At 42.5% G+C, this 72089-nt stretch overlaps 3 protein-coding genes and 1 pseudogene across 3 annotated transcripts in view; 1 reads left to right on the forward strand and 3 right to left on the reverse strand.

Moving 5' to 3' along the window:
- The window catches only part of LOC133756502 (HLA class II histocompatibility antigen, DRB1 beta chain-like), an 8876-nt gene extending 7413 nt beyond the window's left edge, over window positions 1-1463 (reverse strand). Inside the window, exon 1 of the mRNA XM_062187175.1 lies at window positions 1364-1463. Within this exon, the coding sequence (XP_062043159.1) occupies window positions 1364-1463 (100 nt within the window). The remainder of the gene's footprint in view (window positions 1-1363) is intronic.
- A 3033-nt stretch (window positions 1464-4496) lies between these two features.
- On the reverse strand, window positions 4497-19145 carry LOC133756503 (DLA class II histocompatibility antigen, DR-1 beta chain-like). The gene is made up of 3 exons (XM_062187177.1): window positions 18884-19145; window positions 11184-11202; window positions 4497-4518 (listed from the first exon to the last, which is right to left on the reverse strand). Exons 1-3 carry the CDS (start codon window positions 19143-19145, stop codon window positions 4497-4499), a joined length of 303 nt encoding a protein of 100 aa, XP_062043161.1.
- An 839-nt stretch (window positions 19146-19984) lies between these two features.
- Window positions 19985-34306, forward strand: LOC133756504 (ferrochelatase, mitochondrial-like; annotated as a pseudogene).
- A 3601-nt stretch (window positions 34307-37907) lies between these two features.
- LOC133755817 (HLA class II histocompatibility antigen, DR beta 3 chain-like) lies at window positions 37908-45499 on the reverse strand. Its single transcript, XM_062185922.1, has 6 exons — window positions 45348-45499; window positions 43241-43510; window positions 40237-40518; window positions 39451-39561; window positions 39012-39035; window positions 37908-38708 (listed from the first exon to the last, which is right to left on the reverse strand). The coding sequence occupies exons 1-6, from the start codon at window positions 45445-45447 to the stop codon at window positions 38695-38697; spliced, it is 801 nt and encodes a 266-aa protein (XP_062041906.1). The 5' UTR covers window positions 45448-45499; the 3' UTR covers window positions 37908-38694.
- Between the last annotated feature and the right edge of the window lie 26590 nt (window positions 45500-72089).

The raw sequence follows: 72089 nt of genomic DNA on the forward strand, positions 1-72089 counted from the left end.
GAAATAATATTTGCTCAGAGCCATACCTGTGCTCCAAATGAACAAACCAGATTCCTGGAAATGTATCATTGTGGGCACCCTGGAAAGCAGGAAGGGACTTAAACTCCCCTTCTCTTTTGTTCTCATCAACAAATTTTGCCCTCCCATTTCCTGTGGAAAGTCAGACAAACTTTCTCTTTGTCCTCCTTCTAATCAGACATGTTCACAAGTAAGGAAAAGATGATTTTAAGAAAGAGGGAAACTTTCATTGTTTCCTCTCCTCTGATGGATCTCCTACAGTGCAGAGGATCTGTGAAAAATTGGGGATTTTTAGTAATGGTGATCGCATAGCTAGCAAAAGAATAGGGAAGGAACTGGAGGTAGAGAAAATGAGATGTGGTTATTGGAAGGTAAAACAGGGTGTGATGAGTGACCTCATGAAATTTAGGATGACACACCCAGAGGCCAGTGAGTTCCCTTGACTTTATTCTGGGCTTTCAGCACTGTAGGATGCTAAAAGCCTTCACATGGTCTCTGTACCACTGTTAGGGGTATAGGAGATGGACTCAAGTGAAACTGCTGAATTTCTTATAATATATCCTACATTAATTGAATCTTTTCTGTGGGCTCCAGTCAGAAAACGTAGAAGACATACTAGAAACATCATATAGATGGGTCACATACGTTTTTAGTGAACCCCAACTTCAGCCAGGCTTTCAGAAGATGCTTTACATTCTTCAAGGCACCAAACAGCGACTCATAAGTGCCATTCCAAACACTAAGGATCACTGCTTCCACTGCAAGGTGCTTTCCACAGGAGAGAGAACACTAATCGACTTCCACCAGAGAATCTCACGTTCAGGGGTATAGGCTTCATAAACATTGGAATTTAGGGAGAAAAGAGAGATAATGGGAGATAACAACATCACACCTAAGGAAAGACACCAACGTAAAGGGTCCTGTAGAGCCCATAAGACTTGTTCTTTCAGGATTCCTTCACAGTCATTTTGGTTCCCTATGAAACATTCAGAGAAAGCCTCTGTTTCGTGTCACAACCCAGCAGAACAAATGGAAGTGCTGTATGAGGTATTATTTTAAGATCATTATGTCTGAATGCTCTCAGGACTCTGAAGAAACGTGGTGCAAGGCTGGAGAAGGTAAACTGGAGGAGAGTTGGGAAGAAATGCCCTGAACAAGGAGGCCCCTTATGCAGATCTCGCAGAGATCCTCTTCAGGGAAGTAATGTAGGATACATATGGTAAAGATAGGTGGTCATGGCAGAAAATGTATCATTTTTTAAAGAAACACAGCCTGGGCACAGTGACAAAGTAACTCCCTCCCTTCCCCACCCAAAAATAGCCCAGCATCCAAAACATGCACTTACATAGGAGGTCCCCAGCCAAAGCCGGGATGGGGCTCAGCACCAGCAGCGTCACAGTCAGAGCTGCCAGGCAGGGGCCCTCGGAGAGCCACAGACACAGCATCCTGGAGAGCAGGAGGGGCCTGGTGCCAGGGGAGCAGGCGAGTCTCTCTGTGACAACTCTGACCCTGGCACATTTCAAATGATAGAAAACAAGATACTCCTTTCTTTACTACAGAGTTGAGTGATGATAATCTGGAGAGCCAATCAGCACAGGAGATGAAAAGCACCATCGGTTGCTGGTCAGAGATTCAATAGGAAAGTCTTCTTCTGAAATTTACAGTTTCTATCATTTAAAGGATTGTTCTGGTTTAATGTTGTCAAGTTTGAACCTTGCAGATTCAAAAATTTAATTGGGCCCTACTGTGAACCAGCTCTGAGCCATGTAGGAGCCTTCACCTCTCACGGGAGAGCTGTTGGCCCAGCTGAATGTGTGAAGATGCTTAACAGTACAGAGGTGGAAGAAAGAGGACCTTTAATCTGGTCCTTATTATACGTAACTCAGTGTTATGTACATGGGAAGATTAACTTCTCACTGTTCAAATGAAGAAAATTTGATAGTCCTGTACTTCAATATTAATGCACTATAAGGAAGACGCCAGGCTGAACTTATTTATGGTAAATGAATCAAAACACTCTTGGGAACGAATGAGTGATATCAGAAGCACAGAGTTTAACAAATCAGGGGGAATTTGTAACTCCACGGAATGTCTTGAATCCCATCACTTGTCATGTAATAGGACTTATTTGTGGCCACCTGGGGAAAATTGGCCCTGGTGGCCAACAACAGGCCATAGCAAAGATGGTTGTCACTGGGCCAAGCAGTCTTAGAATGTTCTCACAAGCTATCAGAAAGTAACAACACTAATCCAGAAAGTAAGAGCAATTTACTGGTCTCATTAACTAAGGAAAAAAAAATAACAAGAAATGGATAACAGGGCCAATTTCTCCTCACCATGGGAGATATGTATCCCAACAGAGGATTGTGTCTATTTTATAATTCTAAATTTTTATTTACTTTCATTTTATTTTAAAGGCAAAAATAGAGAAATTGAAGCAGAAACAGACTGACAGAAATCTACCATCCACTAGTTCACTCTCCAAAGTCACACAAGGTTAGACCAGTCCAAAGCCAGGAGGTGTGTGTTCATCAGATCTTCCATGCAGTGGCAGGGACCCAGCTAGCTGAGCCGCCTCCCAGAGTGCACATCAGCAGGAAAGTGGATCAGAAGCAGTGGATCCAGGACTTGACCGGTGCTCCAACATGGGATGTCAGCATCCCAGGTGGCATCTTAACCACTATGCCAAAGTCTGCCCCCAGGGCTGGGCCTTGTAAAAGCCATGCTAGTATTCTACAAGCTTCTCAGAACCCTGCCCACCATGATCTCAGAAAAACTCTCTATTGAGAAAATTCAGGTGGAGCCAGGCTTTACACCATGGCATTTTCTTAGTCAGGCCTTCCACAACTTCCAATGCCATTCTGTGAGTCAACTTATCTGTGTTTCATAATACTTTAGCTATAACTCCCCTCACATTTTTCCAAGCAAGAATAGTTTACATTGAATAGTCACAGAGGGAACTATTAGAATTCTCAGAAGCTTGTCTGTTATTATTGAAAATAAAATAATTTTACTTTTCTTTCTCATTGATGTAGCTATTTTGTGAATTGTACTGTGATAAAATAACTGCCTCTTTATCTATTACAATGAGCATATCATTTCCAAAAATTCAATGATTCCTGGTGTTGTGACAGTGCAGAAATGAATGAGGAGCAGGAGTCTGGCATAGCAGTAAAGGAGCCACTTGGAAAAACCACATCAAATGTCATATGCCTGGATTTCAGTCCTGGCTCTGGTCCAATTCTAGCTGCACTGTGGGAGGAAGCAGGCAATGTCTCAAGTAACTGGATCTCTACCACTCACATAGGAGACTCAGATTGAACTCTATACCTCTGGTCTTAGCCTGGCCCATCCTCTGAGTCCCAGAGCATTTAGGGAGAGACCGAACCAACAGATGGAAGACTCTCTCTCTCTTCCTGTTTCTCCATGTTTCTGCTTTTAAAATAAATAGAAAAAAATGTATCTTGGCTATTTAAAAAAAAGATGATGAATCTTTCCAGCCTTACCAACTTTTACAATTTATTCTGTGAAGTAAGTGCCTCAGTATTATTTGCTTATTCAAAATAAATAATAGCCTTTTAGTTGTTATTTTGTTAATACTCCGTTTTGATAAATGAACAGATTTCTACTATGTGAAAGTTAACTAGCTAGTACTTATTAACATTTTACCTAAATGAAGTCTACTTGAATGTTTGCAAAAGATTTCCCAAGGAGAATGAGCTGACTCTATTGTGCTGCAGCACTTCCTATGCAATGTGACTGTAAACAAAGCAAGTCCTACAATAATGAGAAAACTGGAGCATAAAATACTCATCAATTAGTGCTAGCCTTCTAGTCTGGGTGCTGTGATTATTTCATGGGTAATACAAGCAAGATAAGAGAGAAAAACACGGTGCCACCACATATGCATCTGGAGATTTTACAGGCAACCTGGATGCACATGGGTGGCAGAGGCCCAAGTACTCAGGCCATGTTATTCTGCCTTCCCAGGCACATTATCAGGAAACAGGCCTGGAAGTGGAGCAAATGGGAGTGCAGGCAGCGTCCACATGGATGCTGGCAACACAGGCGGAGACTTAACCCACTGCACCACAGGTCCAGCCCTGCTTCCTCAGCTTCTGTAAAGGTATATTGGCATATGAATAGGCTGTTCAAATCAGTGTCTGTGTGGGATAATAACTTATTTTAATATGTTGTCCTACATTGTGCTAAGAAATCTGAGGTAACTGTTGTATTTTGAGATCACTGTTATATTTAATAGGAAACATAACTTGTGCCTGAGCCATGGATCCAGTGAAGATTTTACTCCACTGCCATCTTGCCCCATGTTTTTCATGTAATTATTATGCATTATTTTGTATGAAGGTAACATCTCAGATTCAGAATGGATGTCATAGGGTAACTGCACATGTGTAGTATTGCATTAATTCATGCTCTACATTTCTGATAAGGAGTCTTTCTGTATGTTCTTATTATTTCTATGACTGAATAGTCAACATGCTGCAACACAAAATGACCAAAAATTTATTAAACAATTTGGAGCATTTGCTTTGTCCTCAAAATTGTATAAGAACATTTTATGCTTTTACTCTTAGTTCAGTGAGATCCATACCCTTTACATCTCTACAGATGGAGAAAATAAATTAATGGAGATTAAGCAACATTTGTAAGGGCCCATATTTAATGAATGAGCAATTTAAACTGAGTAACATGCAACTTAAATTCCACAGTCTCAACAATTATATCAGGGCCAGCACCATGGCTCAATAGGCTAATCCTCTGCCTGCAGCGCTGGCACCCCAGGTTCTAGTCTAGTCTAGTTGGGGCGCCAGGTTCTGTCCCAGTTGCTCCTCTTCCAGTCCAGCTCTCTGCTGTGGCCTGGGAAGGCAGTGGAGGATGGCCCAAGTCCTTGGGCCCTGCACTTGCATGGGAGACCAGGAGAAGCACCTGGCTCCTGGCTTCGGATCAGCGCGGTGCGCCAGCCGTAGCATACCAGCCGCAGCGGCCATTGGAGGGTGAACCAACGGTAAAGGAAGACCTTTCTCTCTGTCTCTCTCTCTCTCTCACTGTCCACTCTGCCTGTCAAAAAAAAAAAAAAGAATATACTGAAATCCAATGAAACAGAATATGAGCAAAACTTGTTCTTATAAATAACAAAAATTAACATAACAATTTACAAACCATACAAACTTATTTTTTAAATAGCTACTAGTCATGAAGTAAATTTTGAATGTTGTATGTATTTATGAGTGAAAAACAATGTACTGCTTGGTAAACTGTACATCTCACACTTTTTTGTGATATGAATTTAATATAAGGACAGCTCAGGTAAAATAATGTGGCAACTGTCTCCAAACCATCCATCCTAGAGCTGATTTCGAGGTTGAACTCCTTCACTGACCATGTAGAGCAGCCTTGCTCAGCTTCTGCAGTGTGTGAAATAACAACATATTCCCAATGAAAAAGGCACTTAGATTGGTTTCCAGAAGAAAGTAGGTATTAGTGCTTATTCAACTGAATCTACAAATTGTAATCTTGATGCTTGTAACTAAATATTTGCTTTTATGGGAAACAAATCACCTAAACCATGGGAACAAGCAAGTGAAATCAGAAAGACAGACTTTTGTTGAACAACAGACAGGCTAGATTTGTAGCATTACAGAAGGTCTTGAGAATTTCTCTCAAACTCAGCTGTCGTCAACCTGAAAGTTCACAATATTATCCTGGAAAAATGGGTTCCTGTGGCTATTACAGGTCACAGGTAGCATAGAATCTATGTCATGTGTCCAAAGAGTTCAGAATATTCTCAGGGGTTTCAGAACCATACCCACCACTCATCTGGAGCATTAAGTGAGAAGCAGGCCACTAGGCTACAGGAGAAGGAAAACTGCCAGGGCCATTTCTTCTCGCCATAGAGGCTACGTATCCTCAGCAGTAGACCGTGCCCAGTTAGTTTTCAGCAGGTTTAATAGGACCCTTTCCAGAAAGTGACCACAGTGATGTGTTCTGTGGAGGAAATGTGTGTGGAGCGAGTATTTACACCAGGGTGCTGTCTGTATCAGCTGTCAGGGCTTCCTCAACTTCCAAGTGTCATTCTTTGATTCAACCTATCCATGTTTTCTAATACTTTAATATGGCATCTTTTGCTTTTTGAATCAATTGCCACTTATTGGTAATAAAGAGAACTACTAGAATTCCCATCAGTTTATCTATTGATATTATAGATATGAACAGCTTTGATTTTCTTTCTCTTTGATCTAGAATTGCTGTTACTTTTGCTGTGGCAAAGTATCCGTCTCCCTACCCAGTACAAACACTGGGAAGTTAATTTTACAAAATTCCATTTCAGGATTCCACTAGCCCACTGCTCAGTGATTGTAGATGTTGTAGGCAGGGAAGAGATTGATGAGTCTGTTCACTTGTGGCAGAATCTTGACTACCCTTTATAGTGGGTGCCTTGAAAGTCATTTGTTTTATTGAAAATAAAGGATAAAATATTTTAGCAGCTGTTCGGCTAACAGCCCATCCTGAGGGATGAACAACGTTCTACTCTGAAAAGGTAGGTTGACTAGTACTTATTTACTTAAATAACATTTCACTTAAATGAAATTAACTTAAATATTTATAAAATGTTGCCAACATGGAGAATGAGCTATTTCCTTTTTTAAGATTTATTTATTTATTTATTTATTTGAAAGGCAGAGATACAGAGACAGAAGGAGAGAGTAAGAGATCTTCCATCCACTTGTTCATTCCCCAAATGGCACCAAGGGCTGGGGCTGGTCCTATCTGAAGCCAGGAGCCAGGAGTTTCTTCCAGGTCTCCCACATGGGTACAGGGACCCAAGCACTTTGGCCATCTTCCACTGCTTTCCCAGAATATTAGCAGGAAGTTGGATCAGAAGTGTATTAGCTGGGATTTGAACCATCGCCCATATGGGATGCTGGCACTGAAGACAACAGCTTAACCTGCTATGCCACAGCACTGGCCTCATGTTCTCTTTTTTCATATTAAGTTCATTCTGTAGGATACATAAGCAAAATAAAGGAGCAAAGCTGTTTCTATTACATAAATATCTACAGAAGCTAAAGATGATTTGGATTCAACATGTGTTCTGTCAGTATCTCTAGTCCAGAATCTGGAACCCCAGTCAGAGGGGTCTGGTGAGTCACAGAATAAACAAAGCTGCCAGTTAATAAAAACTGATGTAAGCCACGGATACATTATTTGCCAGAGGAAGAATGCTTCCTCATAACCACAGCAGAGAACAAAGACCGTTAAAAATGCTAAGCTTCTTCAGATACAAGGAATCTTATGGTTTTACAATTTCTAAAGCAATTAAAATACAATATAACAAGAATATACTCAAAGGCTATTAGTTCTGCCATCCAGACAAAGCACATTGTAGTTGGTTTATTTTCCCTCCAGAGCAAGAGAAGTTAACTAAATATTAACTTATTTTAATTGCCAACTTTTATTTCAGTACTTTGCTGACATTTATTGCAATGTTGTTAGTCTGGACCTCAGTTTTATCACCTAAGTTTTATAGCTATATGACTCTGATACTCAGAAACAAATTAGTTGTGCTCCCATATGGACAATTCAATGGAGGACTTACCCAGTTGGCTGTCCTTGTCCTATCGTTAAACACAGTGTAATTCAAAATAACTGTTTAAACTTTTATGTCCGTTACAGACAGCTACAAAGATTCAAGAATTCCACTTAGACAGTGAAGCATTGGGAGAAGTTTGTGGCATTCAGAACTCTGTGGCTCACTGCTGGCAGATGTTCTACTATCACCCACAAAATCTAAATACAAAACTGCATGGAAAATTAAAAGATGAACTCTCTCTAAGTCTTCTGACTGAAGAGTCCTGGAAATTGCATTTTGTGTTGTGAATTTTCCAGGCAATGAAATCAGGAACCTTGGCACAAATCATTATGATCTCCTGTGGCACAAACTGATACTCCTCTGTGCATTGGACCTCCAGGTTTGAAATTTACAACCAAGGAGAGACTCTGAAAATATACCTTCAAGGTATAGTCTGATACAGTCTTCAAAAAGTTATGTAAAAATCTTCTGTCCATAGAAAATTCACATCTTGGTTGTCTTGTAATCTTGCCTGGAGTTCAACCAGAAAGCAAATTGTTGTCATTGTGTCTATTAGGTGCATTCTACTGATCCCTGAACCTAGGCACCAGAGTGACCATCAGCTTGCTCTATACCACGATCACTAACATGAAAATTTCATTTTGGCAAGTATGCTATCACCCCTACCTCTGACAGCATATTACCTCTAAGCCCACTGAAAATAGACTCGAATATTGAAAGTCTGATGGTAATGAAGGATTTCTCTAGGTTAAGGTCTTATGCAGAGGAAACTTTTTGTGTAAGAACCTCCTCAAGCATCTCTGGGTCACACTGCTATGAAGAGCCTGATGTGCAGAGTTGTTTCCATCATCGTCTTCAGTTCAGTCTTCCATCTTAAACATGGAGCTCTGGGATCACATATATTCAGGATGTTTGTCATAAATTAACTGAGGCCCCAGGGTAGCTGAGTCAAGAGGTTCCAATGTGATCAAAACATCAGGTGAGTGGGGAGGAGCATGGTTTGGCACAGCAGTTTGGGCACCACTTGGGATCCCTGAAGCCCATATCAGAGTGTCTAAGTTTGAGTCCCCACTCTGCTCCTGATTCTATCTTTCTCCCAATCCTGGGAAGCAGCAGGTCATGTTAGGTAGTGCATCTCTGCCACCTATGTAGGAGACCTGGATTGGGTTTCCAGCTCCTAGCTTCAGCCTAGACTGGTCCCAGGTGTTAAGGTCATTTGTCATTTAGGGAGTGAATCAGTGGATGGGAAATCTCTCTCTGTCTCCTCTCTCTCTCTCTCTCTCTCTCTCTCTTTCTCTCTCTCTCTCTCTCTCTCTCTCTCTCTCTCTTTGCATCTTCAAAGAAATAAGTAATGATGTATTACAAATAGAATGTATGGCAAACATGAAAAGAACAACCAGTAAACTCAACTGTAATTTTGTTATGATTAATCATTTTAGTAGCATTCCACAAGTTGATCCCATCAGCCAACCCAGTGACATGAAAATTCTGCTACTAGAACAGGTCTATGATCATCTTGATAGAATCATAAAATATCACTTGATAGAATACAGAATCTGGTCTTAACTTTTTAAAATATTGGTTTGCAAATTTGTACTATAAAGGATTTTCCTCAATATGAGAAAAGACACCTACCCTATTGTACAGAGCAGATTCGGTGATGAAATGTTTAATATTTTCTCCTTGATATATTGAATACTAGATACGTTAGTCCATAAAATGGCAATAAAAATAAACAAAAGATATAATGATGCAAGTAGGTAAAGTTTTCTGTTATTCTAATCACAAGGTACTTAGAAATTTAAAAAAATGCTAGACTTCCACACTGAAAAATCTAAAACATCATTGGGAGAAATTGATGGATGTAAATAAAGTGAAATATTGCATAACTGGGGAATTACAATGTTAAATATTTGAAAGGTATCCGTTCTTTCCAAATTAATTTCTATTCAGTAAAGTCTCAGTGAAAATCATGGTAAGGTTTTTTTGTTTGCCTGCTTGCTTTGTTTTGTTCTTGTTTGTTTCTATTGCTTTCTTTTAAAAGCATGGGGAATCATCAAGATGAATTTAGAATTCACACAAAAATGCTAAGGTGTTACGTTAGCCAAGGAAAATTCTGAAATACATCAACAAAACTGGAGGAAGCTCAGCACAAGATAACAAGATCTTTTATACAGTTAATATTAGCAAGCATAGAACAGAATCAAGTGCAAACAAATCAGACAACACAACAGAACAGGAATTCTAGGAACAGACCCCTCCCAAGCACTGTACATGGTTTTATGGCAGCATTCCAGAGACAATGATGAAAAGATAAATTTTTTTCAACAAATGCCTCTAAGTTGTTTGAATAGCCATGAAAATAGTTACCATGACAGCTACTCAAATCACAATAGTAATTAACTCCAGATGGATTAAAACTATTTAGAACTTAACACTAAAGCAAACTGGACCAGTAATTTTCTTTGAAGGATGATTTGAGAAAGTTATAAAATCAGTTTTGTAACATAATATAGGGTAGATTAAAGAAGGGTACAAACTATTTCTAAGAGGTACATTGATTTTCCCAACTCCATAAATTTGGGTCGACCTTATTGACCAATAGGACATGACAGAAATTATGTCTCCAAACTTCTGCTGCTAAATCTAAAGAAGTTTTGCAGTTTTTACTTACCTCTCTTAGAGAACATACTTTGGGACCCCTGAGCTCTCAGGTAAAAAGATTCTCTGTATTGTTGAGGGGATTGCTTAGGCCATGTTACAGACCCTAAAGTCACAGGCATCCTATTTCCCAGCATCCCTGTTGAGCCTCCGGAGAAGACCAGCCCATAGCCTCTCACAGCAACCACATGAGAGACCCCAGTGGGAGCCACTCAGGTCATTCAGTCAGCTCCCAGAACTGTGAGAAATGATTCATGCCTATAACTTTAGGCCATTTAGTTTTGGGCTGATTTACTATGCTAGTAGCTAATGAAATACTGTCTTCTTCGATGACTTTCTTCTAAGATGGCAAATCTACTGGTACAAAAGTCTTTATAACATACACTTAGTATCTTTCTAGTGTCTGTAGGATCTTTGTGAATATTATCTTTTTCATTCCAGATGTCAACAATTCATCATTTAGATTTGTTTCATCTTTTGTTGTACTAATTTCACAGGAGGCCTAATTTTTTTTATTTTATTTTTTTTTTATTTTTTGACAGGCAGAGTGGACAGTGAGAGAGAGAGAGACAGAGAGAAAGGTCTTCCTTTGCCGTTGGTTCACCCTCCAATGGCTCTCCGGCAGCGCGCTGTGGCCAGCGCACCGCACTGATCCAAAGCCAGGAGCCAGGTGCTTCTCCTGGTCTCCCATGGGGTACAGGGCCCAAGCACTTGGGCCATCCTCCACTGCACTCCCTGGCCACAGCAGAGAGCTGGACTGGAAGGGGGGCAACCGGGACAGAATCCGGCGCCCCAACCGGGACTAGAACCCGGTGTGCCGGCGCTGCAAGGCGGAGGATTAGCCCTGTGAGCCGCGGCGCCGGCTGGAGGCTTATATTTTAAAAACAGAAACAGAAAGACCTCTGGATCCACTGATTTTCTTTATTATATATATATGTATATATATATTTTTTGTTTTATTAATTTCTTCTCATTTTTTCTGTTTTTAGTTAATGTCAATTTCCTTTCCTAAATTATGATATAAATTTAAATATTCATATATTTCTCCTTTATAATGTAATTAAACCTGTAGTTTTCCCTCTGATGACTTCTCTGTTTACTTATCAAGGATTTTTAAAAATTTTTTAAATATTTACTTACTTAATTTAAAGTCAGAGTTACAGAGAGAGAGGTAGACACACAGACACAGCTCTTCCATCTGCTGGTTCACTTCCCAGATGGCCACAACAGCCAGGGCTGGGCCAGCCCAAGAACCAGAAACCAGGAACCAGGAGCTTCATACAGGTCTCCCATATGGGTGGCAGGAGCTCAAACACTTAGACCATCTTCTGCTGCTTTTCCAAAGCCATTAGCAGAGAGCTATATCGAAAGCAGAGCAGCTACGACATGAACCAGTACCCATATTGGATGCCAGCATCACAGGTAGCAGCTTTACCAACTAGGCCAGAATACTGGCCCCACATGTCAAATATTTTTAAAATTTATCTTAGTATTCCTTTATATTAATTTCTAATTTCCCTGATAATGTGTTCTTTGAAAAATCCTAGATTATTTAAAAGTATAGGGGTCAATGCTGTGGAGTAGCAGGTAGAGTTGCCACCAGCAGTGCTGGCATCCCATATGGGCCCCAGTTCCAGTCTCAGCTGCTCCACTTCTTATCCAGCTCCCTGCTGTGGCTTGGGAAAGCAGTGGAAGATGACCCAAGTCCTTGGGCCCCTGCATCCATGTGGGAGACCTGGAAGAAGCTCCTAGCTCCTGGCTCCAGATTGTTGCAGCTCCTGCCATTGTAGCCATTTGGGGAGTGAACCAGTGGATGGAAGACCTCTCTCTCTCTCTCTCTCTCTCTCTCTGCCTCTCTGTATGACTCTTTCAAATAAATAAATAATATTTTTTTAAAATTATATGACTTACTTCAAGAAATTTCTAATTTTTAATACTCATATTGATTTATAATTTGATAAAATTGTGGTCAGAAAACAAATTTTGTGTGATTTTAATCCTTGGAAATTTATTGACTAGTTTTATGGCCATAGCACATGTTTTATTTCAGAAATAGCCTTTATGGGAGCCCAGCTCAGAGGGTTAGGCTGCCACATGTGATACCAGCACCCCATATCAGGGTGCCAGTTTGAGCCTCAATTACTCTGTTTCCCATCCAGCTTCCGGTTAATGTGCCTGGGAAAGCAGCAAAAGATGACCCAAGTCTCAGAGCTCCTACCACCCTCCTGAGAGGCCCAGATGGAGTTAGGGAAACCAATAACTGGAGAATAAAAACAGCCCTGTTGTGCTTATAATGTTTTGTTGTTAGGAAAAGATAGCTCTGCACAATGAACAAAATGCAAAGGAAGCATCAAAACAGAATCTAACCAATACTGAAGAAATGAAACACAGATGTTAACTGGGTCCAGGATTAAACCTGACCCAGCCCTGCCTTTTTGCAGGCATTTTGGGAGTGAACCAGTGGATGAAAGATCTTCCCTCCACCCCGCCCTGTCTCTCTACCTTTCAAAAAAAAATAATTTTTTTTTAAAAAAAAAGAATCTTCTTGGGGCCAGCATTGTGGCACAGCAGGTTAAGCTGCCTGCATCCCATATAGGCACCAGTTCGTGTCCTGGCTGCTCCACTGCCAATTTAGCTTCCTGCTAATGAGCTTGGGAAAGCAGCAGAGATGGCTCAAGCACTTGGGCCTCAGCTGTTGCAACCATCAGGAGAGTGAACCAGTGTATGGAAGACCCCTCCTTTCTCTCTCTCTCTCTCTCTCTCTCTCTCTCTTTCTCACTCTACTTTCAAATAAATATATAAACCTTTCGATCTACTGAAATAAATTGAAGGGCCAGCACTGTGGTATAGTGGGTAAAGCTGCTGCCTGCAGTGCCAGCATCCCATATGGGCACCAGTTCAAGACCCGGCTGCTCCACTTCCGATTCAGTTCTCTACTATGGCCTGGGAAAACAGTAGAAGATGGCCCAAGTCCTTGGGCCCCTGCACCCACGTGGGAGACCCGGAGGAAGCACCCAGCTCCTGGCAGCTCCTGCCATTGCAGCCTATTGGAGAGTGAACCAGAGGATGGAAGAACTCTCTCTCTCTCTCTGCCTCTCCTTCTCTCTGTGTGTAACTCTGACTTTCAAAGTAAATAAATAAATCTTAAAAAAAGAAAGAAATTGAAATAAATCTTTCCAATCTATTTATTTCAAATAATAAATAAATAAAGCATATGAGTGCTCCAGTTTAAACAGCAATTAGGTCAAGAGGTTGAAAGTAGTGTTCACATCTTGATTAGAACACTGACACTGCAGAAATGTTTTTCTGCCTCCCAAATTCCTGCAACACCACTACAAACAAAATTCTGGAAAGATAATCAATTGACAGGGAAAATCATACATTTTATATCACACAAGCCCACAGAACTGTCTAAACCTTTGCTTGTTTCTCTTTATCCCCTTTCCTAGGCCCCATCTTCCAAGGATGTTAAGATTCAGCAGTTTTAATTTCCTTTGGGTACATGAAAAAAAAAAAAAACAATGAAATCCTGTCTCTTGCAATCGAATGGATGCAACTGGAGACAATTATACTTAGTGAAATAAACCAGCCCCCAAAATACAAATATCATGTGTTTTCCCTGATTTGTATTAACATGAAGAATACAAAACAAGTAATGTACTTGTGTGGAATTCATTTGATTATTGTTTATAGCCCTTTCTGTACTCCTGAGGAACAGTGGTTTTGCTACTCCCTACTTGTTGAATTCTTTATTTGGTGGATGGTTAAGCCTATGATTTTATAGCAAATTGAAAGCTGTCATTGGGTTTCCATGCCTAAAATGCTCTCATGGGCATTTCAGCCAGACCAGAATGCCTTAAGGGCTGATTCTGAGGTCAGTGTGCTACTTAAAGTGATTATCATTCTATGATGATAATCATAATTTCTATGGACTGCTTCCCATGTTGGAGCATTCACTCCTTTTTAATTCTATCTATTATTATTACCAAATACTTAATCCTATTTATATGATCACTTTAACACTTAATCCTATCCATATGATCATTTTAACACTTCAAATGCTTTTTGTTACCATCTAACTTGAGAAATTTGGGGTCCCTTGGCAAGTTTTTAAGCTGTACCTTTAGAAGTAAATCCATAGGAATGTATGCAGAACTATACAGCTTTACACTTACAAACTTCATAGACATCATAATTACAACTTTAAGAACATGGTGATTCTTCCCACCAAGCCCACCCTCCCTCCCACACTCCTACCCACCACCTCCTCCCTCTCTTATTCCTACTCTTATTTTTTATTAAGATAGATTTTTAATTAACTTTATACACATGTGATTAACTCTATGTTAAGTAAAGAGTTCAATAAATAGAATGAAAAAAAAATGTTCCTCAACAGTCAAGACAAGGGCTGTTTAAAGTCATTGCTTCTCACAGTGTCAATTTCACTTCTACAGATTGCCTTTTAGGCACTCTGCTAGTTATCATATTCCTATTACTGCAAAATTTGGCTGTCCATCTTGAATTTCTACCTCATCACAAGCCCCAGGCACCCACAGATCTGCTTTCTTTGTCACTGAATTTAACTTTTCTAGACATTTCACGTAAATGGAATCATATGATGTGTTGTCTTTGTGTCTAGTTTCTTTCACCTAGTATAATGCATTGGAAGTTTATCAGTTTGGTAAAATGTATCATTATTTTGTCCCCTTTTATTATTCAATCACATTCCATTAGATTGGTGTAGCACATTTTATTTATTTAGCAGATGTTGGATATTTGGATTGTTTCTAGTTTGGGACTGCTATGGCTAATGCTGCTCTGAACATTTGCACACACATTTTTGTGAGATGTACTGACCCCTGTTTTGGGCATATTTGAGGAGTAGAATTGCTGGATCCTACAGTAAACATATGTTGAATATTATAAAAAATTGCCAAATTGACTTCTACAATAGTTGTAACATGATCCACTCCACCAGCAATGCATCAGCATTTAGAAACACTTTTTTGTTGTTGTTTTCAAACATAATTATAATAATGATGATAATAAAATAATGTTTTAGTAATTTTATACTTTCTTTTTATATTTCAATTTTTATTCATCAGAGTCATATTTTTGCTCAAAAAATGAGTTTGGAATATACTTTACCATCAACCTGAAACTCCACATGCATCTTAAACTGAATCTTAAGTGTCAAGAGGTTCCAATTTTGGATCTATTCTATACTTGCATTTAATCATCAATTAATTACTATCAAAATAAGTTTACTAAAAGAGGTGTATTGTAGCAGAGTGGGTTAATCCACCACTTGTGACATCAGCATCCCATATCAGAGTGCTGATCAAGTTCTAGTTGCTTCCAATCCAGCTTCAAATTAATGCACCTGGCAGGCAACAGGTGATGGTGCATGAATCTGTGCTACTCACATGGGAGACCTGTATGGAATTCCTGGCTCCTATCTTTGGCCTGGTCCAGCCTCCACTGCTATGGGCATTTGGGAAGATATTGAGCAGATGGTGAGGTTCATTCTTTCAGTCTCTCTCTCACTCTTTCTCTCCCTATCCTTCTCCCTCCCCATTATATTGCCTTTCAAATAGTTAAGAATGGATAAATAAACATTTTTAAAAGAAATACCAAATATACAGCTGGTATTTCCATATTTTTTTCAAAAATAACCTGGAAAGTGTATTTTTCTCATAAAATCAGTGTCAGTATATGAAGTTGGAAAAACGATCTTCTTTTTTTTTTTACTTTTATTTAATGAATATAAATTTCCAGTGTACAGCTTATGGATTACAATGGCTTCCCCCTCCCATAGCTTCCCTCCCACCCACAACCCTCCCCTCTCCCGCCCCCTCTCCCCTTCCATTTGCATCAAGATTCATTTTCAATTCTCTTTATATACAGAAGATCAATTTAGTATAAAGATTTCAACAGTTTGCACCCACATAGAAACACAAAGTGTAAAATATTGTTTGAGTACTAGTTATAGCATTAAATCAAAATGTACAGCACATTAAGGACAGAGATCCCACATGAGGAGCAAGTGCACAGTGGCTCCTGATGTTGACCCAACAAATTGACACTCTAGTTTATGGCACCAGTAACCACCCTAGGCTGTCGTCATGAATTGCCAAGGCTATGGAAGCCTTCCAAGTTTGCCGACTCTGATCATATTTAGACAAGGTCATAAAAGACAGAGTGAGGATAGTAACCAATGATCCTAAGAGTGGCATTTACCAGGTTTGAACAATTATACAGCATTAAGTGGGGAAGAGGACCATCAGTACACACAGGTTGGGAGTAGAGCCATTGGTGGTAGAGTAGAGGTTATGATTACAAAGGAATGAGGCCCAAGTACGCTAGACAGGGTCTAGAACAAAGGACAGAGTCATTATTAGAGGAGCTAAGAAAGGTGCTGTCTAAGCTACAATTAAGTTTTCTGATTGAGAGGCAAATAGAACCTGACAGAAGGGGCTTGATAATAATCTGGTGGGCTTTAGGCCTTGTAAGTTAAGAGGCCCAGACCTATCTATCTCTTCCCATGGGGTATATCCTAAGGGAGGTGTGAACCTCCTAGGGGAAGGCACTCTGTTGACTTTCATTACTTGGCTGGCCTGGGAGGAGAGCTGGCCAGGTAAAGGCAGGGGGCATCTCTAACAAGAAATTTACAGTTCTGCCTGCAATGTTGCTGACCCTACTTGACCATCCCCTCAGCTGCAGTGGTCACTTTGGAAGTTGGACTGAGTGAAGGGCTTTTCAGCTTAGAGCCAATAAGATCTGTGGCTCTGACCTGGGCATCCTTCTACTCCAGGGCAGGTCCATTTCCAGTGATCCAACTCTTGGCAGAGCTGCCAGGGCTCTTCACAAGCTGACTTCTGCTGAAGCCCAGGCTTACCACATTGAAAGCCACTGCAGTGGACTGGCCTGTTGGGTCTCCTTGAGGGCAGATCACTGTACAGAACAGCCATTAATAGGCCTGCCACCCAGTGCTTCTGATGCCTAGCTTCCTTTTCCTCCTGTAAAAACCTCTCTTTAGGATCAGCTGAACAACCCAGTTCTTTTGCAAAATGAGCACAGCTAATCCAAGAGTCGTCTCTTTTTGTAACCTGACATTGAGGGCAGGGCAGGGTCTGCCACTCACTGACATCTGTTCCTAACATGTGGGCAATCCCTGACACTGCCAGCCTCAACAAAGGGAATTTTGTTAAAAGAGAAACCTGGTCCCCACCTTGTAAGTGAATGTCATGTTTTTTCTTCTGCAAAATTGTGCTTAAAAACTCCAGTACCATTGACCCCCTTGGCTTTTTGCGTCTCTTGGAACCCCCTCCATACCAATGTGGCTGGAGGTCTTTGACTCTAATACATTCTGCTTTTAAATCTCAAAAAAATAAAAATAAAAAACCCGGGAGGGGGACATATTCATAATACATAAAATGATAGATTTTTTATTGGTGATATCATTTTGAACAACTTTACAATATATTTCATTAAATAAAAACATTTAAGTTCATACATGTAAAGCAATAAATGAAGTCTATATATAAACCATAAATGGGAGAAAACATAGGACCAAGTATCATCAAAGTATTAATAAATTTTCTGCATAAGAAAACCAGAAAAGCTCTGGAAATCCAGAGGTCAGTGATGATAGATAATTCCTGGAGCAGTCATAACAACTGGCCAGTATTGGGAAAAATGTTCAAGAAACCTGGAAACAGAAGAAACAGACATGAAAAATACAACACGGGAGACATGGTAGAGTGCAGGGTGCTACCAGATCCCCAAGCATGATCAACGAAATTCACCCTGGAGAGATCAAAGGTATTTGAGGGAAAAACAAGTGGCTGTACTGAACACTTACACTTCTGTCTCTTGTCATTATTTCCTAAATAACAATGTGTGACAGGTGTTGGCACAGCATTCACACTGCCGGTGTTAGGGAGCCTAAGTGACCTGAGATGCTTTAAAGACCAGGGCAGGGTGTGCATAGGTCACATGGAAACACTATCCACTGGTCACTCTGCAAATGAGGAGAAGGGTCAGCGCACGGCCAGGCCAAAGCCAGCCTCCAGGATCTCCAAGAAGGTGTCAATGGCCCAAGCACTTGGGCCATCCTCCATGCTTTCCGACGCACATTAGCAGGGAGCTGGATCAGACATGGAGCAGCCAGGACTGGAACCTGCGCTCCAGCATCATAAGCAGGGGCTTACCCTGGGCCACTACCAGGGCCCCTCATCCTCCCAACTGGACACCTGCGGGGCTCCTGGAACTGCTCCCCCTCTCACACAAGGCCAATGTATTTGAAATATCTTTTAATTACTTAACAAAGGGGAATGTGCGGTAAATTGTGCTAAAACGCACAGAGCAAAATATGCGCCTAATTCACTCCTATTAGCATTATTAAAATACTAACCTCAGTATGTTAAGTTAAATTGTAGTGCTAAACCGGTTTCACACTCATTTCAACAACATAAAAATATTACACCAAAAGACAAATAAACAATGAAAATATAGCAGGCAACTCAGACCTAAAATGGGCCTCAGAAGTTGTTAAAGGCTGGAGGTCGCTGTCGCCGGCCCCGGGCTCACCTCGCCGCTGCACCAGGAAGCTGTCCACGACCCCGTAGTTGTATCTGCAGTAGGCGTCCACCGTGGCCCGCACTTCCTCCAGTCTGTCCGTCTGGCCGTTCCAGTACGCGGCCAACGGCCGGCCCAGCTCGGTCACCGCCCGGTACTCCCCCACGTCGCTGTCGAAGCGCACGAACTCCTCCCGGTTGTGGAAGTATCTCTCCAGGAACCGCACCCGCTGCGTCCCGTTGGAGAAATGACACTCAGATTTAACCTGCTGCATGAAACGGGCTGCGGGGACACAGAGACCGACCACGGGGCGGCCTCCGGGGACAGACCGACAGCGACTCCGTCCTCCCGCCTGTCGGGGCGCGGGGCGGAGGCGGGCCCAGGATACCCCGGTGGACCACAGCGCGCCCCCAGCGCCCCGTCTCTCCTCAGCCTTGTCGGGAGGGAGCTCCCTGCTGCTGGAAGCCCCTCTGAGCCGCAGCCTGCAGGACCCTCCGCCTCCGCGCAGCCTGGGGCCTCCCAGCCGGGCCACAGCCACCTTCGCCCTGGTGCCGCCTGCACCTGCTGCTGCTGCTGCTGCTGCCTCAGCGGGGACCCCACCGCCCTCCTCTCACCGCAGGGCTCTGCTCTCCTGAAAGGCATCCGCCTCCTTCCTGAACAACGCCGCAGTGTCCGCGCAGTGCCCGGCCTGTGTCCACCCCGAGAACCCCAAGAAGAGAACAAGGGACCTGCCCCTCCCCTCGCGGAGCAAAGTGCACTAAACGTGGCGGACGAAGGCCGAACACATGCCAATGTGAGGGGCGTGCAAGACCAGCACAGACAACAATGGCGCTGACCTGGGCCGCGGGAGGCGCCGAGATGACCCTGTGAGGAGCGACCTCTAAGGTGGGACACGGAAGGTTAGACTGGAGTGAGCTAGGAGTGGGGTGTGTGTGTGTGTGTGTGTGTGTAAGGCAGCAACGAGGCGCCGAGATGACCCTGTGAGGACCGACCTCTAAGGTGGGACACGGAAGGTTAGACTGGAGTGAGCTAGGAGTGGGGTGTGTGTGTGTGTGTGTGTGTGTGTGTAAGGCAGCAACGTTTAGGGAGAGGAAATGTGACGTCCCAAGGCCGATGAACTTCCTCAAGGAACTGGAGATGGCAGAGCACAACCAGGAAAAGGCCGGGCCCATGGCGCAGAGAGACAGGAGGGTGGAGTACGGAGACTCGGAGACTCGGCCGTAGCCACGTACTGAGGAGTCCTGCAGTCCTTGTAGGGATTTCAGATTTGCAGCAAGTGATGGTAAAATACTGAGAAGTCGTCAGGAGACTAACTCTGATTCTAACACAGGTCTGCAGTCCTTTAAATGAATGTCCAAATCTCAAAAGCAAAGGTCTCCCCGTCTTTTAAAAATTTGATTCCAAATTACTTTGAAAATTCAAACCAGTTGAAGTGTGGGTAAGGATGTGTCTCAGAGCTGTGCGGGCTCATCCATCACACGTGTCCCCAGAGTTTCCATTCATGCAAACATACATACACGTGTGTATCTGTGCTTGAATGTATTATATAAACGTAAATTTTTAAATTTTTGCTTTTTATTTAGCTAATATGAGAAATGATCCCAGTAAGTTTGCCAAAATTAACCCAATGGTTAAAAGTGGCACAAATAGGTGAGAGCATCTGACAAGACCAGTGGTACAGCATGTGGGAATTCTGCAGGAGGTTTAAGCATCTTACTGAAAATATTTGTGGCAGTCGACACTACTGATGCCTTATAAAGGCAAGTTATTGAAAGGTGACAGGTTGGCCGGCGCCTTGGCTCAATAGGCTAATCCTCCGCCTGTGGTGCCGATACCCCAGTTCTAGTCCTGGTTGGGGTGCCAGATTCTGTCCCAGTTGCTCCTCCTCCAGGCCAGCTCTCTGCTGTGGCCGGGGAGTACAGTGGAGGATGGCCCAAGTGCTTGGGCCCTGCACCCGCATGGGAGACCAGGAGAAGCACCTGGCTCCTGGCTTCGGATCAGCGCGGTATGCCGGCCACAGCGAGCCAGCCGTGGCGGCCATTGGAGGGTGAACCAACGGAATAGGAAGACCTTTCTCTCTGTCTCTCTCTCTCACTGTCCACTCTGCCTGTCAAAAATAAATAAATAAATAAAAGAAAGGTGACAGATTAAGGTGATGACTAAGAATGCACAAAAAACTGAACAACATTGCACGGAGTTACAAAAATTAAAATGAAGGTATTGAATTTACACCGATCTAATGGCTTCAATAAGAGAGGGGTGAATTTCTATAACTGTAGTTTTGGTTTCCTATTACTTTGTTCTATAATGAAGTGAGGTAAAATAAGCCATGCAGAACTGAATTGTGGAGTGAATATTTGTATTAACATGAGAATCTAAAAGTTTTAGAATCAGCACAGTGTAAACCAGTGTTTCCAGCTCAGCACTCCTGAAATTGTGGACCTGACGTCTTGCCAACAGTTCCCTGTTGGAGGGATTTGGGGTGCAAAGGTAGGGAGTAGGATATAAAACTGTCCCCTGGTGAGAACCACTGATGTAAACCACCTGAAGAAGAATGCATGAGAAAGGAACCAGAGTTAATTATAAACAGATGAGAATTACACTGAAGATTCCCCAGTGTTGTGTCTGATGAAAATCTTGATCCTAAAAAAGCACATTTTTTGAGAAACATACCTCTAAAGGCAAAACACTTAAAATTGATTTGTAATGACTATTGAGACAAAACATAAGAGTTTGAACCAGGGATATATTTTGTTATTGCTTCAATAACCACTGTTACAGTGCCTTAAATTATTTATTGCAAACTATAAATTTTATATATTGTCCCTATATAACTGTTATACATACAATATTTTGAATTTCTTATAAAAGGTGAAGTTTTGGCTTTTAATTCCTCCTAGGATGTTATCTATGTTGAAATATTCTGACTAGGAGACGGCAAGATGGCGGAATAGGCAGGAAGCACACTTAGTCCGGGGGGAGAGAAAGTTCAATATAAGTGGAGATACTGCAGGGTCAAGGAAGAGTAGCGGATGAAACAGCAGAGGAAACTCTTCCGGAACTAGTGATTCACAGTGGACCTGCGTGGAGAGCGTGGGAGCCCAAGTTCGGGACACCAGCGGCAGACTCAACGCACCAGCGCTGGAACGCGAGGTGAGCCGAACCTCCATAGCCCGAGATACCAGCAGGCAAGCGGAAAGAGGAGGCTAGAGGGAACGAGGCTTGAAACTCCGTGGGGAAAAGTTCACCAGGCTAACTAGAAGAGAGAGAGAAAAAAAATAAAAAAAAGTGACCGATACAGACACAAGTTTCTCTCTCTCCGCTCACCTCTCAAAGGCGAGCAAGACAGAGCAGGCGCCATTTTGGACATACGTCATAAGCAGGGCGACCTCAGGTCTGCACCAGCCCTGAGCCTAGCAGAAAAACCTGACTCTGTGGGGAGGGGTGAAATAACAGGAGATTAGCATCTAACTTGGCAACCCAGTGGGAGACTGCAGGAGAATTGGAGCCCACACTGAGGGCAAAAGAGATTCCCTGTGTGGCCCTCGGGAAAGAGCTTCCGATCTCTGGCTCCTGTGGGTATATCATTTGCCTGCTAACTACCTCCAATTACGTTCAGCTGTGCGGAATTACTTCCCTTTTAAATCAAAAAAAGAAAGAGATTTACCACACCTAACCTGGGAGTGTCATCTTTGACACACCCTCAGCCCTGAGGAACCAAACACAGCTCTCAGTCCACACTCATCTCAAGCCTCTAAGGCTCCACTGAAAGCAGACAGTCCACTTAATATAGAGCCATAGTGTAACAAGAAAAAACACCACAGTGAAGAAACCAAATATCTCCAACATGCCAAACAACAAACGCAAAAACCAAGCTAACAAGAACAAGGAAGAAACTATGACGCCCCCAAATGAAAAAGACACCCCAATTCAAGATTATGAAGATGATGAGATCGAAGAAATGCAAGAAGCGGATCTCAAAAAATTGATAAGAACATTAAGAAGTTCTCAAAAACAAATTCTTGAACTACAGAAATCCTTCATGGACAAGATAGAAAATCTCTCTCTTGAAAGTGAAATATTAAGGAGGAATCAAAATGAAATGAAACAACTACTGGAACAAGAAACTCTGATAGTGACTAGAAATCATAATGAAATGAAGAGTTCAATAGATCAAATGACAAACACATTAGAGAGCCTTAAAAACAGAATGGGCGAAGCAGAAGAGAGAATATCAGACTTAGAAGACAGAGAACAGGAAAGGAAACAGGCAAACCAAAGAAAAGAAGAAGAAATTAGAAATCTAAAAAATATTGTCGGGAATCTACAGGATACTATTAAAAAACCCAACATTCGGGTTCTAGGAGTTCCTGAAGGCATGGAGAGGGAGAAAGGATTAGAAGGCATTTTCAGTGAGATACTAGCAGAAAATTTCCCAGGTTTGGAGAAGGACAGAGGCATCTTAGTACAGGAAGCTTATAGAACCCCTAATAAACATGACCAAAAGAGATCCTCACCACGACATGTTGTAATCAAACTCACCACAGTGAAACATAAAGAAAAGATCCTAAAAGGTGCAAGAGAGAAACGTCAGATTACTCTCAGAGGATCTCCAATTAGACTCACAGCAGACTTCTCATCAGAAACCCTACAAGCTAGAAGGGAATGGCGAGACATAGCCCAGGTACTAAGAGAGAAAAACTGCCAGCCCAGAATACTATATCCTGCAAAGCTCTCATTTGTGAATGAAGGTGAAATTAAAACTTTTCATAGCAAACAGAAACTGAAAAAATTTGTTGCCACTCATCCTGCCCTGCAAAAGATGCTTAAAGATGTGTTACACACAGAAACACAGAAACATGGTCACCAATATGAAAGAAGGTAAAGGAAGGAAACCTCACAGCAAAAGATCACAGGAAGCTCAATTTCTCTTTGACATAGAATTAAACTCTGATGCTCTGTTAAAGCAATGTGTTAAAGTAATCTATTATGTTCTCTTGATGTCTGTTAAATTCTAATTGTTCAAAAACAGCTGAATTTTTATTAAGAGCTATGGGTTATTTAAATATGTGCTTTTTTCAAAAATTTGAATAATCACCTTGTAACAATGATCAAATTTGGTCTATGTTATGTCATGATTTTAAGAAATCTTATTTCAACCAGATATTTTGGATTTTGAGCCTTCTTGGCATTCTTGACAGGCATTCAAAAAATCAAAGTTTCAAACAATCTGGTCTCTAAAATTTCCAGTAAATCCTGGACTTTGGTTTTTCCAGTTTGGGCCCAACTGAAAAAATCGAAGGACCTATGTCTCTCATCTTATAGAGACACCAACTAATCAGTCTATTTGGAGTATATTAGAAGTACTGTCAAGATGTGATGTGGTACCAGACTTTAAGTTTCTATAATGGAAAATGCTATTAATACAAATGTTTGAGAATTAAAAAGTCTAATGATCTTGTGTTACTAGACATGATAGTTATCTTAATGAGAAAGCCCCAGAGGCTTAAAGGGTTAAATACTTGTAAAATCCTACAGGTGCTTTCAAAAATACTGTGAAGTAAGCAAGTGCCTCTTGTTGGTTGATGAGTTTATAATTTTAAACATGGCGACTTAAAGTCTTTTGTCATCCACAGTTATATATGATCTGCTGCTCATAAAACTAAAGCGTTGTTGGTTCTGTGTTTAGCTGTCCTCCTATAGGTTCCTATGGACTTTTTCCAGCCACTTTTATTGTATTCAGTACTTTGGGATGGCTCTATAAACAGATGAAGCCAATAATGTATTAACAGTACCAACTGAGAGAAAGTATGGTTAACTGAGGTTACTAAAAAGAAAAAGCAATTCAAATCAATTGGCAATCTACAAAAAGAGTTAAAGATTTTAAAAGCTATTATTAAAATTGCTATATTGGTCTATTATGCTATATTATATGTGTGTACATATTGTATGTCCACATGGGAAAATTTTATTAAGAGTTTTATTTTAAATGGCTTATAGATAAGATTGTCCATAAATTTAAGCTGCTAAAATCAATCAAAGATACATTTTAATTTGTGGGACCTGAATCTGTGTATCATATGTTTTAGACTTGTTGGTAGAAAGAAACTAAAAACATTTTAGATGGTTGTGCTTAAGTTTACTGGCTAAACAAACTACACCATGTTAGATATTTAAGAGGTGTTTTCAAATACATGATTCTTAAAATTTATAGAAGGCATTGGACCTTCTGGTAAATGTTTTCTTAAGTTGTTATCTAATGGTTGAAACGGTTTGCTAAGTATTCATGTGATATTGCTATTGTCAGCAAGCGATCTAGGACTTGCTCCCTCATTTCTCTATTCTAAGCCCAACTTGTTCTTTCATTTCTCTATTCTCTTCAAGGTAGGAAACTAATTCTATTATGAAGGAATCTGTAGGATGCACAATTTAATCTTTAGACCTTATAAAAGAGATGGCTAACATTTTTCTGCAATAGCATAGCCAAAATAAGAACTCAAATAATAATCTCATAGCTAGATTCACTTCGCCATCAGCGAAGTATACAGTAAGTAGAAAAAACCTCCCTTTCAGACCAAAGGGAAAGAAAGTTTTAAAGTGAGAATATAATTTTCCTCATGGGCATTGTCTACCTTAGAAAAACTACTACAGAACATGCCTGTGACTATAGACTTGTAGTTCAGGCCACCGAAGATTAGAGATGGGAAACGGGCACTCCCTTGACTTGCATCCTCTGGTCTGCTTTAACACAAACCAGGAGGAAAGGAAAGCTCGGCATCAGAAGCAATGGGTGGCAGGCCTATTAATGGCTGATCTGTACAGTGATCTGCCCTCAAGGAGACCCAACAGGCCAGTCCACTGCAGTGGCTTTCAATGTGGTAAGCCTGGGCTTCAGCAGAAGTCAGCTTGTGAAGAGCCCTGGCAGCTCTGCCAAGAGTTGGATCACTGGAAATGGACCTGCCCTGGAGTCGAAGGATGCCCAGGTCAGAGCCACAGATCTTATTGGCTCTAAGCTGAAAAGCCCTTCACTCAGCCCAACTTCCAAAGTGACCACTGCAGCTGAGGGGATGGTCAAGTAGGGTCAGCAACATTGCAGGCAGAACTGTAAATTTCTTGTTAGAGATGCCCCCTGCCTTTACCTGGCCAGCTCTCCTCCCAGGCCAGCCAAGTAATGAAAGTCAACAGAGTGCCTTCCCCTAGGAGGTTCACACCTCCCTTAGGATATACCCCATGTGAAGAGATAGATAGGTCTGGGCCTCTGAATTTACAAGGCCTAAAGCCCAACAGATTATTATCAAGCCCCTTCTGTCAGGTTCTATTTGCCTCTCAATCAGAAAACTTAATTGTAGCTTAGACAGCACCTTTCTTAGCTCCTCTAATAATGACTCTGTCCTTTGTTCTAGGCCCTGTCTAGTGCACTTGGGCCTCATTCCTTTGTAATCATAACCTCTACTCTACCACCAATGGCTCTACTCCCAACATGTGTGTACTGATGGTCCTCTCCCCCACTTAATGCTGTATAATTGTTCAAACCTGGTAAATGCCACTCTTAGGATCATTGGTTACTATCCTCACTCTGTCTTTTATGACCTTGTCTAAATATGATCAGAGTCGGTAAACTTGGAAGGCTTCCATAGCCTTGGCAACTCATGACGACAGCCTAAGATGGTTACTGGCGCCATAAACTAGAGTGTCAATTTGTTGGGTCAACAACAGGAGCCACTGTGCACTTGCTCCTCATGTGGGATCTCTGTCCTTAATGTGCTGTACATTTTGATTTAATGCTATAACTAGTACTCAAACAGTATGTTTCACTTTGTGTTTCTATGTGGGTGCAAACTGTTGAAATCTTTATACTAAATTGATCTTCTGTATATAAAGAGAATTGAAAATGAATCTTGATGCAAATGGAAGGGGAGAGGGAGCGGGAGGGGGGAGGGTTGCGGGTGGGAGGGAAGTTATGGGGGGGGGAAGCCATTGTAATCCATAAGCTGTACACTGGAAATTTATATTCATTAAATAAAAGTTAAAAAAAAAAAAGAAATATTCTGACTAAACAGCAAACTCAAAAGGCCTCCATAGCCTTGGCAACTCATGACAAGAGCCTAGGGTGATTACTGACACCATAAACAAGAGTGTCAATTTGTTAAGTCAACAACAGGAGTCACTGTGCACTTACTCCTCATGTAGGATCTCTGTCCTTAATGTTTTGTACATTATGAATTAACACTATAACTAGTACTCAAACAGTATTTTTCACTTTGTGTTTCTTTGTGGGTGCAAACTGTTGAAAGCTTTACTTAATATTTGCTAAATTGATCTTCTGTATATAAAGATAATTGAAAATGCATCAATTTGAATGGAAGGGGAGAGGGAGAGGGAGCAGGAGAGGGGAGGGTTGCAGGTGGGAGGGAAGTTATGGGGGGGAGCCATTGTAATCCTTAAGCTGTACTTTGGAAATTTATATTAATTAAATAAAAGTTAAAAAAAATTCTGACTAAAGAATCTTGTCCAATGACGAGTAGGTGCAAACACTTTTTTGAACTCTGTGATTATTGTACTTTAAAGAGACTTCAGAATCCACATCTATGTAAGAAATCAGTTGACAGAGCTTATTATGAAGCTAGGAAATCGATAAATCTGAACAAAGACTTGGCATAGTTTGAGATGTGTTCATACTTGCAACAACCTAGTAAAGATTATATAGACTACCAAATCATTAATGAAAAGAAAACCATATTGCATTTCTATATGTGATAGAGATTATAACCCAATAATATAAATACATCAGAGGCATCTGACATTAAAAATAAAGTACAGAACACTGACAGTGACGTGATAGGAAAATGGTAGTGGTGGCATTAATTAATTAACACTGAGCACAGGTGCAAAGATTCCCACAAAAGATATGGTGAGAATAAGGGAACACTTATTCTCTGTTAGCCTAGAACAATGGACACACAACTTTGGAACTATACATAACTGTGTTTCCCACAGTGAGAATCACTACTGAGACAACTGTATTGTCATGGAAAAGGTCTTTAGAATGGCAATATGCAACTTCTGTGAATATAATTCGCTGAAATTGTGAGACTCGTAACTCTACTTGATGGTAGTGATAGCTGTGACCCCACAACCTACTTATCTGATATCCTCAAACCATAACTTATAGTAAACATGGCTGTGTATTAGCTTAGTAGTTAGCTTAATGTGGGACATTTTTCTGAAGCAAATTATATTGGATTTTATTATATATTTATTCTAACACTTGACTGTCCATTTTGTTAGTATGAAAATATACTGGAAAGCTGTTTTTTGTCTTTGTATCCTAAATATGAAGATTCCTGGTTTGGAGTGCAAAAATGTTGATATATTTAACTACAGGTCACACTCTTTATCCTCTTGGAGGTGCTCTGCATTTAGTTGGAAAATGGGCCAATACCAATTTAAAAACCAAAATTCTAAAAGCAAACCCAAGAGGTTTCAAAATGAAGACAAGGTTCCATTTATGTTTTAAGACATATGTGATGACAAGACAGAGAATAACTTTGCTGCAGAAGAAGGAAAAAGTAGAAGGAAAGGGATGAGATTAGAGGCTGCTGGGACAATCCAGTTCAAGATAATGGCAGGTAGTGCCAGGGAAGTAGCCTGCTGCAAGCATGAGGCAGTTGGATTGGAGAGCTCTTTTAGAGACAGCATCTGCGACACCTGCAAGAGAAAGGATGTGCTTGCACTGAAGTAAGTGTGGAGGCACTGTATCTAATGCCTTGTTCATCATCTCTTTTAATCCTCAAACAACGGAGGCAACTAAATGAGAGAGGGGTTAATTGACTTGCCCATGGTCACATGTTTCATGACAAGTCAAGCAAACAGAGGAAATTAGGAAATCTGGCTGTGGTGTCCTAGAATTTACTCCCTAGAATACTACATTAAAAACTCCCTGAATATAATCATTTGCTTTCTGCCTTATGTCACAGCTCTTGTGCAAGTCTCTATCTTAATTAAAAATTAACAGTAACCTTAAAATTCTTCAATCCTGTGGCTTGTTCTCAACCATCATTTAATTTCCTCAGCAGCTTTCAACAATGTTGATCACTGCCTCTTTGATAAGAGAGTAGGAAAATCTACTAAGTCTCAAAAGTTACTAACTCAAAAGTGACGGGCTGAATGGATTTTAAAAACTCATTTATTTTATTTGCTGCCTACAAGAAACACTTCTCACCAAGAAAGAGACTTGCAGACTGAAAGTGAAAGGAAGGAAAAAGATAATCCATGCTAACAAAAACCTAAAAAGAGCTGGTGTAGCCATGCTAATATCAAGCAAAATTGACTTTAACACAAAAACTATTAAAAGAGACAAAGAAGGGCACTATGTATTGATTAAGGGATCAATTCAACAAGATGTGATTGTTATAAACATATGTACACCTAAATACAGGACACCTGGCTATTTAAAAGAAATATTAAGCGATCTAAAAGGAGACATAGACTCAAATACAATCAAATGGGGGACGTCAGTACCCCTCTATTGGCAATGGATGGATCAACCAGACAGAAAAACAGCAAGGAAACAACAGAGTTAATCAACACTATAGACCAAATGGACTTAACAGATATCTACAGAACTTTCCATCTTACAGTGGCAAAATATACCTTAATCTCACCAGTGCATAGAACGTTCTTTAAAATTGACCACATGCTAGGTCATAAAGCAAGTCCCAGCAAATTCAAATAAATCAAAAACATACTATGCATATTCTCTGATCATAATGGAATGAAGTTGGAAATCAAATGAGGACTGGATAAAAAAATTATGGGCATTCGGGTCTGGCTGAAGAGCCCATGAGAGTATAGTAGGCATGGAAAGCCAAGATACCATGGAAAAAAAAAAAGACCTAAATGAAAGATCTCTGTGAGTGAGATCCCAGTGGAAAGAACGGGGCCATCAAAGAAGGAGGTACCTTTCTCCGAAGGGAGGAGAGAACTTCCACTTTGACTATGACCCTATCGGAATAAGATCAAAGTCAGCGAACTCTAAAGGCTTCCATAGCCATGGCAACTCATGACTAGAGCCTAGGGAGATTACTGACGCCATGAACAGGAGTGTCAAATTGTTAAGTCAGCAACAGGAGTCACTGTGTACTTACACCCCATGTGGGATCTGTCCTTAATGTGTTGTCTAATGTGAAGTGATGCTATAACTAGTACTGAAACAGTATTTTTATACTTTGTGTTTCTGTGTGGGTACAAACTGATGAGGTCTTTGCTAATTATATACTGAATTGATCTTCTGTATATAAAGATAATTGGAAATGAAAAAAAAACCTGGTGTTAAATTGGAAATGGCATAGAAAATTAATTTTAAAAAAAATATTATGTAGGATCTCTGTCTTTAATGTGCTGTACATTGGTATTTAATGCTATAATTAGTACTCCGATGGTAGTTTTTTTCACTTTATGTTGCTATATGGAGCAAACTGTTGAAATCTTTACCTAATATATACTAAACTGATCTTCTGTATATAAAGAGAATTGAAAATGAATCTTTATGTGAATGGAAGAGGAGAGGGAGCAGGAAAGGGGAGGTTTGCGGGCGGGAGGGAAGTTATGGGAAGAGGGAATCCATTGTAACCCATAAGCTGTACTTTGGAAATTTATATTCATTAAATAAAAGTTTAATAAATGGAAAAAATATTATGGGATATGTAAGCTATGGAATATTACATAGCGGAAAAAATAACTGAAATCTGATCATTTGCAACAAAATGGATGAAACTGGAAAACATCATACTTAGTGAATAAGCGATTCCCAAAGGCATAAATACTATATGTTCTCCCTTACCTCTGATAACTAATAGGGCACCTAAAATGTAATCTATAGAAGTGAAATTGACACTTTGAGAAGCAATCACTTTGAACAGCCCTCTTGATTGTTGAAGAACAGTAGTGGGTGTTTGCTTTTTTTTTTTTTTTTCATCCTATTAGTTGAACTCTTCACTTTACATAGAGTTAATCATATTTGTATAGAATTAGTTGAAAATAGATGTTAGTAAAAGATTTTTAGCGGGAATAAGAGAGGGAGGAGCAGGAGTGTGATAGTGTGGGGGGAGTAAAGGGCATGGAGGGAAGAATCACCATGTTCCTAAAGTTGTAATTATGAAATGTATCGTCTGTAACTGTAAAAAAAAAGAAAGAAAGAGAAAGAAAATTGTTAAAGTGCAGGAAAAAATAAGTATTCGTTGTGGGAACCCTGAAAAGCAAGAGAGGACTCAAGCTTTCATTCTCATTTGTTCTCATTAACACGCTTTATCCCTCCCACTTCCTGCACAGCTTGAGACAAACTTTCTCTTTCTCCTGCTTCTAGTCAGAAGTATTCACAAGTAAGGAAAAGATAATATTCAGAAAGAGGGAGATTTTCATCATGTCCTCTCCTCTGATGGATTTCCAATAGTACTGAGGATCTGTGTGAAATCAGGGATTTTCAGTAATGGGAATGACACAACTGGGTGCAGAATAGGGAGGAAGTGAAGATAGAGGAAACTGGACAGGGTTCATTGAGGAAAACAGAGCGTGATGAAAAACCATGAAATCTGGGGTAGGATCAGAAGGTCAATGAGTTCCCCTGATTGCTTGCTGACTTTTAGCTCTGGGGGATGTTAACAACCTTCACTGTCTCTGTACCACTGTCTATGGGTATGTAGATCAATATGAAATTACTGAATTTGTTCTATTTTTTACTTACAAAAGGAAAATTTGATACAATTTATGCTCCATCAGTTGAAACCCTCTTGCTGATCTTCAGCCAGAGAATCTGGAGACATAATAGACTCTAATATACTGAAAGTCTCATATAAACTTGTAAAGAGCTCTCACCTCAACCAGGATTCCAGATAATGCTTTAAGTTTTACAAGGATTCAAAGAACATTCATAGATGTTCCTTATCTATTGAGTCATCGCAGACATTCAAGATCTTTGCTCCAGCAGCAAGGTGCTTTCCACTAGAGAACACTAACCTCAACTCCTATCAGAGAACCTTTATAAACCCTTTATAAACAGGAAGAAAAGGAAGGAGCTAACAGAGGGCAACTCATGATGCATCCTATCTGAAGGGAGTGACATCAACTCCAAAGAGTGTGTTGAGCGCATAAAACTGGTTCTTTTAGGATCCTTCAAATTCCTTTTAGTCCCCTACAAAATATTCAAAAGAACCTTTTTGGGGGCACCACTCATAGTAAGGGGCAGTGATGTCTGGGAATTACCTTAGGAGAATCCATTTCAATACTCACAGCTGAGGAAATGTGGTGAAGGTCAGAAGGGTGAGACTGGAGGAGAGTTGGGAGAAATGGCCTGGACAAGGAAGGTCTCTTATGCGATCTTACAGATAGAGGAGGTACCATGTTCTTTATGGGGGAAATAATTTAGGATTCATAGGATAAAGATAGGTGGTCATTGAAGAACACACCACAACCTTTTAAGAAACACATCATGGGCACAGTGACAAATTAACTGCCTTCCTCTCCCACCATCCAAACAGGTATAAGGGCCCAACATCCAGTGTATGCACTTACGTCTGGTGTCCCTGGCCAGAGACAAAGGAGAGTGCAGCACAAGCAGTGTCACAGTAAGAACTGCCACGCAGGAGCTTCTGAGGAGCCACAGACACAGCATTCTGGGGAGCAGGAGGGGCTGGCTGCCAGAGGAGCAGGCAAGTCCCAGTGACAACTCTGACCCAGACACATCTCAAATAATAGAAACCAAGATACTCATGGCTTAGGGATTGTACTGAGTAATGATAATTTGGAGAGCCAATCAGCATAGGACATGAAAAGCACCAGCAGTTGCTGGTCAGACATTCAGAGTGAAGGTCCTGTTCAGAAACACATAAAGAGTGTTTTAAATTTAGTGTTGTCAAGTTTTGAACCTTACAGCTGTAGCACTTTCATCAGGGTGGGACATGAGCCACCGCTGAGCTGATCAGCACCGTTCTGTTCTGATTTGAACCTCGTGGGAGCCATCACCTCTGACTAAGGACAGAGCTGTGTGGACAGGTATATGTGTGAAGATGTTAGAGTACAGGGCTGGAGGGAAGATGACTGCATGTCAGGAGACCTTTAATCTGCTCCTCATTGTACCATAACTTAGTGTTGCAGATTTGGGGAAATTGCTTAACTTCTCACAGGTGAAATGAAGCTACTTTTGTCTTTCTGAAACTTCAATAGCAGAAGATGCTGTGGCTTTCAGTCAGCCCACATATGGCTGTGACCCTGCAAGCTGTGGGCAGCTTCAGGGCACATCAGTCACAGAGGTGCCAACCAGGTACAGCCACAGCCACCAACACAGAATCAACCCAATGTGCCAAAAGCGCGTAACCTCAAGTCCAGCTGGAAATAAGGAATCTGAAGACTGTGATATTAATGCTGAACAAGAGGCCCTGAAACCCTCACAGACGTTCACCACTTCCTTCTGAGGCTCTTCTTGCACTGAAAGTCCAGGACATTTCCAAAGTGGACTGGCAGTATTGTGTTCAAATGCCAAATTTCCAAAATCCAAGTGCAGTACCACAGGAGTGAAGGTGGGTCCCCCATCAGGATGTGGGTTTCCAAACAAGGAGAAGGCAGGGTGAAGTTCCTTGATGAGTTGGTCCCCATATGGCCTTGCACATATTTTTATTGGATACTGGAAATGCCCATGCTTTAATTGAAGAAGAAACTAAAGAAATGGAGAAAGAGGGACAAGGAAGGGCTGTTGCTTTCACACAGTACCCCAGTACTGTTATTCTACCATGAGCAGCAGCTTAAATGGAATTTACAGATACTGTATTGGGGCAGGAAAGAAGCTTGCCATGAGGTGGAGCACTACTGACTGTGGCCCACACATCCTGTCCTCATCCAGTGTTTTCCAGACCTTGTTCTGAAAGAACTGGACCATTTTCCACTTAAGAAGAAAGGGAAGTGAATGTTCTGTTCTTTTTTCACTTTCTGCCAATCTGACGTGGAAACAGAAGGGACCCCTATCCTCAATAGGTAGATGCCACCATCCAGAGTCATGGAAAGGCTGTGTTACTCCAACCCCTACCAGCTGCTTCTGCAGCACAAGATTGGTCTGAGTCCTGGTTGGATCCTCAAACAGACAAGGTCATTAAAGGGCTTTGTGAATGGGGGAGTTCTAACAATATTTATCGGTGATTACATTGACACTTTGTAGGAATTGAATATCAAGTACTCCTCAATGTTAGTCAATGAGTGTGGAGTAGACAACTTCATAAGAGCAGAGTATCTTCACGGAAATGCTTTGTTCTCTAAGGCCTGGTGGATCTGGTGCACTCCCACATCCAGTTGAAGGAGCTGGGTTCCAAGCCCTTGACTGAGTTGTCTGCTCTGTGTAAAGCCTGTCTGTGGGAGATGAAATCCTTCTTCACCCATCAACAGCTGTGACCTTGCCCAACGGTCCCACTGGGATTAGACAATGGCCACCTCCTGGTACTTCCAATGTGTGTATAGAGAGCAAGGAAGTCAGATGAGATAGGTGAGGAGTCGTCAGAGAATTAAGAGAAAAGGTATAGCATATACATATATACTATATATGGGTTTTGAATGCTTTGGTAGTAAACAATTACATTTTTCCATGAGCTTTTTGAAGTACCCTTGTGTGTGTCCCATTGGGCACAAACTGTTTTCCAATGAACCAACTCTGAAATCCTTACTACATGGTTTTTAATTTGTCAATCTCTCAAGAATCCACTATATTTCCTCTCTGTGTGGATTTTCCCATTTGGAATGCCACCAAGTCATTAAAGGAATGAGTTTTAAAATCATCTTATGAAAGACATGCCTATTTTAAATATAGATTTTACTTGTCCAAAACTCACCTGAGTAAAGATAGTCCCCTGTTTAGGCTATCAGTGTGAGTGAGATCTGATTACAACCTTGTACACATTATTATTGCTTAAAAATGAACTCAGTAGAGTTTATGAAACATAGTCTGACACAGGAATGTAACCTAATCTTTCCCTAAGTCCATGGGTGACTTGATGCTGGTGAGATAGCTTGACTGCTTTGCAGGCTGCTTTTTCCAGTGAGGCCACCATTCCTTGGTCACTTTGGCATTTGTGTGCGTATCCTTTTCCTCACCATATAACTGAATCAGGCACAGATTTCACAAGTGCTCTGCTATCACACAGGCACATGCGGCTAATAAACAAGTAGAAACCCCGTGTTGAGCATTCATGCCTTGACAGGAGTCCAGGTGCCACAGGGAAGAAGGCTCCTTCCTGTAGCTTGCTGTCCCAAGGACAGCCCTGCCAGGAATCCCTAATGGTGGGATTGGCATTAAATATCCTCCCCGCACTGGTGAGCCTTTCTAGCCAGTAACCTCTTGATTTCTCTTTTGTCTCCTCTCTGCACATTGGCTTAAGAATTATTTCGTAAGTTCATTACATTTCGTAACCATGAATTCCTTCTTAATTTGTAATCTTATTATAAATATTATATGGACAGGGACCAGTGCTGTGATGTAGTGGATAAAGCCGCCGCCTACAATGCCAACATCCCATATGGACACCAGTTCTAGTCCTGGCTGCTCTACTTCCAATCCAGCTCTCTGCTATGGCCTGGGAAAGCAGTAGAAAATGGCCCAAGTCCTTGGGCCTCTGCACCTGTGTGGGAGACCTGGAGGAAGCTCCTGGCTCCTGGCTTTGGATCAGCACAGCTCCAACCAATGAGGCCATATCTGGGGAGTGAACCAGTGGATAGAAGACTTCTCTCTCTCTCTCTCTCTCTTTCTCTCTCTCTCTCTCTCTCTCTCTTTCCCTCTCTGTAAATCTACCTTTCAAATAAATTAATTAATTAAAAAAAAAAGATTATATAAGGGGCCAGCAATGTGTCACAGCGGGTTAAATCCCTGGCCTGAAGCATTGACATCTCATATGGGTGCCAGTTTGAGTCCCAGCTGCTCCTCTTTCAATCCAGCTCTCTGCTATGGCCTGGGATAGCAGTAGATGATGGCCCAAGTCCTTGGGCCCCTGCACCCACATGGGAGACCCAGAAGTTCCTGGCTCCTGGCTTCGGATCGGCACAGCTCCAGCTATTGCGGCTACCTGAGGAGTAAACCAGCAGATGGAAGATTTCTCTCTCTGTCTCTACCTCTCTCTGTAACTCCGTCTTTCAAGTAAATGAAATAAATTTTTTAAAAAAAGATTATATAAACAGACAACAGGTCATTTGAAAAATATAGGAAAGCAAAAAACCCCCTCTAATGGGACAGCCATTATGATCTCATGTTTCCTGACTGTTTCCCTGTGGATATTGTCAATGCCATTATCAATTTGTGAGTGAAACCTTGTTCTAAAAATATAGAAAGTATCATGTCATAATCTGATCTATTTTTGGATTGTATGTATTAAAATCTCTGATGGGGGCTGGCGCTGTGGCACAGCAGGTTAAAGCCCTGGCCTGAAGTGCCGGCACCCCATATGGGCGCCGGTTCTAGCCCTGGCTGCCTCTCTTCCAGTTCAGCTCTGTGCTATGGCCTGAGAAGGCAGTGGAAGATGGCCCAAGTCCTTGGGCCACTGCACCCATGTGGGAGACCAGGAAGAGGCACCTGGCTCCTGGCTTTGGATCGGCTCAGCTCTGGCCATTGTGGCCATCTGAGGACTGAACCAGCGAAGAGAAGACCCTTCTCTCTGTCTCTCCCTCTCACTGTCTGCAACTCTACCTCTCAAATAAATGAATAAAATCTTTAAAATAAAAATCTCTGATGGACCCAGGAAAAAAGAAAGGAGCAGCTGTGATTCTGTGGACACATGAAGAAGAAACCCTGCCTGGTAAATGATGCTGTAACAGAATTAGAGCTTTAGATTGGAGAGCATAATCGGAACCTCTTTATGGGTAGGGATGCCTCTGATAAGCTAAAAGAAACTGAACATTAATAATGTGTGCAACCATCATGAAAACAGTTTTAGAACATTTCTAGCACTGTAACATGTGGCTGTGTATCATGAATGTTTACCTCAGAACAGGCCCCAGGCACCCACTGGTCTGCTTTCTGCACTGATCAAATTTACCTTTTCTAGGAGTTGCATGTAAATGGGATCTGATGACATCATGGTTTGTGCCCAATATCTTTCACAGAGTGCAATGTTGATAAAGTTCATCAGTTTCATAACATGCATCAGCATTTTTCTCCTTTATGGATGAATACTATTCCACTACATAGCTGTAGAACTATTCTTTCTCTGCTTATTTGTGGCTGGATATTTGGGTTTTTTTCCCAGTTTGAGGCAAATGCTAATGCTGCTCTGAACATTTGCACACACATTGCTGTGAGTCCATGTTGTCCTCTGTTTAGGTAGATTCAAGGAGTGCAACTGCTGAGTTCCACAGCAGAGCTATGCTGGATAGTCTGTGAAATTGCCAAATGACTTTCCACAGTTATGACATCATCCAGCCCACCAGCAATGCATCAGTATTTAGAAACGCTTTTGGTTTGTATCACAATTTCAATAATGATGATGGTAACAGAATGTTTCAGTTATTTTATACTTTTTGATATTTCAATTTTTATTTCTCAGGGTCATGTTTGTGCTGAAAGAGTCAGTTTGCAATATACTATATCAACAACTGGAAACTCCTTACTTCTTAAACTGAATCTCAACTGTTAGTTCTAGTTTGGGACTCTGCTCTAGATGTGTATTTAATCATCAATGAATTCTTACCAAAATATACTTATGAAATAGGTCTATTGTGGCACAGTGGGTTAAGTCTCCCTTGAGATGCTGGCATCCCACATCAGGGTGCCAGTTTGAGTCCCAGCTGTTCCCCTTCTGACCCAACTTCCTCCTCACGCAGGTTCTCAGGAATGTTGGTTATTGGAGACAAGGTTCCCCGGCTTCTCTCTCTGACTCCTCCTCAGCATGTGATCATCCCAATGCACCCACTCCACCACTGCCAGCCTCCATTACACGCCAGATTACAGGGCTGCCCGATCCAGAGCTGTGACTGCCAAATGTAAGCCAGAATAAATTTCCTTCACAAGAAGTCCAGCTTGCATATTTTACTCAGAGTAAAGCTAATACACATCTCCAACTCTAGTATAATAGCATGAGAATGAAGCTCACAGAATTTAGATCTTTGTACTGTTTTACAGCTATAGTTACAAAATGTTTTAGACAAATACCCAAGAAGTTTTTTATTTACTTGCTACATTGTGCCCATTACATAATTTTGTTGTATGTTTCTATTGCTATAGCCTGTTTCCAGTTTTTATGCATTCATTTAGACTTCATTTACTTTTCTTTTGTTTTTTAATTAACTGACAAGGAAAAATTGTACATACATATAATGTTGATATGCATGTATTCATGTGAAATGCACACATCAAGCTATTCAACACATGCATTAATTCACACACTTATCATAGAGGAAAGAACACTTATTGTATGGTGATGTAAACCTCACTCTCTTTTCTGTTTCTTGTCCTTGAAGTTGTATGAAGCAGATGATATTTATTTCATATTTATTAGAGAAAAATGTAATCAAATAATGTGGCACAAATGAGATCAGATCCAGGGGAGGCAGGAAGGGCTGAACAGAAAGGAGCACACAAACAGCACGGAGAAGGCATTGCCATCAGCACTGGGACACCAGGTGAAGGGCAGGGGCTGAGGACACCATCAGGGAGGACATTTTCTTCAGGGTCACTGAACCAGGAGGGAGCCGGATGCTGAGAAACCACACTCTTTGGGGAACAGGGAGAGCCACCCAGAACACCTGCTGATGTGAAGAATCAGGGACACAGGTTCTTCCTGAGAGCTGCCTTCCTCACTTCAGCTCAGGATTCCTGCAGGTGACAGAAGACAGGGTTGCTGTCAGAACCAACTCTGAAGACAGCTGCTCGTGCCCTTTCTCAGGGCTGCATGGATCACACCGCAGTGGGAAAGAAACAGAAAAATCTCAAGTCTCCTGAGCTAATGCTAACACAGAGCATGGCCTTTTGTATAACAAGAGAAGCTTAGTGCAAACTGCTAGAGCAGAGATCTGTCCCCAAATCATTGGCCATTAGCTCAGTCTCATGTCTTGTTGACCCTGCTACCAGTTCATGGTAACCTGAACGTGTCTCTAGAAGAGGATAAACATGCATTACCTGTGGGCTGAAGTCCAGAGTGCCCTGGGAAGAGAGAAGATACATGCATAAAATATATGGAGACAACTATGTCCCCAAATACGTCCTCCTTTCTCTCCCACCACCTCCACAGCAAACAGATCAGAGACAGGAGCAGAAACTGAGAGCCTGTGGCAGGGAGCTGCTGTCACACAAAGGCAGTGCCAATCAGGCAGCCTGGTGGCTATGCTGTCCTGGGCCCCAGGTTCTCAGTCTCTGTGCTGGTTAACCTGTCCTTGTTTCTATGAAGCACGACCCTTGTTCAGAGTCACCACACATTGCTGATTTCTAGATTTCCAGGAAACTGTGATCCAAGTGGAAAAGTACAAAGGGCCAATGACGGACAAATAACTAATTTGAGAAAAACCATATTTCTATCCCAGCCAGGACTAGGAGAGTCCTCACAGCAACAGGTCCTTACCTTTCTGATTCCTGCGGTAGACAAACAGCCCCAGCCCGAGGAAGAGCAGACCCAGCACAAAGCCCCCGACTCCACTCAGCATCTTGCTCTGTGCAGATTCAGACTTTGCCCCTGAGAGAAGAAACCAGCGTTAGACATCTGACCCCACAACAACCCCTGCAATTGAGACCCAGAGATGCAGGGCTTTGGGATGGGGGGAGGAAGCCTGGACTAGAGGAGCAACAGTGATTAGCCAACCTGCAGAAAGATTTTAAATATCTTACTGAGGACAACCAAGCCTCAGGCATTCAGTTTACTGAAATAGAACAAGCCTGAAATGATGCCTGAGGTGGGAAGCATCTGGGAATCACTGAGGTTAAGCAGCTTGGCCAGGATGGCAGAGCTGATGAAAGACAGAGCTGAGACTAGACTCCCCTCGTGTCAGGAAAACCCTGCCTGCTCCTCTTCTCTGATCACCACCAGCAACTCAGAGCAGTAGAACCAAAAACACAAGCCCAGCCTCAGAAGCACAGACAGAAGCCCAGAGCCAAAGGGGTGACCATGACCTGTGATGTTGGGAAAGTTCAAAACAAGAACAACCTCCCTCTCCCTGCAGCCATGGTCACCTCCCCAGGCATAGAAGTGTGTGTGGAAACCAGCACAGAGCTACCCCAGCGACCTGGGCTGAAGGAAAGGAGCGCATGCAGCCGATGCAGACACAGTGAGGGGAGAGAAGCCTGACACTTGGAGACAGGCAGAGTCCCTTTCCTGGAGGGGGAGGGGTTTACGGGTCAGGAAGCTGCTCACTCCATTCCACGGTGATGGGGCTGGTCACACTCGGGTGCTCCACCTGACACGTGTACACCTCTCCACTCTGGGGAACTGTCTCAAGCATCACCAGGGTCTGGAAGGTCCAGTCTCCATTACGGATCAGGCCCGTGGACACGACCCCAGCCTCCTCTTCCTCTCCATTCCGGAACCACCGCACTTCAACGTTGCCTGGATAGAAACCACTCACAGCGCAGACCAGGAGGTTGTGGTGCTGCAGGGGCTGGGTCTTTGCAGGGTACACGGTCACCTTCGGCACAACTAGGAGGCAGAGGGGGAGGGGTGAGTGAGGCAGGCACAGCAGTTCTCCCTCATGGCTGCTTTCTGCCTCTCCATCCCCAGGCTCCAGCCTCGAGTGGGAGTCCTGAGGCGAGGGGAAGGAGAAAAGAGGCTGTCCATTAAAAACCTCTTTATGATCAGCTGACAAACCCCACTCCTTTGCAACATGAGCACAGCTAATCCAAGAGTCAGTTCTCTTTGTAACCTGACATTGAGGGCAGGGCAGGGTCTGCCACTGACTAACATGTGTTCCTAACACCTGGGCAATCCTTGACACTGCCAGCCTCAACTAGGCACTTTTGTTAAAAGAGAAACCTAGGGAGAAACATTTTCATAACATAAAAAATGATAGATTTCTGCTTGGTGAAAAGTCATTATGAATGATTTTGCAGTAGAGTTCATTGATTTAAAACATTCACAGTCTTATCATGTAAACTAATAAACATACTCTAAATATAAACCAGAAATGGGAGAAAATGCATAATCAAATATCATCAAAGTGTTAATAAAGTTGCTGCATAAGAAAACCAGACAACATCTGGAAATCCCTTGGTAAGGATAATAAGTAATTTCTACAGCAGTTGTAACAACTGGTCAAGTGATGTGAAAAATGCTCAAGAAACTTAAAACAAAAGAAACAGATATTAAAAATATAACACTTGGGACCAACGTTGTGGCGTAGCAGGTAAAGTCACCACCTGCAGTGCTGACCTCCCATATTGGTGCCTGTTCGAGTCCCAGGTGCTCCACTTCAGATACAGCTCTCTTCTATGGCCTGGGAAGGCAACAGAAAATGGCCCAAATTCTTGGGCCCTCGCACCCACATGTGAGACCCGGCAGAAGCTCCTAGCTGCTGGTTCCTGGCTCTGATTGACACAGCTCCAGTTGTGGCCAACTGGAGAGTGAACCAGTAAATGGAAGACCTCTCTCTCTCTCTCTCTCTCTCTCTCTGCCTCTCTTTCTCTCTGTGTGTAACTTTGACTTCCCAAATAAATAAATAAATAAATCTTGGGGCTGGCACTGTGGCTCAGCAGGTTAAAGCACTGGCCTGAAGCACTGGCATCCCATATGGGCACCAGTTCTAGTCCCAGCTGCTCCTCTTCCGATCCAGCTCTCTGCTGTGGCCTAGGAAAGCAGTAGAAGATGGCCCAAGTCCTTGGGCCCCTGTACCCTTGTGGGAGACCCAGAAGATGTGCCTGGCTCCTGGCTTTGGATCAGCTAGCTCCAGCCATTGCGACCATCTGGGGAATGAACCAGTGGATGGCAGACCTCTCTGTCTCTACCTCTCTCTGTAACTCTGTCTTTCAAATAAATAAAATAAATATTAAAAAATAAATAAATATTTATTATTTATTTATATATTTATATATTTTATTATTTTATATATTTTATATTTTTATATATTATACTATATAAAAATTATATTATATATTATATATTATATGTGTTATATATTATAATTTTATATTTTTATATATATTTTATAGATTTATGTAATATATAATATTATATGTTATATATTATATAAAATTATATTATATATTATATATTATATATTTATATTTATATATATTTATATTTATAATATATTTTTATATTTTATATATTATATATTATATATTTATTATTTATATATTTGTGTATATTTATATTTATATATAACATGAGACACGGCAAAGCACAGTGTGCTATCTGAACCCTCAAGTTTGATCAGAGAAATTCACCCTGGAAGTATTTGAGGGAAAAAATTTTAAAAAGGCGACCATACTGAACACTTACACTTCTGTCTCTTGTCATTATTTCCTAAACAACACCACTTGACAAGTTGTGACACAGCATTCACACTTCCAGTGTTCGGGATCCTAAGTGATCTCAGATGCTTTAAAGACCAGGGCAGTGTGTGCACAGGTCATATGGAAGCACTACCCATTTTATATAAGGGCTGGAGCATCATCAAGTTTAAAAGATTGGTTTATTTAGTTATTATTTATTTATTTATTTGAAATGCAGAGTGATAGAGACAGGGAAAGAGAGACAAAGTGAGAGAGAGAGAGAGACAGCAATCTATCCACTGGCTCAGTAAAGAAATGAGGAGAAGGGCCAGGGTAAGGCCGGGCCAAAGCCAGCCTCCAGGAACTCCCTCCAGGTCTCCCTAGTAGGTGGGAGAGATCCCAGCAGTTAGGCCGTCTTCGGTTCTTTCCTGAGGCGCATTAGCAGGGAGCTGGATCTCCCACGGAGCGGCTGGGACTCGAACCAGGGCCCCAGCACCATAAGCAGCCGCTTAACAAGTGCCGCCACCAGGGCCCCTCAACCTCTGATTTGGACACCTGCGGGTCTCCTGGAACTGCTCCCCCCTCACACACAGACCAAAGTATTTGAAATATTTTTTAAATACTTAACAAAGGGGAATGCGGGGTAAATTATGTTGCAGATGCACAAAGTATGTGACTAATTCAATTCCACTGGCATTATTAAAATGCTAACCTCAGTATGTTAAGCTAAATAGTAGTCCTAAGCGGGTTTCACACTCATTTGAACAACGTAAAACTATTACACCCAAAAAGTGAACAATGAAAACATAGCAGGCAACTCAGACCTAAAACCGGGTCTCAGAAATCCTTGGTGCCCGGAGGTTCGCTGCCCCCCCCCCCCCCGCCCTGTCCCCGCCCCCGCTGGCAGGGACAAGGCCCCGCCCCGCGCTCACCTCGCCGCTGCACCGTGAAGCTCTCACCAACCCCGTAGTTGTGTCTGCAGTACGTGTCCACGGATGCCCGCCTGTCCTCCAGCAAGTCCGGCCGGCTGTTCCAGTCCTTGGCTATAGGCCGGCCCAGCTCGGTCACCGCCCTGTACTCCCCCACGTCGCTGTCGAAGCGCACGAACTCCTCCCGGTTGTAGAAAAGCCTATCCATGTACCGCACCCGCTGCGTCCCGTTGGAGAAATGACACTCATGTTTAACCTGCTCCAGGAAACGGGCTGCGGGGACACAGAGACCCGGTCACGGGCGGCCTCCGGGGACAGACCGACGGCGACGCCCGCCTACTCGAGGGCGCTGGGAAGAGTCGGGCCCAGGACACCCCTGAGGGACCCCACCGCGCCCCACACCCTGCGCCCCGAGTCCCTCCTCAGCCTCTGCGGGAGCGAGACCCCTGGGTCGGGAAACCCTGCGTGGTCCGCAGCCATCCGGATCCTTAGCCCTGTGGCCGCCACCCGCCTCTCACAGCACAGCTCTGGCCTCTCCTGAAACGCCTCTGCGTCCCTCTCCTTCCAGGGCAGCCTTCTTGGAGTCCACGCAGTGCCCGGCCCGTGCTTAGTCCCCACCTTGTTCTCCCAATCGCCCTTCCCCTCACAACCCTTAAAGCCCGGCAGAAGCGCAGGACCAAGACCAAATGCACGCGGTTGTGCACGGGACTGAGCCAATCAGGGCAGGTGCGGAGTCCAGAACCCAGAGCAGAGCATTGACCTGGGCCACAGGAGGGCGCCGAGCAGGATGAGGAGGGACATTTAAGGTGGGACACGAAAAGACACCACTAGGGCCGGGAACTTTTTTCCGCCAGGGTCCATTTGGATAGCTACAGATGTGCTGAAATTGGGTCCCATCTCTGGTTGCCCTGGCAGGGCCAGACCAGGCATTCTCATGGCCTGCAAGCCAGACGTCCCCCAAAATGAACAAACCAGGATTCTGGGGCCGCCTCATTCTGAAGGCCCTGGAAAGCAGGAAGGGGTGCAAACTCCTCTTCTCCTTTGTTCGCATTAACACATTTCATCCCTCCCACTTCCTGTGGAAATTCGGACAGACTTCTCTTCCTCCTCCTTGCAGTGAGGAGTATTCACAGGCTGGCTTTCAGCCCCCTGGGATGCTAACAACCTTCCCACTGTCTCAGCACCTGCACACGGTGTGTACTTGGGCACATATACACTCCTGAATTTGGTTTCCATTTTTGACCTGCAAAACTAGAACCTCATATAATTTATCCAAAATTACTTGATTCCTCCTTGGTGGGCTCCAGCCAGAAAATGTAAGAGATGCAGTAGAAACTTACAGAAGGATTCAAATAGACACTAAACCCAGCCAGGCTTTCAGAAGAGGCTTGGAGTTCTTCTAAGCACCAAAGAACAGCTCATATTTGCTCCTTGTCTGTAAGGTGACTCCAAGCACTAAGGATCTTTGCTTTGTCTCCAGAAGAGAGGGAGAGGGAGAGGGGGAAAGGAGAGGGGAAGGGAAGAGAGAGAGAATGAGAAACGCCAACCACAGTTCCTATCAGAGAATCCCAGCCTCAGGGCACAAGCTTTAGCAGAGGATGAGAGAGAGCAGAGGATGAGAGGAGACAGCAGAGGCTGACCCCTGATACAGGCTGTGCACAGAGTGACACCAGCTCCACAAGTCCTGTGGAGCACATGGCTCCAGTTTGAGGATTACTTCAAATTCCTTTTGATTCCCCGTAAAGTTTTCAGAGGCACCTTCATTTTTCTGGAAAAACTTAATAGAGGGAAATGCTTCATGGGGGATTCCTTTAACATCATTATTTCTGAACACTCTGAGACAGGAAACGTGCTGCATTTCTGGAGGGGTTAGACTGGAGGAGATTTGGGAGGAAACGGCTTGGAGCAGGAGGCCCCTTGTGCAGATCTCACGCAGAGGGCAAACATCCATGCTCCTTTCACGGGAAACATTGAACATCCACAGGACAAAGATAGGTGGTCAGTGAAGAAAATGTCACAGTTTTTTAAGGAACAAAGTCTGGACTCAGAGAAAATTAACTCCCTTCCTTCCCCACCCAGTAATAGCCCAGCATCCAAAGCATGCACTTACGTCGGGTGTCCCTGGCCAAAGCCGGGTAAGAGCTCAGCACCAGCAGTGTCACAGTCAGAGCTGCCAGGCAGGGGCCTCGGGAGAGCCAAGGACACAGCATTCTGAGAGCAGGAGGGGTGGCTGTCAGGGGAGCAGGCAAGTCTCACTGTGACAACTCTGACCCTTCTCCTCTAAGACACTCATTTCTCTGTGCCTGGATTGGGTCATCTCAGTGTGAAGAACCAATCAGCATCACAGATGAAAAGCATCATCAGTTGCTGGTCAGAGCTTCAGTATGAAGATTCCCTTCTGAAATATCATTTCCTTCCTTAAAAGGACTGCGTAAATTTAGTATGTTAAAAGTTTGATCCTGTTGCATTCAAAACAGGTTAATTGGGCTTCTCTTGGAAGCCAGCCCTGAGCTGGTCACTGTTTTGTCCCAAGTTTGAGCCTTGCAAGAATATTCATCTATCAGTGGCTGTTTGCACAAGTGTATGTCTGAGGGTGTTTAGGAGAACAATTGGAAGGAGAATGAATCCGAGTCAGAAGATTTTAACCTGGTCCTTGTTGTATCACACATTGAAATTATAGATTTGGGAAACTAGCTTCTCTCAGTTTAGCTCAAGCTCTGTAATCTTTCCTGTATTTCCATGTTGGAAAATGCTGTGATTCTGTGGACACAGCAAAGTGTAGCACAGCCTGGAAACTGATGATGTGACAGAATCCGGTTTGTTGATTGGCAGTGTATTCTGTACCTCTTTAGTGGTAGGGTTGTTAGCAGAAATAAAATGCTAGTCAATAATTTAACCCGAGGGAAACAGTTTTTCCCTTGCTGATGCTGCGCCTAAGTCTAGCAGCCCCTCCAGAACACCCAGGCAGGCACTTAGAGGAGGTGACCGTGTGGGATGGAGGCCCCTGCAGAGCACTTGACCAACAGTGTGATAAGGACACTCCTGAATCAGTGTGGTCAGGACGCTGAGAGAGCAAGAACGCAAAGTCAGGCCTTGACACCACAGTCTGCTCTAAAATGATTCATATCTTTGCAAAAGGATGTTTAATCTCTTACCCATACTTCCCATTTGATTCCCTTATTTTATTGAGACTGCACTGCTTTCTTAGTCTCCTTCTCTTGCTTCATCAGAACATGAGATCTAAGAGGAATGTGCTAATGAGTACATTATAGAATGTTCAGGAAATAGAACACTACAGAAAATGTATGGATTACATTATCAGTGTGGTCATATAAATTTAAACATATAATACTATTTTGGCTAATTATTCACTACATTAATATTAAAGGACATCTCTACATGTAAATACCCCATTAATTCAAACTCCACCACCGTTCTAATAAGCAGTGATTTTTTTAAAGTTTATTTATTTATTCAAAAGGCAGTGTTACAAAGAAAAAGGGATAGAGAGATTGAGAGACCTGAGCCTGGATCAAGGTGCAACTATTTTAAAATAGGCCTCCATCTTGTAACTCAGGCCTAACCAGGCCCTGAACCCTGAGCCAAAAGCTCCTAAAAATAAATAAATGAACTCCCCTTGCATTAAACTCTCCTAGCAACACCAATTAGCAGATAACAGAAAAATACCTAGAGTTCCTGGTGTCTTCTCAAGGCAATTAAGGTGATTGATAACTTTCCGAGACCCTGCAGTTTGGCACCTACACCCCAGCAGCTCGGACCCTATACTTTAGCCAATCAATTTAAAAGGCATCAACCCCAAAGCCATCCAACCACCTTTACTAGCTCCATTCCCACCACTGGATGCACTAATCAGTCTTTAGAGATATTCTTTGAATTTCCTGCAGGATGAGATGATTTGCTAAATGGCACTATAATGTATAGAATGTCTCTGAAAACCCTATAAAAACCCTGTTAACTGAAGAGTCGGCTCTCTCAATTCAGATCCACTGTGTCAGTGATAGTTGAGAGTCCAGGCCCGGACCTGTAATAAGACTCTCATGTTCTTTGCAGCAGTATTGGCTCCTTGGTGGTCTTTGGGGACAATCGAACTGGGCATAACAAGATTGCCCATCAGCTGGTTTACTTCCTAAAAGGTCACAAAGGTCAGGGCTGTGCCAGGCCAAGGCCAGAAGCCAGGAGCTCCATCCAGGTCTCCCATGTTTGTGGCAGGGGCCCAAGCTCTTTCCCAGGCACATTAGCAAGGAGCTGGATCGGAAGTAGAGCAACCCAGACACCAGCCGGCGCCTGTATGGAATGCCAGTGTCACAGAAAGAGACTTAACCCAGTGCTCCACAGTGCTGAATCCAGCAGTCATTCCCTAAATACTGTAATACCTTAGTGACAGGGGCTGGTGTCATGGCACAGCATGTTAAGCCGCTGTCTAGGATACCTACATCCCATATCAGAGTGCTGTTTTGAGCCCCAGTTACTCCAATTCCAAACAAGCTCCATAGTTAATGTACCTGAGAAAGCAGCAAATGATGGCCCAAATATTTGGGTACCTGCCATCCATGTGAGATGTGGATGGAGTCGTAGTTCTTGCCTTCAGCTTGGCCCAGCCCAGGCTGTTGCAGGTATTTGGGGAGTGAACCAGCAGATAAAAGACGCAGATAGAAGACACCCATATGGGATGCCGTCTCTTCATGCCAGGGCATTAACCCGCTGAGCCACAGCACCAGCCTCAGCACTGTCTTTTTTTATTTTATTTTATTTAGTAGATTTAAATTTCCAAAGTACAGTTTGTGGATTACAATGGCTTCCCCCCCCATAACTTCCCTCCCACCCACAACCCTCCCATCTCCCGCTCCCTCTCCCATTCCATTCACATCAAGATTCATTTTCAATTATCTTTATATACAGAAGATCGATTTACTATATATTAACTAAAGATTTCATCAGTTTGCCCCCACACAGAACACAAAAGTGCCAAATACTGTTTGAGCACTAGTCATATCATTAATTCACATTGAACTACACATTAAGGACAGAGGTCCTACATGGGGAGTAAGTGCACAGTGACTCCTGTTGCTGACTTAACAAATTGCCACTCTTATTTAAGACACCAGCAATCTTCCCAGGCTCTAGTCATGAGTTGCCAACGCCATGGAAGCCCCCTGAGCTCACCATCTTTGATCTTATTTCAACAAGGCCATAGTCAAAGTGGAAGTTCTCCCCTCCCTTCAGAGAAAGGTGCCTCCTTCTTTGATGGCCTGTTCTTTCCACTGGGATCTCACTCACAGAGATCTTTCATTTAGGTCCTATTTTTTTTTCCCAGAGTGTCTTGGCTTTCCATGCCTAAAATACTCTCATGGGCTCTTCAGCCATAACCGAATGCCTTAAGGGCTGATTCTGAGGCCAGAGTGCTGTTTAGGACATCTGCCATTCTATGAGTCTGCTGTGTATCCCGCTTCCCATGTTGGATCGTTCTCTCCCTTTTTTATTCTATCAGTTAGTATTATCAGACACTAGTCTTGTTTATGTGATCCCTTTGACTCTTAGACCTATCATTATGGTCTATTGTGAACTGAAATTGATCACTTGGACTAGTGAGATGGCATTGGTACATGCCACCTTGATGGGATTGTATTGGAATCCCCTGGCACATTTCTAACTACCATTTGGGGCAAGTCAGCTTGAGCATGTCCCAGATTGTACATCTCCTCCCTCTCTTATCCCCACTCTTATATTTAACAGAGATAACTTTTCAGTTAACTTTAAACACCTAAGAATAATTGTATGTTAATTACATAGCTCAACCAATGGTATTAAGTAGAACAAACAAAAATACTAAAAGAGATAAAGTATTAAATTGTACTTCAACAGTCAGGACAAGGGCTGATCAAGTCACTGTTTCTCATAGTGTCCATTTCACTTCAACAGGTTTCCTATTTGATGCTCGGTTAGTTGTCAACAATCAGGAACAGGAAGAACATATGATATTTGTCCCTGTGGGACTGGCTTATTTCACTCAGCATGATGTTTTCCAGATCCCTCCATTTTTAATGACCGGATTTCATTGTTTTTTTTTTTTACTGCTGTATAGTATTCTATAGAGTACATGTCCCATAATTTCTTTATCCAATCTACTGTTGATGGGCATTTGGGTTGGTTCCAGGTCTTTGCTATTGTGAATTGAGCTGCAATAAACATTAAGGTGCAGACAGCTTTTTTGTTTGCCAATTTAATTTCCTTTGGGTAAATTCCAAGGAGTGGGATGGCTGGGTTGAATGGTAGGGTTATATTCAGGTTTCTAGGAATCTCCAGACTGACTTCCATAGTGGCTTAACCAGTTTGCATTCCCACCTACATTGGGTTTAGTGTCCCTTTTTCCCCACATCCTCGCCAGCATCTGTTGTTGGTAGATTTCTGTATGTAAGCCATTCTCACTGGGATGAGGTGAAACCTCATTGTGGTTTTGATTTGCATTTCCCTGATTGCTAGTGATTCTGAACATTTTGTCATGTTTCTGTTGGCCATTTGGATTTCCTCTTTTGAAAAATGTCTATTGAGGTCCTTGGCCCATCTCTTCAGTGGGTTGTTTGTTTTGTTGTTGTGGAGTTTCTTGATTTCTTTGTAGATTCTGGTTATCAACCCTTTATCTGTTGCATAGTTTGCAAATATTTTTCCCATTCTGTCGGTTGCCTCTTCACTTTCCTGACTGTTTCTTTTGAAGTACAGAAACTTCTCAATTTGATGTAATCCCAAATGTTAATTTTGGCTTTGACTGCCTGCGCCTCCAGGGTCTTTTCCAAGAAGTCTTTTCCTGTGCCTATATCTTGCAGGGTTTCTCCAATGTTCTCTAATAATTTGATGGTGTCGGGTCATAGATTTAGGTCTTTAATCCATGCTGAGTGAATTTTTGTGTAAGGTGAAAAGTAGGGGTCTTATTTCATGCCTCTGCATGTGGAAATCCAGTTTTCCCAGCACCATTTATTGAATAGACTGTCCTTACTCCAGGGATTGGTTTTGGATCCTTGATCAAATATAAGTTGGCTGTAGATGTTTGGATTGATTTCTGGTGTTTCTATTCTGTACCATTGGTCTATCCATCTGTTTCTGTACCTACCAGTACCATGCTGTTTTGATTACAACTGCCCTGTAGTATGCCCTGAAATCTGGTATTGTGATGCCACCGGCTTTGTTTTTTGTACAAGATTGCTTTAGCTATTCGAGGTTTCCTGTGTCTCCATATGAATTTCAGCATCGTTTTTTCCAGATCTGAGAAGAATGTCTTCAGTATTTTGATTGGTATCGCATTGAATGTATAAATTGCCTTTGGGAGAATGGACATTTTAATGATATTGATTCTTCCAATCCAGGAGCATGGAAGATTTCTCCATTTTTTGGTATCCTCTTCTATTTCTTTCTTTAAGGTTTTGTAATTCTCATCATAGAGATCTTTAAAGTCCTTGGTTAAGTTTATTCCAAGGTATTTGATTGTTTTTGTGGCTATTGTGAATGGGATTGATTTTAGAAGTTCTTTCTCAGCCGTGGCATTGCCTGTGTATACAAAGGCTGTTGATTTTTGCCAGCACTGTCTTTTAGACCCAGAATATTTCCCAATGAGTAGTCATAGGGAGAACTACTAGAATTTACTAGGCATGTAAATTATTATTGTATATAGGAAGTGTTTTCCTTTTCCTTTTCTTTGATCTAGATTTTATATTAAATGTATTGTGATAAAATATTCACGGCTTTATCCAGTAAATATCTTGGGCAGTTTATTTTTCAAAGTTCCATTTCCATATTCCACTGGTCCACCTATTGGAATAATTATTATCAAAACAACAAAAGATAACACGTGTTGGAGAAGATGTGAAGAAAGAAAGCACTTGCACAGTTGGTGGGAATAATAATTTGGGACAACCACTATAAAAACTATTTGGAGTTTCTTCTAAAAATTAAAAAATTGGACTACCATGACCTAGCAGTTCAGCCACACTACTTCTCCATGTCTATCCTGAGGACTTGGAATAGTACAGGGAAGAGACATCAGCACTTCCATATTCACTGCAATGTTACTTATCAGGGGTAAGCAAGCTATGGAACCAACCTAAGTGTCCATTGTGGATAAATGGGTAAAGAAATATTGATACACACACACACACATGCACACGGGAATATTCTTCAACCATAAAAAGAGAAAGAAAAAATTTTGTCACTTTGAACAATATGAATGCTAAATGGGTTTCTAATAAAACAAAACGAATAATACACATTCTCACAACTGTGAAATCTAAAACAACTGAATTAGTAAAATCATAAGACTGGAGGTTATCAAAATCTGTGAAGTGAGGAAAATGGGTTGGGGGAGAAACTTGGTCCATGAGTACAAAGTTACAGATAAATGGGGTGAAAATGGTAAGTATTTAAGTTGATGGAAAGATTAATGAGTCTAAACCAGCACCGCGGCTCACTAGGCTAATCCTCCACCTGCGGTGCTGGTACTCCGGGTTCTAGTCCTGGTTGGGGCACCGGTTCTGTCCAGGTTGCTCCTCTTCCAGTACAGCTCTCTACTGTGGCCCCGGGAGGGCCCCGGCTCAAGTGCTTGGGCCCTGCACCCGCGTGGGAGACCAGGAAGAAGCACCTGGCTCCTGGCTTCTGATCAGTGCAGGCACCGGCCGTGGCGGCCATTTTGGGGGTGAACCAATGGAAGGAAGACCTTTCTCTCTGTCTCTCTCTCTCACTGTTTAACTCTGCTTGTCAAAAAAAAAAATTAACAAGTCTGGTTTAATAATTCTACATTATATGTATGTGATTTTTATAACATCACTTTGTATTACGTGTACATATAATTGTATTTTGTCAAAAATAATTTTTTAAAGTATAGTATGGAAGTAATATCTCCTATTTTTGAGTGGGTCAAGGTAAATCTCTTATAAACTTTAAAGACATAGCTGAGGTGGGGCTGAAAGCAGAAATAGAATCTGGGGGATTAAACCCTGGGTTTTTACTGCCCATGTGTCTGTTCACCAGCTGTGCTTTTGCACCCTCCTCTCACTATCTATCTCCCACCCAAATGCAGAGGGTGCATCTAGATTGTTACCAAACAGAGAGGTGGGGTTAAGCAGTAGAGCAATCCAGATACTTATCCCCACATATAAATTAATATTTAGATCTATAGTAATATATGTTTATTGAGTTCTTCCTAGGTGAAAAGCATTCTTCTCATCCAGAAAATACAGAGATACAAAGGATTTAAATCCTACTTTTAAGGAAACTAGTGCCTATTGTTAAGATAGACATATAAATTTAACATAGAACTATTTGACAGGATCAACAGCTCCTGGCTCCTGGCTTCATATTGGCTCAGCTCAGTCCATTGGAGAGTGAAGCAGCAGATGAAAGTCTCTCTCTCTCTCTCTCTCTCTCTCTCTCTCTCTCTCTCTCTCTCTCTCTCTCTTCCCCTCCCTCCCTCTCTATAACTCTTTCAAATAAATAAATAAATCTTTTTAAAAAATGAAGTGCTAACTTGTATTTACAACAAAAAGGAAGTATTTACATAGATGTGAGTTCCAGAGGAAGTGAGACTCAGAACACAGAGGAAGAAGCTGTGTTTCAGGTTGGTTAGGGACCAGCTGAGGAACAGGAACAATAACGAGAAACAAGAGGTAGTGGATAGTAGGGGGTCTGTTAGACTGGAATTGAAATTCCTCCCTACGTAATGCTGGTAGAGCCGAGCAGCCATGCAAGATTGAATAACATTGGGGGAAGTATTGAAAACTGGCCAGGAAGGCATATCTTTTAAAAAGGTGGGATGACAGCAGAAAAATTATTAACTGGGGAAAAGTTTATCAACCCAAGATTAATTATGAAGAGTTAGGCATAGAAATTAATGTAGGGACAATAGGAATGTACAACAAGAATACTGTGCTACTTTTGGATCCCCAGACACACATTAGTAACTGCATACTTAAGGAAGAAACCTGAGCTCTTACAGAAGATTAGAAGAAATGTATTTTATTTCCTTTTGGAGATAGCACCCAAAGGGATCAATCCTTGTATCCATCAAGGTGTTGACCTTTTGCTTTTTCTGTGAGACACTTCGGAGAAAAAAGAGAAAGGTTTACTGGAAATCCCCATCCCTTCTAAGGTAATTGGTGTGTGTGTGCGTGTGCGTGTGTGTGTGTGTGTGTGTTTCTGTAACCAATGGGCATAGAGACTGGAGAAGGATCACTTATCTCCAGCAGATGCATCTGACAGACAGTTACAGAGAGAGAGACAGAAAGAAGAGTCGTCCCCCTGCTGGTTTGCACCCCAGCTTGCTGCAACAGCCGGTCAGACACATCTGAGCAGTTCATCTTATACAAAATCTTGGCAAGAAGTGGATGGAGGACAGGATGACTAAATCAGATATTGATAACAAAGGTTTGAGGCTTCAATTTGCAGAATAAATTATGACCTGCATGGTTACTTGGTTGGCAAGGAAGGAGTGTCTGAAGAATAAAACAAAATGTGGGGTGAGGATAGGAGGAGTTGGATATTAGAGTTCCTATGTGGGAAATCCTCACTAATATTAAAAGCACAAATTAAAATTTGCAATGCTGGTGTCACCCTGTATTTGCATTACAGATGAAGTGGAGACATGAGAGTGATGTACTGCACCAACTCTGTCATGGTTTTATGCATAGACAAATGAAAGGGAGACCTAGTAACTGACTGCCATGGGTTTTCTTCCAGGCACTGAGTTACATTTCCAGATACTTTATTTCACTCAATTCTCATTATCACCTTGCAGCATTTCCAGTTAACTGCTTCATCCCTGAATATTGAAAAATGTTGATCATTTAATACTCAATAAATAATAATTACTTGGGTTTAATGAGTAGATTATATATTTTACATTTTTAAAACTGTATGGTGAGCCGGCGCCGTGGCTCAACAGGCTAATCCTCCTCCTAGTGGCGCCAGCACACCGGGTTCTAGTCCCGGTCGGGGCACCGGATTCTGTCCCAGTTGCCCCTCTTCCAGGCCAGCTCTCTGCTGTGGCCCGGGAGTGCAGTGGAGGATGGCCCAAGTCCTTGGGCCCTGCACCCGCATGGGAGACCAGGAGAAGCACCTGACTCCTACCTTCAGATCAGCACAGTGCGCCGGCCGCAGCGGCCATTGGAGGGTGAACTAATGGCAAAGGAAGACCTTTCTCTCTGTCTCTCTCTCTCTCTCTCTCACTGTCCACTCTGCCTGTCAAAAAAAAAAAAAACCTATGGTGAACTAGAACATAAATATATAGAAAACAACATAAAGCACATGTTCATTAACACATGCAACTAAAGCAATTATTACACTGTCAACATCCAAGAACTACCACCCAGATATTGAAACAAAACTTTAGCAACTCATAAGCTCTAATATGCCTCCTCCTTTCCACTCTACTTTCCCCTCCCACCAAGAAAATTCACTCTCCAGACTTGTGTAGCAAGTGTTTCTTTGCTTTTCCATGTACTTTCAAGGCCTAATCTTTATCCTTAACCACGCTCAGCAACATTATACAAATTAAATTACATAGCATGTTCTCTTTTGTGCCTTTTTATTGTCTAATTTTCTTTTTAAATAATATCTATTTATTTGCTTGAAAGGCAGAGTGAGAGAGAGAGAGCGAGCTTTCATCCACTGGTTCATTTCCCAAATGGCCACAACAAACAGAGATGGGACAGGCCAAAGCTAGGAACCAGAAACTCTGTCTGGGTCTCCCACATGGGCGCAGGGGCACAAGTACCTGAGCCATTCTCTGCTGCTTTCCCAGGTGCATTAGCAAGCAGCTGTATCAGAAGCACATAGTCAGGACTAGAATCTGTTTTTTAAGATTTTATTTATTTATTTGAGAGGTAGAGTTACTCACAGAGAGAAAGAAACAGAGAGGAAGGTCTTCCATCCACTGGTTCACACCCCAAATGGCTGCAACTTTCTTATTGGTTTCCTTTGAAGTACAAAAATTTTCAATTTTTAAAAAAGATTTTATTTTATTTATTTGAGAGGCAGCGTTACAGACAGAGAGAGAGAGAGACAGAAAGAAAGGTCTTCCATATGCTGGTTCACACCCCAGCTTGCCACAATAGCCGGAACTGGGCAGATCTGAAGCCAGGAGCCAGGAGCTTCTCCTGGTCTCCCACGTGGGTGCATAGGCCCAAGCTCTCGGGCCATCTTCCACTGCTCTCAGCAGAGATGCTGGATCTGAAGAGGAGCAGCCGGGACATGAACCAGAGCCCATATGGGATACCAGCACCGTAGGCAGAGGCTTAGCCCACTAGGCCACAGTGCCAGCTCCTGGCACTCTTTTATGAGATGCCAGCATCATAAGCAGCAGCTTAATACACTGTGCCACAACACCAGTTTTTAATTGAACATCCAGGAAACAATAGGCTTGTCTGTCTGTGCTGCAGGGTCAGCTGGATTTAAACAAAAATGCATGTTTTGCATAGTGGGTAAAGCTGCCTGTTGGGATACCCGTATCCCATGTGAGATGTATATATCTCCTTCTGTGTCTCTGATTCTCAAGTAAATACATAATATACAGTTTTAATCATCATTCACAAAATTAATTCCAGCAAGATTCTCTATCTATATGTAAAAATCAATACAATAAAATTTCTAAAAGACAATAGAGAATATCATCATGGCAGTGAAGCCAAAAATGCTTTTCCAAATAGGACACCAAAATCACTAATCATAAGGAAAATGATTAATCTGCAGTAAGAAATATAATGTGATCAATAGAGAGAATAAGGAATTACTGAGCATGCTAGTGGGTGTCCTGGGAGGCTGTCGGAAAGCTGCTGATGAGTATGATAAATGAGCCTGTGGCTCTTTAGCCTGGCTGCAGCACCTGTAGCTAGGAAACAGGGCACTCCCTCAGGTACCACGGAAGTCACAGAAGGGAAAGGGTAGGGGAATCTGAGAAACATCAGCACACACATTGAGGAATGACCTGGTGGAGAAGGAGAAGAAGCAGTGAAGGACACAGCTCCAGGAATGCTTTGTGATGGATGGGAATTCCTGGTGGCTGGGCCAGTTCTGGCACATGTTTTGGTCACTAAACTATTCCTGTCCGTATTTTCACTTTCCCACTTTAGAATGGGTTCGTGGAGCACTTCCTAAAGCACCCAGCATTCACTGCCCTCTTTAGGAAGTGATGAACTGGAATACACACATGCAGAGGGGGCAGGAGAGTGGCCCAGCAGAGGTCACCTTCTCAACCATCACTGCAGTCCGGAAAGGAAACTCCACCTTGATGTCAGTCTCAATTTCCTCTTGATGCTGGGGTATCTTTTTCTTAAAGATTTATTTTATTTATTTGAAAGACAGAGTTACAGAGAGAGGTAGAGACAGAGAGAGAGGTCTTCCATCCACTGGTTCACCTCCCAGAAGGCCCCAACAGCCGGAGCTGTGCCAATCCGAAGCCAGGAGCCAGAAGCTTCTTCCGGGTCTCCCACATGGGTGCAGGGGCCCAAGGACTTGAGCCATCTTCCACTGCTTTCCCAGGCCATAGCAGGGAGCTGGATCAGAAGTGGAGCAGCCAGGACTAGAATCGATGCTCATATGTGATGCCAGCGCTTCAGGCCAGGACTTTAACCCACTGCACCATAGCGCCAGCCCCTGTGATATCTTTTTTTTTTTAAGATGTGTTTTATTTATTTGAAAGGCAGAGTTAGAATCAGAGAAGGAGAGAGAAAGAGGTATCTTCCATATGCTGGTTAACTTCGCAAATGACAACAGCCAGGGCTGAGTCAGGCCAAAGCCAGGAGCTTCTTCCACATGGGCACAGGAGCCCAAGCACTTGGGCTATCTTCCATGCTTTTCCAGGTTCATTAGCAGGGAGTTGGATCAGAAGTGGAGCAGCCAGAACTCGAACTGGTGCCCATATGGGATGCTAGTGTCTCAGGCGGCAGCTTAACCCACTATGCCACAATACCAGCCCCTAGTGCTGTGATTTCAAACAGCAAATCTTAACGGATGACCTATAGATGCAAGTGGTATGCTAAGTACTAAGTGGACGATAGAAGCATGGGGTGGAACAGATGAAATCAAGAGTGAACACTTACTGGACACCTCCTGTGTTCAGTGGAGTGTGCTAGGGGATGGCAGTACCAGGATAAAGATGTCATGAAGATCAACATTTACCAGGAAAGAAACACACATAGAGCAGAAACTTGATAAGTCTAAGACTTTATTTTCTTTGTGCACTATTCTCAGCTCCTAGAAAGAAAAGTTAGATTCAAAATGGGCAATTGCTAATAGCTATTGAATTAATAAACAATGTTTTAAGAATAAGTATATACTTTTATAAATTACAATAAGTATACAAATGGTTACAGATCAAAAGATACAAAATGTAAGGATTGTAGAGAAAGGATATATTCATATACTCATAAATTGGAGCTTTTAGAGAAAACTTGAAAATATTGGTTCATTCACAGAAATGAGAACTGGAGCAGAGAAGTGGAGGACACAATTCAGAGGAAAGGGCAAATGTGAGCTACGTGGGCAGGAGCAGCACTGGGGCAGGGATTAAATTAGGGAGAAGCCCTGACTGGCCAGAATGAATGTGCCACTCACAGAACAGCGTGGGACACAGAGACACAGAGAGGTGCTGTGGTCTGACAGGCCTTGGAAGCTGGGCCGAGCCGCTGCTGCTCAGGGGACATGATGGACTGATATTGCTAAGTGTCCTCTGTCCTTCCAAACTTGTGTGAGTTGCTGCCGTTGAATGGGTAGAGCAAGAAATTGTTGAGTGTTTTTAGAAATGTTTTCTTCCTTCAGAGATAACATCCCAAACACTCAGTGCTTGAACCTCAGGCCACTTCTCTATCCTGATTTCAGGCTTTGTGCTTCAGGATGAAGCAGGTCGATTTTATGGACAAAGGTAATTTGTGAAACTCTCCATTACCTACCAGTTTCCTCCCTATACATCCAATGGGTGAAATAACACCACCTGCCTCCTGCAAATTTGAGTTAAGACTGCTGCAACAGTTCTGGCATTAGTCTTGTTTTTTTTTATAATGTTTATGGAAAACATTATGCTGAGTGAAATAAGCCAGTCCCAAAGGGAAAATATCATATGTTCTCCCTGATCGGTGACAACTAACCGAGCACCAAAAAGAAAACTTGTTAAAGTGAAATGGACACTATGAGAAACGGTGATTTGATCAGCCCTTGCCCTGACTGTTGATGAACAACTTAATACATTATCCCTCTTAGTATTTTTGTTGTTTGTTCTACTTAATACCATTGGATGAATTCTGTAGTTAATACACAGTTATTCTTAAGTGTTGAAACTTAACTGAAAAGTGATCCCTGTTAAATATAAGAGTGGGAATAAGAGAGGGAAGAGATGTACAATTTGGGACATGCTCAAGCTGACTTGCCCCAAATGGTAGAGTTAGAAACATACCAGGGGATTCCAATTCAATCCCATCAAGGTGGCATGTACCAATGCCATCTCACTAGTCCAAGTGATCAATTTCAGCTCACAATTGATCATACTGATAGGACTAAGAGTCAAAGGGATCACATAAACAAGACTAGTGTCTGAAAATACTAACCAATAGAATAAAAAAGGGAGAGAACAATCCAACATGGGAAGCAGGATACACAGCAGATTCATAGAATGGCAGATGTCCTAAACAGCACTCTGGCCTCAGAATCAGCCCTTAAGGCATTTGGATATGGCTGAAGAGCCCATGAGAGTATTTTAGGCATGGAAAGCCAAGACACTCTGGCAAAAAAAAAAAAAACTAAATGAAAGATCTCTGTGAGGGAGATCCCAGTGGACAGAACGGGCCATAAAAGAAGGAGGTACCTTTCTCTGAAGGAAGGAGAGAACTTCCACTTTGACTATAGCCTTGTCTAAATATGATCAGAGTCAGCGAACTCAAAAGGCTTCCATAGCCTTGACAACTCATGACAAGAGCCTAGGGTGATTACTGATGCCATAAACAAGAGTGTCAATTTGTTAAGTCAACATCAGGAGTCACTGTGCACTTACTCCTCATGTGGGATCTCTGTCCTTAATGTGCTGTACATTGTGATTTAATGCTATAACTAGTACTCAAACAGTATTTTACACTTTGTGTTTCTATGTGGGTGCAAACTGTTGAAATCTTTACTTAATATATACTAAACTGATCTTCTGTATATAAAGAGAATTGAAAATAAATCTTGATGTGAATGGAAGGGGAGAGGGAGAGGGAAAGGGGAGGGTTGCGGGTGAGAGGGAAGTTATGGGGGTGGGGGAAAGCCATTGTAATCCATAAGCTGTACTTTGGAAATTTATATTCATTAAATAAAAGTTTAAAAAAAAGAAAAAAAAGATTTGTTTTTATTTATTTGAAAGACACAGTTACAGAGAGAGAAACAGAGAGATTAAGATCTTCCATCCGCTGATTCATTCCCCACATGGCCAAAACAGCTGGGGCTGGGCCTGCCCAAAACCAAGAGCCAGGAGTTTCACACAGGTCTCCCACTTGCATACTGGAGCCCAAGCACTCAGGCCATCTTCTGCTACTTTTCCCAGGTTCATTAGCAGGGACCTGGATCGGAAGAGGAGCAGCTGGGATTTGAACTCAAACAGGATGCCAGAGCGGTGATTTTACCAACTATGCCACAGTGCCAGCTTCTAGACTTGTTTTAAGATCATGTGAGAAGGTGGCATATGGGGCAGACTATGAGTTATATGGAGAGCAAAATTTAGTTTTTTGAAGAAATAGGATATGGTTATGTGGATGTCCAAAAACTTCCCCTTTTTTGTTTGCAAGCATGCCAGGATGGGTGTAGAATACTAGACTGAAGAAACTTATTCCTTTCAGGCATAAATGGAAAGCCCTTGTCAAGGACTTAATGGGAGAGAGAAAGTGCTAGGTTATTAGTATTTCACTTCTGGTGGAAAATTTAAATCTGTGTTGGGAAGGAGATTGACAGGAAAGGAGAGAGAAATTTATCAAGAGTCATCTCCCATCTGCTGGTTATCAGAAGAAAATGCAGGGACAATGATGGAAAAAGAATCAATAGTTCTAGGCCCTAATTGGGCATTTTCAGTTATCTCATCTAATCTTTAGACCAATTCTGCAAATAACATTTTATACCAATTTGGGAAGTGACAGTAGGAATGTGGGAATTATATCCTGGCTTTAAAAAATTCTCTTTGGGGAACATAAATTTATTTAAAGTATATGAGCACTGAAATTACAAAAAGCATTCTTCAAGGTGCGGGTATATAAGAATCAATGTGGGGGCCGGCGCCATGGCACACTGGGTTAATCCTCCGCCTGTGGCACCGGCATCCCATATGGGCCCCAGTTCTAGCCCCGGTTGCTCCTCTTCCAGTACAGCTCTCTGCTGTGGCCTGGGAAAGCAGTGGAGGATGGGCCAAGTGCTTGGACCCCTGCACCCATATGGGAGACCAGGAGGAAGCTCCTGGCTCCTGGCTGCTGGCTTCGGGTCAGCACAGCTCTGTTGCGGCCATTTGGAGAGTGAACCAATGGAAGGAAGACCTTTCTCTGTCTGTCTGTCTGTCTGTCTGTCTCTCTCTCTCTCTCTCTCTGTAACTCTACCTGTCAAATAAATAAATAAAATCTTTAAAAAAAAAGAATCAATGTAATCTGTAGATTTTATTTCGTAGGAGTTCAGAGACAACATAAATATAACACAACAAAAGCTGCAATCCATTTGTTTATAAAATACAATAAGAGCATACATTTCAGGCATCATGAGGGTTCAAAGGGGAGAAAAACTGTTAAAATGTTTGATAAATCTGTAAGAACTTTCAAAATTGGATTGGAGTTCTCCATGTGTAGGAGATAGTAAGACTCTTGAAAAGGAGGAAGAGCGTGCTTCAGGTCAAAGAAGGGAGCAAAGGGGCCGGCGCCGTGGCTCAACAGGCTAATCCTCCGCCTTGCGGCGCCGGCACACCGGGTTCTAGTCCCGGTTGGGGCGCCGGATTCTATCCCGGTTGCCCCTCTTCCAGGCCAGCTCTCTGCTGTGGCCAGGGAGTGCAGTGGAGGATGGCCCAAGTGTTTGGGCTCTGCACCCCATGGGAGACCAGGATAAGCACCTGGCTCCTGCCATTGGAACAGCGCGGTGCGCCGGCCGCAGCGCGCTACCGCGGCGGCCATTAGAGGGTGAACCAATGGCAAAGGAAGACCTTTCTCTCTGTCTCTCTCTCTCTCTCACTGTCCACTCTGCCTGTCAAAAAAAAAAAAAAGGGGAGCAAAGGGGAAAAGAATGAACAACAAAGTGGTACTGCAGGAGTAAGGAAGAATGGCAGACACAGGTAGAGAGAGGAGTCCTGCTTGATGTGAGCAGAAAGCCTTCTCTATTTATTTATTTATTTATTTATTTACTTGAGAGGCAGAGTACAGACAGAGAGAAGGAGAGACAGAGAGAGAGGTCTCCCCAGATGGCCACAGTGGCCAGAGCTGGGCCAGAATCCAGGAGCTTCTTCCAGGTCTCTCAAGTGGGTGCAGAGGCCCAAGGGACTTGGGCCACCTTCTACTGCTTTCCCAGGCCATAGCAGAGTGCTGGATTGGAAGTGGAGCAGCTGGGACTTGAATCGGTGCCCATATGGGTTGCTGGGACCACAGGCAGATGCTTAGCCTACTATGCCACAGTGCTGGCCCCAAAATAAATGAATCTTAAAAGAAAAAAAAAATTATACAGTTGTTGTTAGAAAGGAAAATCAACAAGGAAATCATTTTGGAAATTCCTGTGTAGTTAAAAGGCTAAGAAAAGGCCATTAAAATGGAGGGTTTGGGTTTGTCCAGCACTAGCATTCCATCATCGTACTACAGCGTATCACTTGATGAAGATGGAAATATGAGTCCTTGGGAAGAATACATCTTTTCTCTGTTCAGAGGCAGTTCCCGCAGGCTCAGCCCTCAAACCCAGATTCTGCCACATCGTTCTCAGTTCAGGCCGATTCCTGTTGGAAAAGGCTTCCAGCTTTTTGTACTGAGACATTTTAAGAAAATCATTCCTGGAAATCCCCAGCCCTTCGGTGCTTTTTTCTTCAGCCAATAGGGATAGAGAATGCAGTAGCATCACTAATCTCCAGCAGATTCTTCTACTAAGAAGGTCTGATCTGACCTCAGGTCTTGGGGAAAGGTGGAGAAATGACAGGATGACTGATTTATGGTGAAGGGAAGCCTAACAACCTAGTTTCGTGGAAAGAAATAAGATACATCATGCGGAGAGCCAGAAACCACATCTTACAGTGTGGAGCAGAATGGAGAATGAGGATTTAAGGATTACTGGGGGTGGGGGAGGGAATGGTACCTGATATTTTTCAGACATGTGTGGGAAGTCCCTGGTCAGTTTTAATAGAGAAGGAAATGAAAAAAAAAAAATAGAGAAGGAAATGGCTGTGACGCTGGACTCTGCTGGCTGCTGATGCATTGATACCTGTGGTAGATGAGATGGAAATTGCGAAAAAGTCCAGGATCCCACCTGCCGATAGTCATAGGACAATTTGAAGGAAAGTCCGATTATTTTGCTCCAGCAAAGCAGCACCTCCTGGTGCACATCTCAGTTAATCATCATAGCAGAATCATAACTCCTGAGTCTTTGGCACCTAAGATAACACTCAAAAAATATTTGTCAAATTAGTTAATAAGTGAGTAGTGGTCTAAGAATTAATCATTTTAAGCGATCCAACATAGTCATTTTTAGGATTCAAGCTCAGTTCAAAACTTGTGAATTTAAAATATTAATTTATCTGAATTCATCATAAAATTTGAGGAAGAATTGAGTGAACCTTCATTCTATGAATTCCACTTCCCTTAAAGTAATATTTCTTCTCCCAATTTCCCTCCAATAGAAGGCAATAGTTTGCCTGATCAGAGGTAACTATTGCCAGAAGCAAGTTAGTGAAATATAGTTATACCATCAAATGCAAAGAACAGCACTGTATCCCAGGTCATGAGGTCAGAATTCTGGCACTCAATTCATCCCCTGGTCAGGTGACTTACCCTTGTGAGCTTCTACTTCCTTATCACTAAAATGGAATGGTTGAATTACATGATCTTCCATGTCAACACCTACTGATGTGGAAGATCATTTATCATATTCCTGAAATATGATAAATATTACCAAAAATTTAATTTTTTATTCCACTTCTTTTGGTCATTTCACTAGCTAAATATAACTACAGAAAGGGAAAGGGAATGGTCTGAAAAGCAAATTCAACAAAAAATTAAAACTTTTAATTATCCCAGAAGAAAATCATTCCTCAATATAACTAAACAATGTTAGCTAATTTTTTTAAAAAATCTCCTTTTGAAGTTTTCTTTATGTATTCCTTTGAAGCAAGACCAATATTTGTCACAATTATTCTTAGACTAATTCAGGAATTGGTTAATACTCTTTGCCACTTAATATAGAATTATGGAATGGAATCTTCTCTCTTCAGCTAGAGAAGTTTTATAACTTAGTTTTTATCATTATGTGCTTACTTCCCAATTCACTCCTTGACTACTGACTGTGAGGGAGGATTATTAGTTACTCCCTTTCTAATCCATGTAGGATTCACTGAAGCCTGTCATAGGTGCTTATGCTTCCAACGAAGTTGGATGACTTCACAACCTTCCAGACTTGCTACTTCCTAAATAACGGTGAAAAAGAGATATCTCTGTTTTATATATGAACCAAGAATTGGAAAAGATCATGTAGATAGAAGTATCTTTAAGTAGAATTTCGTGAGGATCCATAGATCTCAATTCTCTTCTAGAATATAGGAAAATTTGTCAAAGGTGAGAAATAACCAAGTGATCTGCCATCCTCAGCACTGAAAAGAAAAAATCAGCAGTCAAATAACAGAGCTCTTTTTTATTTTATTTATTTGAAAGGCAGAGTTACAGAGAGAGGTAGAGCCAGAGAGAGAGAAAGAGAGAGAAAGGTCTTCCATCCGCTGGTTCACTCCCCAATTGGCCGCAAGGCTAGAGCTGCGCCAATGCAAAGCCAGGAGCTTCTTCCAGGTCTCCCACATGGGTGCAGGAACCCAAGCACTTGGGCCATCTTTCATTGCTTTCCCAGGCCATAGCAGAGAGCTGGATTAGAAGTGGAGCAGCCGGGACTAGAACCAGCACCCTTATGGGATGCCGGCACTGCGGGCGGCGGCTTTACCCACTCCACCACAGCACCGGCTCCAATAGCAGAGTTCTACTCTGTGACTTAAACCTTGCCCCAGAATGAAACTGTAGCTATGTGTCCACGGCTACCAAGGGACAAATGTGTTCATGCAAGCATGTGTCATAATTTAGTCTGCTATAATATCTTTCAATAGTAGATGCCTTTTTATTAATTAAATTTGTGATTTTTAGTCTGTTTCCTATTGTAAAAAATAACACACATGTTCTGTATGCCCTTTACCCAGGTAACATCTTTAAAAACTGCAGTATAGTATCACTACCAGGACATTAGCATTGACCCAGTCAAGACACAGAGCACTGCCATCACCACAAGAATTGTCTTCCCCTTTTATAAAAGGCCACACCTGCTTCCCCGCTGCCCTCCACACCTACCCTACCTACCCTTAACCCTTGGCAACAACTAACTTACTTACTTCTATAATGTTTTCATTCAACAGAGTTATGTAAGGAGGTAGACTCTTGGCATGACAGTGTAAGGAGTGCTACTGACCTACTCTCCAGTGTAAGTAAAGAATAAAAAGAAAACATTTAAGACCTCTGAAAGTATGCTAAGGACAAATGAAAATGTATAAAAGTCCAGTAAGAAAAGTAAGTCTGCAGCACCTGAATCTAGAGTATTTCTTTATTCCCACTCTCAGCTCAGCAAGACAGAGATTCCACTCTAGGCAGTGGCACAGCAGGTTAAGCCCACACCTGAGACACTGGATCTGGCTCCCTGCTACTGCACTTGGGAGGGCAGCAGAGAATGGCCCAAATGCTTAGGCCCCTGCCACTCATGTGGGAAACCTGGATGAAGTTCCAGGCTCCTGGCTTCAATCTGGACCAGCCATGGTCATTGCTGCCATTTGGGGACTGAATCAGCAAATGAAAGATCTCTCTCTCTCTCCACCACCCTCCCCCCCGGCTTGCTCTCCCTTTTTCTCTCTTCAGCTGTCCTGTGAGTCTGCCTTTCAAATAGATAAATAAATAAATCTTTTAAAAGAGAGAGGGATTTCACACCAGATCTTTGCAGCCAAGAACAAAGGATCCCTCTCCTCCACAGCTCCAAGTCAGAGAACCTAGTTCTTATAAAGAATGTGATTTTAGAGCTGCTCATCCTGCCCCAATCCCCTGTCTGCTTGCTGCTGAGGCTAAGGCGGGGTTAAGTACCACTGAGAAGTGACAGTTCCCTTTTTCTGCCCGGTCCCCAATTGTGGGATGGAAGGTCTACCATGGGTGTGGTGTGTTATGACTACCGGGGCTCCAGTAAGCCTTCCCTGAAAGAGGCAACCTGAGAGGAGACCAGACTATTGGCTGCACTCTCTACTCAGTGTTCAGTGCTAATAAATGTAGATTCTTCTCAAGCACACATGGAACATTCTCCGAGATAGACCATGTGCTAGAATGTAAATCAAATCATGCTAAATTTGAAGGCATATATGTTACCGGAGAAGCAAAGGGTCCTTGTCTTCACACAAGAAAGAATTCAGGCGTGAGACAGAGAGCAGGAGAAAACAACATAACAAGGTTTATTAGGGTAGGGACATCCGTAAGAACAGATGGGCACCTCTCCAGACAGGACCTGGGAGACAGTGCACAGTTTACATTTAGGCCCGGGTTTTTAAGGGGATGAGTCTTGCCTTCCCACCTCTTCTCCTTCTCCTCCTCCCGAGCAAAGGACTTGTTGGGTGTAAATATGAAAAATTCCTTTCTGCATTTCCCCCCACCAAATTATCAGACAAGGGAAGCCTGGCTAGCGTCGCCCCGCCTTAGAGAAAGGATGGTTATCAGGTAGAAGGGGCAGGACCCCCTGGAAGATCGCCAGGATCCATTTGAAGTGCAGATACTGGGCTGTGCCTGGAAGGTTATCAGGATGACTTTGAGATGTGGATGTTGGACAGCTGTAGATGTCAATTCCTTAGGCCTTTGTCACACACACATAAGCTCATTTCTGACTTCCTACCTAATGTATAGACTCATAATACAAACTGTGTTCATTGAACCCAATGGGTTAAAACCAAAAAATTTTGTGAAACAAATACATGAAAATCAAACAGCACATCTCTAAATAAGCAATGAGTCCAAGAAAAGATTTAAAAAATAAGCCAGAAAACATTCTGAGATTAACAAAAATTAAGATGCAATATACCAAGGCATGGAATGCAGCTCAAGTAACGCTAAGAAAACATAAGGCTAAAGCTTCATTAACTTGGATTTGATAATAGATTCTTAAATGACACCAAAAGCCTAAACGGCAAAAGAAATGATAAACTGGACTTGTCAAAATTGAAAACCAGGGCTGGCACTGTGGAGTAGGAGACTAAAGCCTCTGCCTGCTGTGCTGTGATCCCAGATGGGCACCAGTTCATGTCCTAGCTGCTCTTCTTCTGATCCAGCTCTCTACTATGGCCTGGGATAGCAGTAGAAGATGGCCCAAGTCCTTGGGTCCCTGCACCCACATGGGAGACCCAGAAGAAGCTCCTAGCTCCTGGCTTCTGATGGTTTCAGTTCCGGCCATTGTGGCCATCTGGGGAGGGAACCAGTGGATGGAAGACCTCTGTCTCTGTTTCTCCCTCTCTCTGTAACTCTGCTTCTCAAATAAATAAAATAAAATTTTTTTTAAATGAAAACTTTTGTACTTCAAAGGACACCAACAAGAAAGTGAGAAGACACATTCCCACAAAATGGTAGAAAATATTTTCTGATCAAACTCCCAATAAAAGGATTTACATTTAGAATACATAAAGAACTCTTACCATTCAATAATAAAAGGACAAATAATCTGATTCAAAAATGGACCAAGAATCAGAATAGACATTTCTCAAAAATAATAAGCATGTAAAAAGATGCTCAACATCATTAGTCATCAAGAAAATGAAAATCAAAGTCACAATGAAATACCGCATCATATCCAGGCTTAATAGAATGCTAGGCCAGAGGATACCATTTGGGGGAGTTTTTCACTTTATAGATTCAATTTCCACAACAGGTGCAGGTGATATTCAAATTACCTGTTCTGGAGTGAGCATTTGGCATGGCAGTTACTCTGCTTAGGGTGCCTGCATCCCATATTGGAATACCTGGGTTTGAGTCTCAGGTCTGCTCCTAATTCCAGTTTCCTGATAATGTGAACCAGAGAGGCAGCAAGTGATGGCTTGAGTACTTGGCTCCCTGCCACCCACATGGGAGACTTGGGTGAAGTTCCAGGCTCTCAGCTACAGCCTGGCCCAGCCCCAATTCTTGCAGTCATCTGGGGAGTGAAGCAGAGAATGGGAGATCTGAGTTTCAAATTAAAAGAGAATGTAACCATCTATTCCATATTGAATTAATTGTAGTGGTTTGTGATTTTTAGGGAAAAAAAATCTACCCCATGTGTTGCCATATTTGTTGTTAGTGAAATGGTACTCTCTTATCTGAGGTTGCCCTGGACGCCATCCTGTTCATCAGGTCATTAGGCCATCCACTCCACTCACATCCCTAGGACTGGCATCTGAGGATTAAAGGAGCCCAGACTCCCATTACCCAACTATGGCCATCACTCCCCGGGAGCCCAGTGTAACTGTGATGGTAGCAGGTAGGCCAATTTCTTTCCTCATTAACACAGGGGCAGCCTTCTCGGTCCTCACCCATTATTGGGAGCCACCTCTACTGCCTCACCCTCCATAGTTGGGGTAGAGGAAAACCTTGCCTCTGCAGACTCCCAATCTACTCTGCATTATTTATAAGACACCCTTCTCTCACTCTTTGCTTGTTATACCTCGGTGCCCTGCTCCCCTTCTGGGAGGAGACATACTCTATCAGTTTGATGCTCAAGTAGCTTCACCTTCCAGTCATCCTATCCTCCAGCTCACCTTCACCCCTCCCACTCCTGCTCCAATTTTACCATAGGAATAGCCAGGGAGTGGCAATTCCATCCCCCTGAGCTCAAAGTTTACTGTAAACAAGTCACTTGTCCCACTCTTCTTTTTTTTTTATTAAACTTTTATTTAATGAATATAAATTTCCAAAGTATAGCCTATGGGTTACAATGGCTTCCCCCCTCCCATAACCTCCCTCCCGCCCGCAACCCTCCCCCCTCCCGCTCCCTTTCCCCTTCCATTCATGTAAAGATTCATTTTCAATTCTCTTTATATACAGAAGATCAGTTTAGTATATATTAGGTAAAGATTTCAACATTTTGCCCATATCGCAACATAAAGTGAAAAAACTACCATTGGATTACTAATTATAGCATTAAATAGCAATGTACAGCACATTAAAGACAGAGATCCTACATAATTTTTTTTCAAATTAATTAATTTTCTATGCCATTTCCATTTTAACACCAGGTTGTTTTTTTTTTTCATTTCCAATTCTCTTTATATATAGAAGATCACTTCAGTATATAATTAGCAAAGACCTCATCAGTTTGTGCCCACACAGAAACGCAAAGTATAAAAATACTGTTTCAGTACTAGTTATAGCATCACTTCGCTTTAGACGACACATTAGGGACAGATCCCACATGGGGTGTAAGTACACAGTGACTCCTGTTGCTGATTTAACAATTTGACACTCCTGTTCATGGCGTCAGTAATCTCCCTAGGCTCTAGTCATGAGTTGCTAGGGCTATGGAAGCCTTTAGAGTTCGCTGACTTTGATCTTATTCCGATAGGGTCATAGTCAAAGTGGAAGTTCTCTCCTCCCTTCGGAGAAGGGTACCTCCTTCTTTGATGGCCCCGTTCTTTCCACTGGGATCTCACTCACAGAGATCATTCATTTAGGTCTTTTTTTTTTTTCCATGATATCTTGGCTTTCCATGCCTGCTATACTCTCATGGGCTCTTCCGCCAGATCCAAATGCCTTGAGGGCTGATTCTGAGGCCAGAGTGTTGTTTAAGACATCTGCCATTCTATGAGTCTGCTGTGTATCCCACTTCCCATGTTGGATCTTTCTCTCCCTTTTTGATTCTATCAGTTAGTATTAGCAGATACTTGTCTTGTTTGTGTGATCTCTTTGACGCTTAGATCTATCAGAGCCATCGAATGTGAGCTGAAATTTGTCCCACTCTTCTAATGACTCTTTGCTTTATCATGAGCAAGCCAGACAGGATAATTAGATCTTTTGATGGGTTTTCCGCAGTTAGGATGTCAGCCAAAAAATACGTTCTCTTCTTCCTTCCTCTGAGATTAATTTGTGCGTGAGACTGGGAGCAGCAGCCTGGAACAAGGCCATGGGCTCCAGGCTCCCTCCCTCAATGAGTTTTTCCTTTACCCCAGATCCTGACAAGTCCTCCATCTCTCTGCTCCTCTAAGTGCCTTCTGTACCTCACCAGATATCAATTCCTACAAACTCAATTTCCTGGTCTCATTAGCGGGTATTTCCTAGATATTTTGTTTGTTAGCTTTGGGTGAACAGCCAAAACTGCGTCTCTCTTTCTAAACCTTTCTCCATTCTGACACTCTCTCCTCCTGAGTACAAAAAATACTGTAAAGGCTAACAAAATGTTTACCACTGTAAAAGCCCTGTGCCTGGGACATTCCAAAATGCTAAAACAATACACTGTAAACTTCACCAAAGAGCCTTCCTCTCATCCTCCACCCTCCTTATCAGAGTCCTTGTGGTGCTCCACACCTTCCCCAACAAGCAGCTCTGAGGTTCAAGGCTGACTTCAAACACCCCCACCTTCTGTCTGGGCAGACTCAGCTCTAAAGTCTTGTCGAATTACCCGCCTCCTCTTCTTTGGACCCTAAAATCCTAAAACCTAACAAAATAAAGGTCTCCCTCCAAAGACAACATTACCCTGAGAGATATCTCTCCAAATCTATGTAAAAAATAATGACCAAGACTCTGGCTCTTCAAACAAGCAGCTCACCAGGTTAATAACTATATCCATGGTCAGCGCCATGGCTCAATAGGCTAATCCTCCACCTGCGGCACCGGCACACCAGGTTCTAGTCCTGGTCGGGGTGCCGGATTCTGTCCCGGTTGCCCCTCTTTCAGTCTAGCTCTCTGCTGTGGCCCGGGAATGCAGTGGAGGATGGCCCAAGTGCTTGGGCCCTGCACCTGCATGGGAGACCAGGAAAAGCACCTGGCTCCTGGCTTCAGATCAGCGTGGTGCATCGGTCGCAGCGGCCATTGGAGAGTGAACCAATGGTAAAGGAAGACCTTTCTCTCTGTCTCTCTCTCTCACTGTCCACTCTGCCTGTCAAAAAATTTTAAAAAAATAATAACTATATCCAGACATAGCTCCTTTTCCCTAATTGCCCCTTACTCTGTCACCTATCAGATTCTCCTTAAGTATCTCTCCAACCAGAGAGGTGTCCATCTACTCTGATGGATGACCTCCCCCATTAAACCTTACATAAAGGTGAACAATCTCCAGTAGAAAACTAGAACCCAAATTCAATTAAAATCTAAAATGATGTCTTGGATAAATAACAATATCATGCATGAAAATTTGGTTCGGCTGTAGCTGTGTTAGGTAGGAAGTTAGATATGAGCTTATGTGTGTATGACAGGCCTAAAGAGAAGACATCTATATCCAGCATATGCATCTACATCTCAAAGTCATCCCGGTAATGTTTCAGGGGCAGCCCAGCATTCGCATCCTGCCCTGGCCCCTTCTACCTGATAACCTGCCAGGTGGGGGACCCACCCCTTCTGCCTGACAGTCTTCCACAATCTCCCAGATACAGCCCAGTATCTGCATTTCAAACACCCTGCTCCGGATCCCCATTCTCTAGGGGGTCCTGCTCACCCTTCCTCTGAACCCAGGAAGCTAGGCTTCCTCCTGTCTGATACCTTCAAGGGAAAACTCAGATAGGAGCTTCTTAATATTTACAGCCATAAAATCCTTGTTTCAGGAGGAGATGTGTGAAGACAAAGACCCACCTCCTTAACTACCCCCCTACCCCCCCACCTTTCAACCTGATGGCACGCTCAGCCCTCTGCCTCTCTGCTGAGTCGCCCGCCTGCCTGGCCAGGTGTAATCTCTCTACTCAACCATGTAACCTCGCTCCTTCCTCCTCCCCCCACCCCCCAGTCCGAGCGACTGGGCACTCTCTCAGTCTCAGGCTCTGTCTAGAGAGGTGCCCATCTGTCCTTACAGATGTCCCTTCCCTAATAAACCTTGCTACTTTACCTCCCACTACTCTCTGTCTCACGCCTGAATTCTTTCTTGCGCGAAGACAAGAACCCTGTGATTCTCCAGTAACAGCTGGACATTGAGTTTAAAGGAATTTCTCTCTTTTGAATCTAGGGAGATCACTGCTTTGAAAATATTGGTTTGTAACTTGCCAAATTTGTTTTGCAACTTGGTTTAACAGATTTCTGATGATATAGCAATTAATCAGTACTTGTCATAGCCCCCTAAGGTACATTTTGCAATCTCTGGTTTAATGTCACTGATTTATAGCTAGAGTTTTATAAAAAGGACTAGAATTCCATATTATTACAATTTTGACCTTGCAAGGTGTCCGGCGCATAACAAATCTTCCCAGGCAGACAAATCAATTAATTCACAGGCTTTTATTGGGGTTCTGCTCCCAGGCGAGGTTCCCCGGTCCCAACAGAGCAACAGAGCGGGGGCTGGGGAAGTCGCACGTCAGAGATTGGGAGAGCTCCTTTTATAGATTCAGGGCATGGGAGTTAAAGGTTGAGGCGGGTCTGATCCTCATTGGTTGACCTTTAGGCAC

This window comes from Lepus europaeus, chromosome 3, assembly GCF_033115175.1.
Source record: "Lepus europaeus isolate LE1 chromosome 3, mLepTim1.pri, whole genome shotgun sequence".
NCBI classification, from domain to species: domain Eukaryota; kingdom Metazoa; phylum Chordata; class Mammalia; order Lagomorpha; family Leporidae; genus Lepus; species Lepus europaeus.

What these genes read in the sequence shown, in the direction of transcription:
- LOC133756503 (XM_062187177.1), bottom strand. Translation starts at nt 19,145, where the DNA reads ATGCAGCAGGTTAAATCTGAGTGTCATTTCTCCAACGGGACGCAGCGG.
- LOC133755817 (XM_062185922.1), bottom strand. Translation starts at nt 45,447, where the DNA reads ATGCTGTGTCCTTGGCTCTCCCGAGGCCCCTGCCTGGCAGCTCTGACT. An exon ending in TTTGGCCAGGGACACCCGAC is followed by an intron (nt 43,511 to 45,347) that starts GTAAGTGCATGC and finishes GTGTCCCCGCAG; the next exon opens with CCCGTTTCCTGGAGCAGGTT. An exon ending in CTTCACGGTGCAGCGGCGAG is followed by an intron (nt 40,519 to 43,240) that starts GTGAGCGCGGGG and finishes TCTGCCTCCTAG; the next exon opens with TTGTGCCGAAGGTGACCGTG.